Here is a 72,089-nt window from a genome sequence, read left to right on the forward strand (position 1 = left end):
GCCAAATCGGCGCGGCCGCGCGCTAGATCAGCGCGGGCGCGCCGTGTCTCTGCAATTTCAGCGCGGCCGCGCGCTAGATCAGCGCCGCTGCGCCTGACTTCTGAAGTTGGCCCTGAATTTTTCTCTTTTTCTGATTTTTTTTGTGTTTTTCTCTTTTCTTCTTGCTTCTTCTACCTACTAATGTACAACAAACTTGGGTTACCTCCCAAGAAGCGCTTGCTTTACGTCGTTAGCTTGACGTAGAAACTCAAGATCAAATGGACAACAAAATGGCACTAACCACCTCGCGGGTTGCCATGTCACCATAGTAATGTTTCAACCTCTGACCATTTACCTTGAATGCTTGGCCTGGATCATTCTCAAAAATCTCCACCGCTCCATGTGGAAACACAGTTTTGACAACAAACAGCCCTGACCATCTTGACTTTAATTTTCCAGGAAAAAGACGGAGACGAGAGTTGAACAAAAGAACTTGTTGCCCCGGCACAAATGAGTTGAGCACTAGACCCCGATCGTGCCACCTCTTGACTTTCTCCTTATACATTTTGTTATTCTTATAAGCTTGAAGTCGAAACTCATCAAGCTCATTCAATTGAAGCATCCTCTTCTTTCCAGCCGCATCCAAATCCAGATTCAATTTCTTCAAAGCCCAATACGCTTTATGCTCTAGCTCCACCGGTAAATGACACCCCTTCCTATTAACCCACTGATACGGTGACATCCCTAGCGGAGTCTTGTATGCTGTTCGATAAGCCCAAACAGCTTTATCAAGCTTCAAATACCAATCCTTTCTTGATGGACACACAACTTTCTCTAAAATTCGCTTGATCTCCCTGTTAGATACCTCTGCTTGACCATTCGTTTGAGGATGATAAGCCTTAGCAATACGATGGTTCATATTATACCTTTACATCATAGCAGTGAACTCGTGGTTACAGAAATACGACCCCTCATCACTGATTATGACTCTTGGAGTTCCAAATCTTGTGAATATCTGCTTGTGAAGAAAATTTAGCACTACCTTTGCATCGTTCATTGGCAACGCCTTAGCTTCAACTCATTTCGACACATAATCAACTGCCAACAAGATATAGTGATTGTTACAAGATGAGATAAATGGCCCCATGAAGTTAATTCCCCAAAAATCGAAGACTTCGACCTCGAAAAGCACATTAAGAGGCATATAATCCCTTTTAGACATATTACCCACACGTTTACATCGATAACATTTCAAAACAAACTGATGAGCATCTTTAAACAAAGTTGGCCAAAAGAAACCTGCTTGAAGAATACGAGATGATGTCTTTTCACCACCATAATGTCCTCCATAAGTCGTTGAGTGGCAATCTCACAAGATCCCCCCGTTTCGCTATAAGGAATACATCTCCTGATGATTTGGTCAGCTCCTTGGTGAAAAAGAAATGGCTCATCCCATATATACCACTTCACTTCATGTAGAAACTTCTTTCTTTGAGCGGGAGTTAACTCTGGAGGCATAACGTTACTCACAAGGTAATTCACTATATCGGCAAACCATGGTTCTTCTGCTTGCACTCCAAATAATTGCTCATCGGGAAAAGATTCATTAATTAAAGACTTATCTTGTGAAGTAGCAATTGGGTCCTCTAAGCACGAGAGATGATCGACGACTTTATTTTCAGTCCATTTTCTGTCCTTGATCTCTAATTCAAACTCCTGAAGTAAAAGAACCCATCGAATCAACCTTGGCTTCGAGTTCTTCTTCGAGATGAGATATCGAATTGTTGCGTGATCAGTGAAAACTGTCACCTTTATCCCAAGTATACAAGATCGAAATTTCTCAAAACCATAGACGAGCCAAAAGTTCTTTCTCAGTAGTGGTGTAATTCAGTTGAGCACCATTAAGAGTCTTACTAGCATAGTAGACTACATGAAATATGTTGTTCTTGCGTTGCCCAAGAACTGCTCCAACTGCATAGTCGCTTGCATCACACATCATTTCAAAAGGTTCAGACCAATCAGGTGCAGTTATGAAAGGTGTCGTAATCAAACTCTTTTTCAATATCTCAAAAGCAGCAAGGCACTCGTCATCAACCTTGAAAGGAACATCTTTCTCTAGCAAATTGTACAACGGTTTCGAAATCTTCGAGAAGTCCTTGATGAATCGCCTATAGAAACCCGCGTGACCAAGAAAACTGTGAATTCCCTCAACAGATATGGGTGGAGGGAGATTTTCAATCACCCCCACCTTGGTCTTGTCCACCTCTAGACCCTTACTAGAAACCTTGTGACCAAGAATGATGCCTTGGAGCACCATAAAATGACATTTCTCCCAATTGAGAACCAATTTAGTCTCAACACACATTTTCAATACTAACCCAAGATTGTGCAAGCATTCGTCATAAGAAGTTCCAAATATTGAGAAATTGTCCATGAACACTTCTATGTTATTTACAATCATATCAGAGAAGATAGCCATCATACATCTCTGAAAAGTGGCTGGCGCTCCGCATAGCCCAAAAGAAACTCTTTGGAAAGAAAAAGTGCCGAAAGGACATGTGAATGTAGTCTTTTCTTGATTTTCTAGAGCGATACAAATCTGATTATATCCTGAATAGCCATCCAGAAGATAATAGTAATCATGCCCAACCAGTCTATCAAGCATCTAATCAATGAAAGGAAGAGGGAAGTGATCCTTCCTCGTAGCCTTGTTCAGCTTCCTATAATCCATGCAAACTCTCCACCCCATGACTGTTCGTGTAGGAATAAGCTCATTCTTCTCATTTGCTACCACAGTGATACCCCATTTCTTTGGTACACATTGAACTGGGCTCACCCATGAACTGTCAGAAATAGGATAGATGATCCCTGCATCTAGCCATTTGAGGATTTCCTTCTTCACTACCTCTTTCATGATCGGATTTAGCCTTCTTTATTGCTCAACAGTAGGCTTGCTTCCTTCCTATAGCAGAATTTTGTGCATACAATAAGAAGGGATGATTCTCTTAATATCTGCTATAGTCCAACCAATTGCCGATTTGAACTCTCTAAGAATTCTTAAAAGCTTCTCCTCATCGGTACCTAAAAGGTCAGATGCAATAATAACAGGCAAAGTAGATACATCACCTAAAAATACATACATCAAATGTTCAGGTAAAGGTTTAAGCTCAAGAGTTGGAGCTTCCTCAATAGATGGCTTGAGGCGCTTCGGAGAACTTTTTAACTCCTCCAATCCAAGAGATTCAACTGGCATATCTATCTTTCGCTTCCATGGAGAAGCATTCAAATATTGCAAGTGCTCATCACCTTTGTCATCTTCACTATCGGAATTCCCCAACAAGGCTTTTTCTAAGGCATCGGACCTTAGCAATCGATCGAGTTCAGAATTTACCACAGTATCGACCATTTCCACCTTAAAACACTCCTCATTTTCTGTAGGGAATTTCATGGCATTGAACACATTAAAAGTCATATCTTGATCCATCGCTCACATAGTAAGCTCACCTTTCAGCACATCTATGAAGGTTCGGCCAGTAGCCAATAAAGGTCTTCCCAAGATTATGGGAATTTTCTTATCCTCCTCGAAATCAAGAATTACAAAATCAGCAGGGAAAATGAGTTTATCCACCTTGACCAAGATATCCTCCACAATACCTCGCGGATATATAATAGAACGATCGGCCAACTGCAAAGCCATGTATATAGGCTTTGGATCAGGCAAGTCTAACTTTTTGAAGATTGACATTGGCATCAGATTGATGCTAGCTCCCAAGTCACATAAACACTTATCAAATAACACATTTCCAATGGTGCAAGGAATAGTGAAGCTTCCGGGATATTTAAGCTTTGGAGGTAATTTCCGTTGCAGTACAGCACTGCATTCCTCCGTGAGAGCAACGGTCTCTAAGTCATCAAGCTTCACCTTCCTAGAGAGAATACCTTTCATAAACTTCGTGTAACTAGGCATTTGTTCAAGATTCTCAACGAAAGGTATATTGATGTGAAGTTGTTAGGAATATGTGTATTAGTTTGATGATAAGTTCAGCAAAACACCTAAGTAGAAATCTAGTGTTTGTAGCCTCAACGGATAAGACCATCTTGGCTATCCGTTGAAGGAGTAGCCTTACTTAGCAATAAGTTTGGTATAGTAGCACATCTCACTCTCTGGTTTCAAGCTGTAATTCTTAGATGTTGTTAGGAGATAATCAGTCATGTTGACTACTAATGGATGTACAAGTAGGAGGGCTAATTGTAAATATTTCATGCCTTGTAATTTTGTATAAGTGAAGAAGTATCAACTGATATTGAAGACCTTCAACGGATAAGAAACTAAACTTCAACGGATGTCTCTAGTGCTTCAACGGATAAGTGCTTCAACGGATAAGTGCTTCAACGGATAAAGCTTCAACTACTAGACCATCAACGGATAAAGCCATCAACGGATGAAAGCTTCAACGGATGCTCAGTCTCATAGCAGTTGATAGTGACAGTTAACAAAGCTGACAGAGGCACATGGATTGACAGAGATGTGGTAGCCTATTTCAGGAACAGCAGAAAAAGCATCCGTTTTTAGTCTGGTTCAAAATGGAAAGTCAACAGATAATTCCATATTACACTGGATAAAAATGGAACAGAAACAAGTGGAGAACTATTGTCTTATTATACTTTATCTTTGTCTTAACTTGTAAACTTGGTGATATATAAACCAAGTAGTAGCTAGTAATTAGATAGGAATTTTCCCTGAGCTGTTTAGAAATATCAAGAGAGAAAATCATCTAGTTTGTACTAGGAAGCAGCTGTGATTTAATTTTGAATCACAGATTTTCTGAAATAACACATCTCTGGTGGAACAACAAATCCACCAGAAAAGTTTTTAAGTTCTTTGTGTTCATTACATTTGTGTTTGAATATATATCTGTCTGCATCAGCTCCAAGCAATTCACACACATTTGATCACTCAAACACTTAGTCTTACAAACTGCTCAAAACTTGAAAAAGTTTTGAGATTTACATTTAACCCCCCTTCTGTAAATCTCATTGTTAGTCCACTAGGAATAACAATTGGTATCAGAGCAAGCTCTTAACATACAGAGAGTTTAAAGATCTATTCTGCTAACATTATGAGTAAGAAGGACATTGGTATAAAGATTCCAATCCTGGAAAGAGATAACTATCATCACTGGAAGGTGAAGATGCATTTACATCTTCTCTCTCAAGATGAAAGCTACATCAACTGCATTGAGAATGGTCCTCACATCCCACACAAGGTGGCCACAGCTGCTACTGCTACAGTTGCTGTTGGACAGTCTATTCCCAAGCCAAAGGCAGAATGGACTGTTGAAGATATTGAAGAGGTCCACAAGGACAAGAAAGCCATGAACATTTTGTTTAATAGCCTGGATCAAGATATGTTTGACAATGTCATCAATAGCCAAACTGCTAAGGAAATTTGGGATATTGTGCAGCTTATCTGTGAAGGCACGGAGCAAGTTAGAGAAAACAAAATGCAGCTTCTCATTCAACAATATGAATATTTCCACTTTGAAGAAGGAGAATCATTGAATGATACATTCAACAGATTTCAGAAACTATTGAATGGATTAAAGTTGTATGGGAGAATGTACCAAGTCAAGGACTCCAATCTAAAATTTCTAAGGTCTCTACCAAAGGAATGGAAGCCTACGACTGTTTCTCTAAGAAATTCTCAAGATTATAAGGACTTCACACTTGAAAGAGAAAAGGAGGATCAGTTGCACTTGTAGCTGACAGTGAAAAAGTTGAAGCCAGAAATGAGGGAAAGACAATGCCAAGTCTCAAAACTGGCACATGTAAATCAGAATCAAGCAAGGGTAAAGAGCAAGTTGCTGAGGATGAAGACAATTCCAGTCAGGATGAATCTGATGATATTGATAAACATCTGGCCTTTCTGTCCAGGAGGTTTGCAAAGATGAAGTTCAGGAAAAACACAAAGTTCACTAAGCCAAACAAAAACATGGTGGACAAATCAAAGTTCAAATGTTACAACTGTGGCATTAGTGGACACTTTGCAAGTGAGTGTAGGAAGCCAAATTCTGAGAAAAAGAAATTTGAGCAAGTTGATTACAAAAGGAAGTATTTTGATTTGCTCAAACAAAAGGAAAGAGCTTTTCTCACTCAAGATGATTGGGCAACAGATGGGGTAAATGAAGATGATGATATGGAATATGTCAACCTAGCCCTGATGGCTAATTCTGATGAAATTGAAACTAGTTCATCAAGCAACCAGGTAATTACTACTGATCTCTCTCAGCTTTCTAAACATGAATGCAATGAAGCCATAAATGATATGTCCAATGAATTATATCATTTGCGTGTTTCTCTTAAATCACTAGCTAAAGAAAACACTAGGATCAAAGAAAATAATGTGTTTTTAAGTGATACGAATGCTGTGTTAGAGAGTCAGGTAATTGAGCTTGAAAAGATTAAACTTAAATGCTTGACTGTCGAGAGTGAACTAGAAGAAGCTGTTAAGAAAGTAGAAATTCTTTCTAAACAGTTAGAAAGTGAGCAAGAGGTTATCAAGGCCTGGAAAAATCTAGGGATGTTGGTGTTCAAATTGCCAAGGTTCAGGGAATTGAATCATTCTGTGAGGATGCCTGGAAGAAAAACAAAAAGAAGTTAGAATTAATTGATGGATTGTCAACGGATGTGGAATCAACGGATGATGAAAGTTATCTGTTGAAGGAAGAAAAGGAGCATCCGTTGAAAAGAATGATTCAACTCTCAAGAACTTTGTCAGAGAAGGAGCAAGTACATCCAGAGATGTCAGTAAGGTGAATATAGGACACATGACTTTAGATCAGTTGAAAGATAGACTTAAGTTGGTTGAGGATAAGAAGGAAACTAAAAGAAAATCTAAAAGAAATGGGAAGGTAGGGATTAATAAACATAACAATTACACACCTGATAGGTATGCTCCTAGAAAAAGCTGTGTACATTGTAAAAGTGTTAATCACCTATCTGATAATTGCAAATCTGTTAAAAATGCTCCCATACCTTCAAATCCCTCCATGCCTAACATGTCTATGTCACCTCTGCATGCTATGCCTGTTATGTCTCACCAGAATCCCTATGCAAATTTTGCAAACATGCCATACATTAACAATCCTTACTTTACTGCATTTAGTATGCCTCAAATACCATACAATATGCCTATGTGGAATAACATGTTTGCACAACCTATGCCTTATCATATTCAATCAAATATGTTAAATGATTATTTGACTAACCCTACACTTCAACCAACCACATCTGAGACCAAGGTTGACCCAAAGTTACCTAAGTCAAAAGATGCAGGAGGAATGAAGTCTAGAAAAAAGACTAACAAGGCTGGACCAGAGGAAACTTGGGTACCAAAATCAACTTGATTGATTTTGTTGTGTGCAGGGACAAAGAAGGAATCTATGGTACTTGGACAGTGGTTGTTCAAGACACATGACAGGAGATTTCACCCTGCTCACAGAATTTAAGGAGAGAGCTGGCCCTAGCATAACCTTTGGAGATGACAACAAAGGATTCACTATGGGATATGGCTTGATTTCAAAAGAAAATATCATCATTGATGAAGTTGCATTGGTTGATGGTCTCAAACACAATTTATTGAGCATCAGTCAACTATGTGACAGAGGAAATACTGTTTCCTTCAATTCTGAAGCCTGTATTGTCACAAGTAAAAAGGACAATAAAGTGGTTCTAACTGGAGTTAGAAAAGGTAATGTGTACTTAGCTGATTTCAACTCTACAGATGCAGAATCCATTACTTGTCTTCTCAGCAAAGCAAGTATTGTTGAAAGTTGGCTATGGCATAAGAAGCTGTCCCATTTGAATTTCAAAACAATGAATGATCTGGTCAAAAAGGACTTAGTTAGAGGAATGCCTCTAGTGGAATTCACAAGGGATGGACTGTGTGATGCTTGTCAGAAAGGAAAGCAAAAGAATGTATCATTTAGTAAGAAGCTTGAATCTGCAATTGATGAACCACTGCAACTTCTACACATGGATCTCTTTGGACCAGTCAATGTATTGTCAATTTCAAGGAAAAAATACTGTCTAGTGATTGTAGATGATTTCTCAAAGTTTTCATGGGTTTATTTTCTTGGATCAAAGGATGAAGCTAGTGAAATCATCATCAATCATATCAAGCAAGTCAACAATCATCCTGATTTTAAAGTAAGGAATATTAGGAGTGACAATGGAACTGAGTTCAAGAATTCAACCATGAAGATGTTCTGTGGAGTAAATGGGATCATGCATGAGTTCTCAGCTCCAAGAACTCCACAACAAAATGGTGTGGTGGAAAGGAAGAACAGATCACTAATTGAAGCTGCAAGGACAATGCTTGAGGAGTCAAAGCTCCCAACTTATTTTTGGGCTGAGGCTGTTAACTATGCATGTTATACTCAGAATATTTCTCTAATCAATCAAGCAAAATGCATGACTCCCTATCAATTATTCAAGAGAAGAAAACCAACTTTAAACTTTCTACATGTATTTGGTTGCAAATGTTACATCTTAAGGAATCAATCTGATCACAAAGGAAAGTTTGATGCAAAGGCTGATGAAGGAATATTTGTTGGTTATTCTGCTGGAAAATCATATAGGGTCTACAATCTAAGAACCAACATTGTCATGGAATCTGTACATGTTGTGTTTGATGATAAAAAGATTGATGGACTAACAGATGAGGGACATCATGAAGGACTCAAATTTGACAATATTGAGATATATTGTGATGATAGTGAAGATGAGAATGGTGAAGAAGGCATCTCAAGAAGAAACCAGAGTCTGCCTTTGGATAATGCACAGAATGTTGCATCCGTTGAAAGTCATAATTCAGCTTCCGTTGAAAGAAGCAATGCAGCATCCGTTGAAAGACAAAGTGCATCATCCGTTTAAGTTCATAACGAAGCATCCGTTGATCACAGTCTGTCAACGGATAATCAATTCACCTCATCAGTTGATAGAACTCCCAATTCCTTTCAAAGGATCAGCAACTCAGGGGGAGTTTCAATAAATCAACATTCTATCTCACATCATGACAATACTGAGGCAACCTCATCAAGGGCTAATCTACCACCTCAAAGGAAATGGACCAAAAATCACCCTTTTGAACTGATCATTGGTGATGCTAAATCTAAAGTACAAACTAGAAGGGCTACTCAAGATGAATGTCTGTATAGTAGCTTTCTATCACAGGAGGAACCTAAGCGAGTGGAAGAAGCTCTTTTGGATCCAGATTGGATTTTAGAAATGCAAGAGGAGCTAAACCAATTTGAGAGGAACAAATTATGGAAGCTGGTACCCAATTCAAAGAACAAGAGTTCTATTGACACAAAATGGGTATTCAGAAACAAGATAGATGAAAATGGCATTGTCATAAGGAATAAAGCTAGATTGGTTGCCAAAGGCTATTCTCAACAAGAGGGAATAGATTTTGATGAAACATTTGCTCCAGTTGCAAGACTTGAAGCCATCAAAATCTTTCTAGCCTATGCAGCTAATGCCAATTTCAAAGTCTATCAGATGGATATCAAGAGTGCATTTCTAAATGGGGAATTGGAAGAAGAAGTTTATGTAAGCCAACCTCCAGGTTTTGAAGATCCAAATTTTCCAGACCATGTGTATTATTTGTTGAAAGCACTCTATGGACTAAAGCAAGCACCTAGAGCCTGGTATGAGACTTTATCAAAGTTCCTTCTAGATAATCACTTCACAAGAGGTACTATTGACAAAACTCTCTTATTTAGAAATGTTAATGGCTCTAAGATACTTGTACAAATTTATGTAGATGATATTATATTTGGATCTATAGATGATAAACTTTGTAAGAAGTTTGCTAAATTAATGCAAAGTAAATATGAAATGAGCATGATGGGAGAGCTAACTTACTTTCTTGGTTTACAAGTTAAACAAGTTAGTGGTGGAATTTTCATTAGTCAAACTAAATATATTTATGATCTTTTAAAGAAGTTTGACTTAATGGATTGTTCACCTGCAAAAACTCCCATGGCCACTGCCACCAAGCTTGAATTAAACAAGGCTGAAAAGTCTATGGATATTACAAGTTATAGAGGCATGGTTGGCTCACTTTTATATTTAACTGCCAGTAGACCTGATATTATGTTTTCTACATGTCTCTGTGCTAGATTTCAAGCTGATCCTAAAGAATCTCACTTAGTGGCTATTAAAAGAATTTTCAGATATCTCAAAGGGACTCCAAATCTAGGAATTTGGTACCCTAGAGAGTCTGGTTTTGATCTAATTGGCTACTCAGATGCAGATTATGCAGGTTGCAAATTAGACAGGAAAAGCACAACAGACACCTGTCAATTTCTAGGAAACAAGCTTGTATCATGGTTCAGCAAGAAGCAGAATTCTGTTTCCACATCAACAGCTGAAGCTGAATACATTGCAGCTGGTAGTTGCTGTGCACAAATACTGTGGATGAGGAATCAGTTATTTGACTATGGTATAACTGTTGACAAAATTCCAATATTTTATGACAACACAAGTGCCATTGCCATTACTGAAAATCCAGTGCAGCACTCAAGAACGAAGCACATTGATATCAAGTACCACTTCATTAGGGAACATGTGATGAAAGGTACAGTGGAACTTCATTTTGTTCCAAGTGAAAAGCAGATTGCAGACATATTTACCAAGCCACTTGATGAATCAACATTCACAAAATTAGTAAGTGAGTTAGGTATGCTTAACTATTTATAATCTATGTCATCTATGTAATCTGTCTTGTAGCCTGAAATGAATCTGCTGCAAGAACAAAGTTGGCTTTAATCAAGACTTATCCTATCAACGGATATTCCCTATCCGTTGAAAGCCAAAATTGTTCTATCAACGGATATTCATTATTCGTTGAAAGATAAATACATTTCTGGTAATTTTATCCTTTAACAGATAAAATAGTGTTGTTCATCAACGGATAAATATTTACCTTATCCGTTGATGTGTCACGTTAGTGAGTCACAGCCGTTGATTCTTTTACTCAACCGTTGATACAGATATACAGTGTTGTATGTATTTGTATTTACGGTAGTTTTCAGAATTTCTACAGTTTCTTTTATTCCTGAACGGCTTTCACTTACTTAAAAGTATCATTTAATTGTTTTAATTTATGTTTTAATTCAAGAAAGTATAAAAGCCCAATTGAATTCTTATTTTCACTTTATGCTTTCTTGCAATTATCATTCTCTTTCTCTCTCAATTCTCAAGTTCTTCTCTGCAACCTCTACTCACAAAAATGGCACCAGTAGTCAAAATTATGTCTCAAACAGGATTTGTTTATGAAAAGAATAATTTCATAGTCTTGGTTGAAAAGAAGGAAGCCCATTCTGATTATCACAAGATGATGGACTTCATCAAGAACTGCAAACTGAGCTATGCAATGCTGGAAGCCCCAACCTTCTACTGTGAAGTGATTAAGGAGATTTGGACAACTGCAGAGTTCAACTCCACAGATATGACCATTGCCTTCTCTCTCAAAGGTAAGGACTATTGCATTAATTGTGATGATTTACAATCTTGCTTTAAGTTGCCTGAGAATAATGCCATGACACCACACACTGATAAAGATGTCTCTGCTATGCTAGATTCCATAGGCTATGCTTTTGATTCTACTAGTTTAGGTAGTATTAGAAGGAAAGGCCTTAGGAAAGAATGGAGTTTTCTTGGAGATGCCTTTATTAAGGTTTTCTCTGGGAAGATTAGCAATTTTGATGCTATCACTTCATCTCTTGTTAATATGCTCTATATGCTAGTTTCTGATAGGTACTTTAATTTTAGCAACTGTGTTATGCTAGAATTAGGTTCCAGATTAGGTAACAAAGCTAATAGACCACATAACATCTACTTTGCTAGATTATTTATGTTATTGGCTAACCATGTTGCTGAAGGTTTGGTTATATCCAATGAGAATAATAAACTCAAATGTTGGGCACAAGAGAAAAGGGTCTTTGCAGACCTTTTGAGAATGAACCTCAACAGCCAGGTGCCATTGGTATACTTGCCAATCATGAATGCACCACAGGTAAGTGAGGTAAATGTTTCTATAACTCCTACTATTTCCAACCCCAATGTTTCTTTGCCTTCTAGTGTGGCTATGGAACCTGTGTCATTGTCCAAACAGGCTCCTACCAAAGCCACCAAATCTAAAATCTCCAAAGTCAAGTCAAAGAAACCTACCTCTATTGTTTCTCAAAAGACAACAGTTGTAACAACTACCATAAACCCTGAAGGGAGTGAACAGGGTGTGAGTGGTGAGGGGAGGGGTGAACATCAAAAAGCCCCCCAGGATAAGGTGAAAGAGGTGAGTGGTACCCATTCCAGCCAAGCCACAGTCTCTCAAAAGACTGTAGTGGTTCAAAAGGAGTCCAGCACATCCCCTAGTTGCATCCTTCTAAAAGGATGTAACTATTGAAAATAGTCCCCACCCAGGGACACAGAACAAAAGAGGGAGGGACACTGAAGCTAAACATTCACCAATTCAAGCCTTTTCAAGGAAGAAGAAGGCTAAAACCCTAGTTTCCACACAAGGGGCACACACAGCACAGATACACCCACCAGTATCTGTGCCTTCTCAAATTCAGCTTGATGTGATTCCAGCAAATGTGGAATCACAGCCCCATTCTCTCAATATAGACACACACCATTCCTCAAACTCTCCTACTCCCTCTCTGGATGTGGATATGATATTCACATCAATTCCTGATTCTCCCTCATTAAAACTCAGGGAGGAGCCCCACTCAAAACCTGGTGATCATCATCTTTTAGATGATTTGTTGGATCATCAGCCAATTCTTTCAGATGTAGTTGTACAATCTGTGTCACCTCACTTAAAATCAATCCACACAGATTCAACAATTATATCACTTTCTATCTCTACATCATTTCCTTCTTCAACGGATATCTCTCATCCGTTGACAAGTGGTTGTTCTTCAACGGATAAGCTTAACAGCAGTTATTCCTCGAAGTGGTTTGTCAACCACGCTTTCCCGACACCATCAAATTGCCCACCTTCCTAACCTCTTCTCCATCATCAAAGAAGCAGAAAAGAAGAATCAAATCAACACCCTCTAAAGCCTCAATCAAATTCATACAGAAGCCTAAGTCCAAACCTCAAAACTCTAAAGATGATTATGTTCACATCTGTGACATAAAAGAATTTTCAGACATTGAACTCTATCTAGATGAGCTGGAGGATGTAAGGGGAATAGATGCCTACAGACAGCTACCAGAAAGACTAGTGTTCAAATACAAAGGAGTTGGGGAAAGAACATGGCCTCTTCATAGAATTCTGAATGAAGGCTACACTACCTTGATTAGAGTCTACTCAGCCATACATTAGGATTCTGGCTTCACCAGAACTGCCAGGACTGAGATTCTCAACAAGATTGCCAATATAAGGAAAACTTGGAGGGAGCCCAATGCTTTGCCTAGAACTTTACTCATTCCAAAGAGAGGTATTACAATTCACCAATCACCTCATTGGTTGATGGAGTTCAGAGACAACAAAGGAGTCAGAAGATTTTTCAGAATTGAAGATCAGCTAAAGATTGCCAGTAATGAAACTCTCAAGGATATGCAATCTAAGTTAGATATCAATGAAGAAGATGAAGCTGAATTCTACAGACAACTTCAACTTCAAATGGAGGAAAATGACAGGAGGCTAGGAAAGAAAACCAGGGATCAAAGGAAAAGAAAGTAATTTGCTCAAGCTAAAGGAGCACCCTTGGAAACAATGTATTTCTTCAATTTCATCTCAGCATATACACTTTTGTAGCACTTTTGAATTTCTGCTTAGTTACAGTTTATATATTTGTTAAGTATTTTGTTATCATCAAGCTAAACCCAAATTTATGCCTACAGTTCTAGTAGACATAAATAGGGGGAGATTGTTAGGAATATGTGTATTAGTTTGATGATAAGTTCAGCAAAACACTTAAGTAGAAATCTAGTGTTTGTAGCCTCAACGGATAAGACCATCTTGGCTATCCGTTGAAGGAGTAGCCTTACTTAGCAATAAGTTTGGTATAGTAGCACATCTCACTCTCTGGTTTCAAGCTGTAATTCTTAAATGTTGTTAGGAGATAATTAGTCATGTTGACTACTAATGGATGTACAAGTAGGAGGGCTAATTGTAAATATTTCATGCCTTGTAATTTTGTATAAGTGAAGAAGTATTAACTGATATTGAAGACCTTCAACGGATAAGAAACTAAGCTTCAACGGATGTCTCTAGTGCTTCAACGGATAAGTGCTTCAACGGATAAGTGCTTCAACGGATAAAGCTTCAACTGCTATACCATCAACGGATAAAGCCATCAACGGATGAAAGCTTCAACGGATGCTCAGTCTCATAGCAGTTGATAGTGACAGTTAACAAAGCTGACATAGGCACATGGATTGACAGAGATGTGGTAGCCTATTTCAGGAACAGCAGAAAAAGCAACCGTTTTTAGTCTGGTTCAAAATGGAAAGTCAACAGATAATTCTATATTACACTGGATAAAAATGGAACAGAAACAAGTGGAGAACTATTGTCTTATTGTACTTTATCTTTGTCTTAACTTGTAAACTTGGTGATATATAAACCAAGTAGTAGCTAGTAATTAGATAGGAATTTTCCCTGAGCTGTTTAGAAATATCAAGAGAGAAAATCATCTAGTTTGTACTAGGAAGCAGCTGTGATTTAATTTTGAATCACAGATTTTCTGAAATAACACATCTGTGGTGGAAAAACAAATCCACCAGAAAAGTTTTTAAGTTCTTTGTGTTTATTATATTTGTGTTTGAATATATATCTGTCTGCATCAGCTCCAAGCAATTCACACACATTTGATCACTCAAACACTTAGTCTTACAAAATGCTCAAAACTTGAAAAAGTTTTGAGATTTACATTCAACCCCCCTTCTGTAAATCTCATTGTTAGTCCACTAGGAATAACAATTGGTATCAGAGCAAGCTCTTAACATACAGAGAGTTTAAAGATATTCTGCTAACATCATGAGTAAGAAGGACATTGGTATAAAGATTCCAATCCTGGAAAGAGATAACTATCATCACTGGAAGGTGAAGATGCATTTACATCTTCTCTCTCAAGATGAAAGCTACATCAACTGCATTGAGAATGGTCCTCACATCCCACACAAGGTGGCCACAGCTGCTACTGCTACAGTTGCTGTTGGACAGTCTATTCCCAAGCCAAATGCAGAATGGACTGTTGAAGATATTGAAGAGGTCCACAAGGATAAGAAAGCCATGAACATTTTGTTTAATGGCCTGGATCAAGATATGTTTGACAATGTCATCAATAGCCAAACTGCTAAGGAAATTTGGGATACTGTGCAGCTTATCTGTGAAGGCACGGAGCAAGTTAGAGAAAACAAAATGCAGCTTCTCATTCAACAATATGAATATTTCCACTTTGAAGAAGGAGAATCATTGAATGATACATTCAACAGATTTCAGAAACTATTGAATGGATTAAAGCTGTATGGGAGAATGTACCAAGTCAAGGACTCCAATCTAAAATTTCTAAGGTCTCTACCAAAGGAATGGAAGCCTACGACTGTTTCTCTAAGAAATTCTCAAGATTATAAGGACTTCACACTTGAAAGATTATATGGAATTTTGAAGACTTATGAACTTGAGATGGAGCAAGATGAGCTGTTGGAAAAGGGAAAGAGAAAAGGAGGATCAGTTGCACTTGTAGCTGACAGTGAAAAAGTTGAAGCCAGAAATGAGGGAAAGACAATGCCAAGTCTCAAAACTGGCACATGTAAATCAGAATCAAGCAAGGGTAAAGAGCAAGTTGCTGAGGATGAAGACAATTCCAGTCAGGATGAATCTGATGATATTGATAAACATCTGGCCTTTCTGTCCAGGAGGTTTGCAAAGATGAAGTTCAGGAAAAACACAAAGTTCACTAAGCCAAACAAAAACATGGTGGACAAATCAAAGTTCAAATGTTACAACTGTGGCATTAGTGGACACTTTGCAAGTGAGTGTAGGAAGCCAAATTCTGAGAAAAAGAAATTTGAGCAAGTTGATTACAAAAGGAAGTATTTTGATTTGCTCAAACAAAAGGAAAGAGCTTTTCTCACTCAAGATGATTGGGCAGCAGATGGGGTAAATGAAGATGATGATATGGAATATGTCAACCTAGCCCTGATGGCTAATTCTGATGAAATTGAAACTAGTTCATCAAGCAACCAGGTAATTACTACTGATCTCTCTCAGCTTTCTAAACATGAATGCAATGAAGCCATAAATGATATGTCCAATGAATTATATCATTTGCGTGTTTCTCTTAAATCACTAGCTAAAGAAAACACTAGGATCAAAGAAAATAATGTGTTTTTAAGTGATACGAATGCTGTGTTAGAGAGTCAGGTAATTGAGCTTGAAAAGATTAAACTTAAATGCTTGACTGTCGAGAGTGAACTAGAAGAAGCTGTTAAGAAAGTAGAAATTCTTTCTAAACAGTTAGAAAGTGAGCAAGAGGTTATCAAGGCCTGGAAAAATCTAGGGATGTTGGTGTTCAAATTGCCAAGGTTCAGGGAATTGAATCATTCTGTGAGGATGCCTGGAAGAAAAACAAAAAGAAGTTAGAATTAATTGATGGATTGTCAACGGATGTGGAATCAACGGATGATGAAAGTTATCTGTTGAAGGAAGAAAAGGAGCATCCGTTGAAGGCTCATCAATTAAAACAGGCAAGTTCTTTTAAAAATAAAAAGAATGATTCAACTCTCAAGAACTTTGTCAGAGAAGGAGCAAGTACATCCAGAGATGTCAGTAAGGTGAATATAGGACACATGACTTTAGATCAGTTGAAAGATAGACTTAAGTTGGTTGAGGATAAGAAGGAAACTAAAAGAAAATCTAAAAGAAATGGGAAGGTAGGGATTAATAAACATAACAATTACACACCTGATAGGTATGCTCCTAGAAAAAGCTGTGTACATTGTAAAAGTGTTAATCACCTATCTGATAATTGCAAATCTGTTAAAAATGCTCCCATACCTTCAAATCCCTCCATGCCTAACATATCTATGTCACCTCTGCATGCTATGCCTGTTATGTCTCACCAGAATCCCCATGCAAATTTTGCAAACATGCCATACATTAATAATCATTACTTTACTGCATTTAGTATGCCTCAAATGCCATACAATATGCCTATGTGGAATAACATATTTGCACAACCTATGCCTTATCAAATTCAATCAAATGTGTTAAATGATTACGTGACTAACCCTACACTTCAACCAACCAAATCTGAGACCAAGGTTGACCCAAAGTTACCTAAGTCAAAAGATGCAGGAGGAATGAAGTCTAGAAAAAAGACTAACAAGGCTGGACCCAAGGAAACTTGGGTACCAAAATCAACTTGATTGATTTTGTTGTGTGCAGGGACAAAGAAGGAATCTATGGTACTTGGACAGTGGTTGTTCAAGACACATGACAGGAGATTTCACCCTGCTCACAGAATTTAAGGAGAGAGCTGGCCCTAGCATAACCTTTGGAGATGACAACAAAGGATTCACTATGGGATATGGCTTGATTTCAAAAGAAAATGTCATCATTGATGAAGTTGCATTGGTTGATGGTCTCAAACACAATTTATTGAGCATCAGTCAACTATGTGACAGAGGAAATACTGTTTCCTTCAATTCTGAAGCCTGTATTGTCACAAGTAAAAAGGACAATAAAGTGGTTCTAACTGGAGTTAGAAAATGTAATGTGTACTTAGCTGATTTCAACTCTACAGATGCAGAATCCATTACTTGTCTTCTCAGCAAAGCAAGTACAGTTGAAAGTTGGTTATGGCATAAGAAGCTGTCCCATTTAAATTTCAAAACAATGAATGATCTGGTCAAAAAGGACTTAGTTAGAGGAATGCCTCTAGTGGAATTCACAAGGGATGGACTGTGTGATGCTTGTCAGAAAGGAAAGCAAAAGAAAGTATCATTTAGTAAGAAGCTTGAATCTACAATTGATGAACCACTGTAACTTCTACATATGGATCTCTTTGGACCAGTCAATGTATTATCAATTTCAAGGAAAAGATACTGCCTAGTGATTGTAGATGATTTCTCAAAGTTTTCATGGGTTTATTTTCTTGGATCAAAGGATGAAGCTAGTGAAATCATCATCAATCATATCAAGCAAGTCAACAATCATCCTGATTTCAAAGTAAGGAATATTAGGAGTGACAATGGAACTGAGTTCAAGAATTCAACCATGAAGATGTTCTGTGGAGTAAATGGGATCATGCATGAGTTCTCAGCTCCAAGAACTCCACAACAAAATGGTGTGGTGGAAAGGAAGAACAGATCACTAATTGAAGCTGCAAGGACAATGCTTGAGGAGTCAAAGCTCCCAACTTATTTTTGGGCTGAGGCTGTTAACTGTGCATGTTATACTCAGAATATTTCTCTAATCAATCAAGCAAAATGCATGACTCCCTATCAATTATTCAAGAGAAGAAAACCAACTTTAAACTTTCTACATGTATTTGGTTGCAAATGTTACATCTTAAGGAATCAATCTGATCACAAAGGAAAGTTTGATGCAAAGGCTGATGAAGGAATATTTGTTGGTTATTCTGCTGGAAAATCATATAGGGTCTACAATCTAAGAACCAACATTGTCATGGAATCTGTACATGTTGTGTTTGATGATAAAAAGATTGATGGACTAACAGATGAGGGACATCATGAAGGACTCAAATTTGACAATATTGAGATATATTGCGATGATAGTGAAGATGAGAATGGTGAAGAAGGCGTCTCAAGAAGAAACCAGAGTCTGCCTTTGGATAATGCACAGAATGCTGCATCCGTTGAAAGTCATAATTCAGCTTCCGTTGAAAGAAGCAATGCAGCATCCGTTGAAAGACAAAGTGCATCATCCGTTGAAGTTCATAACGAAGCATTCGTTGATCACAGTCTGTCAACGGATAATCAATTCACCTCATCAGTTGATAGAACTCCCAATTCCTTTCAAAGGATCATCAACTCAGGGGGAGTTTCAACAAATCAACATTCTATCTCACATCATGACAATACTGAGGCAACCTCATCAAGGGCTAATCTACCACCTCAAAGGAAATGGACCAAGAATCACCCTTTTGAACTGATCATTGGTGATGTTAAATCTAAAGTACAAACTAGAAGGGCTACTCAAGATGAATGTCTGTATAGTAGCTTTCTATCACAGGAGGAACCTAAGCGAGTGGAAGAAGCTCTTTTGGATCCAGATTGGATTTTAGCAATGCAAGAGGAGCTAAACCAATTTGAGAGGAACAAAGTGTAGAAGCTGGTACCCAAGCCAAAGAACAAGAGTTCTATTGACACAAAATGGGTATTCAGAAACAAGATAGATGAAAATGGCATTGTCATAAGGAATAAAGCCAGATTGGTTGCCAAAGACTATTCTCAACAAGAGGGAATAGATTTTGATGAAACATTTGCTCCAGTTGCAAGACTTGAAGCCATCAGAATCTTTCTAGCCTATGCAGCTAATGCCAATTTCAAAGTCTATCAGATGGATATCAAGAGTGCATTTCTAAATGGGGAATTGGAGGAAGAAGTTTATGTAAGACAACCTCCAGGTTTTGAAGATCCAAATTTTCCAGACCATGTGTATTATTTGTTGAAAGCACTCTATGGACTAAAGCAAGCACCTAGAGCCTGGTATGAGACTTTATCAAAGTTCCTTCTAGATAATCACTTCACAAGAGGTACTATTGACAAAACTCTCTTCTTTAGAAATGTTAATGGCTCTAAGATACTTGTACAAATTTATGTAGATGATATTATATTTGGATCTACAGATGATAAACTTTGTAAAAAGTTTGCTAAATTAATGCAAAGTAAATATGAAATGAGCATGATGGGAGAGCTAACTTACTTTCTTGGTTTACAAGTTAAACAAGTTAGTGGTGGAATTTTCATTAGTCAAACTAAATATATTTATGATCTTTTAAAGAAGTTTGACTTAATGGATTGTTCACCTGCAAAAACTCCCATGGCCACTGCCACCAAGCTTGAATTAAACAAGGCTGAAAAGTCTGTGGATATTACAAGTTATAGAGGCATGATTGGCTCACTTTTATATTTAACTGCCAGTAGACCTGATATTATGTTTTCTACATGTCTCTGTGCTAGATTTCAAGCTGACCCTAAAGAATCTCACTTAGTGGCTATTAAAAGAATTTTCAGATATCTCAAAGGGACTCCAAATCTAGGAATTTGGTACCCTAGAGAGTCTGGTTTTGATCTAATTGGCTACTCAGATGCAGATTATGCAGGTTGCAAATTAGACAGGAAAAGCACAACAGGCACCTGTCAATTTCTAGGAAACAAGCTTGTATCATGGTTCAGCAAGAAGCAGAATTCTGTTTCCACATCAACAGCTGAAGCTGAATACATTGCAGCTGGTAGTTGTTGTGCACAAATACTGTGGATGAGGAATCAGTTATTTGACTATGGTATAACTGTTGACAAAATTCCAATATTTTGTGACAACACAAGTGCCATTGCCATTACTGAAAATCCAGTGTAGCACTCAAGAACCAAGCACATTGATATCAAGTACCACTTCATTAGGGAACATGTGATGAAAGGTACAGTGGAACTTCATTTTGTTCCAAGTGAAAAGCAGATTGCAGACATATTTACCAAGCCACTTGATGAATCAACATTCACAAAATTAGTAAGTGAGTTAGGTATGCTTAACTATTTATAATCTATGTCATCTATGTAATCTCTCTTGTAGCCTGAAATGAATCTGCTGCAAGAACAAAGTTGGCTTTAATCAAGACTTATCCTATCAACGGATATTCCCTATCCGTTGAAAGCCAAAATTGTTCTATCAACGGATATTCATTATCCGTTGAAAGACAAATACATTTCTGGTAATTTTATCCTTCAACGGATAAAATAGTGTTGTTCATCAACAGATAACTATTTACCTTATCCGTTGATGTGTCACGTTAGTGAGTCACAGCCGTTGATTCTTTTACTCAACCGTTGATACAGATATACAGTGTTGTATGTATTTGTATTTACGGTAGTTTTTAGAATTTCTAAAGTTTCTTTTATTCCTGAACGGCTTTCACTTACTTAAAAGTATCATTTAATTGTTTTAATTTGTGTTTTAATTCAAGAAAGTATAAAAGCCCAATTGAATTCTTATTTTCACTTTACGCTTTCTTGCAATTATCATTCTCTTTCTCTCTCAATTCTCAAGTTCTTCTCTGCAACCTCTACTCACAAAAATGGCACCAGTAGTCAAAATTATGTCTCAAACAGGATTTGTTTATGAAAAGAATAATTTCATAGTCTTGGTTGAAAAGAAGGAAGCCCATTCTGATTATCACAAGATGATGGACTTCATCAAGAACTGCAAACTGAGCTATGCAATGTTGGAAGCCCCAACCGTCTACTGTGAAGTGATTGAGGAGATTTGGACAACTGCAGAGTTCAACTCCACAGATATGACCATTGCCTTCTCTCTCAAAGGTAAGGACTATTGCATTAATTGTGATGATTTACAATCTTGCTTTAAGTTGCCTGAGAATAATGCCATGACACCACACACTGATAAAGATGTCTCTGCTATGCTAGATTCCATAGGCTATGCTTTTGATTCTACTAGTTTAGGTAGTATTAGAAGGAAAGGCCTTAGGAAAGAATGGAGTTTTCTTGGAGATGCCTTTATTAAGGTTTTCTCTGGGAAGATTAGCAATTTTGATGCTATCACTTCATCTCTTGTTAATATGCTCTATATGCTAGTTTCTGATAGGTACTTTAATTTTAACAACTGTATTATGCTAGAATTAGGTTCCAGATTAGGTAACAAAGCTAATAGACCACATAACATCTACTTTGCTAGATTCTTTATGTTATTGGCTAACCATGTTGCTGAAGGTTTGGTTATATCCAATGAGAATAATAAACTCAAATGCTGGGCATAAGAGAAAAGGGTCCTTGCAGACCTTTTGAGAATGAACCTCAACAGCCAGGTGCCATTGGTATACTTGCCAATCATGAATGCACCACAGGTAAGTGAGGTAAATGTTTCTATAACTCCTACTATTTCTAACCCCAATGTTTCTTTGCCTTCTAGTGTGGCTATGGAACCTGTGTCATTGTCCAAACAGGCTCCTACCAAAGCCACCAAATCTAAAATCTCCAAAGTCAAGTCAAAGAAACCTACCTCTGTTGTTTCTCAAAAGACAACAGTTGTAACAACTACCATAAACCCTGAAGGGAGTGAACAGGGTGTGAGTGGTGAGGGGAGGGGTGAACATCAAAAAGCCCCCCAGGATAAGGTGAGAGAGGTGAGTGGTACCCATTCCAGCCAAGCCATAGTCTCTCAAAAGACTGTAGTGGTTCAAAAGGAGTCCAGCACATCCCTAGTTGCATCCTTCCAAAAGGATGTAACTATTGAATATAGTCCCCACCCAGGGACACAGAACAAAAGAGGGAGGGACACTGAAGCTAAACATTCACCAATTCAAGCCTTTTCAAGGAAGAAGAAGGCCAAAACCCTAGTTTCCACACAAGGGGCACACACAGCACATATACACCCACCATTATCTGTGCCTTCTCAAATTCAGCTTGATGTGATTCCAGCAAATATGGAATCACAGCCCCATTCTCTCAATATAGACACACATCATTCCTCAAACTCTCCTACTCCCTCTCTGGATGTGGATATGATATTCACATAAATTCCTGATTCTCCCTCATTAAAACTCAGGGAGGAGCCCCACTCAAAACCTGGTGATCATCATCTTTTAGATGATTTGTTGGATCATCAGCCAATTCTTTCAGATGTAGTTGCACAATCTGTGTCACCTCACTTAAAATTAATCCACACAGATTCAACAATTATATCACTTTCTATCTCTACATCATTTCCTTCTTCAACGGATATCTCTCATCCGTTGACAAGTGGTTGTTCTTCAACGGATAAGCTTAACAGCAGTTATCCGTTGATACCATCAGTTTCCACTTCAACGGATACTCCCTATCCGTTGATGGCCTCTACACACTTAACAGAAACAACTCCAACTGTAGAGGACATGGCAACTGTACAATCACTGTTAGGCTTGAGGGAAGGGAGTGATTTTTTGAGTGAGAGGCTGGGTTGCTCCCAGGCAAAAGGAGAGGATGAGAGTCACCAAATGCATGCTATTTCTTCCAGCATGGCAAAAGTAAGTGAGAGGAGTGCCACCTTAGAAGGTGAAGGTGAGGGTGTGAGGGTGTGTGTGAGCCAGGGGGAGCCCCTGATGCAAGAAAAGAGAGAAATTGAGAGAAAGGCAGGTACAGAAGCTATAAGGGTGGATACAGCCATTGCTAGTGAGTTAATGAAAGTGGATGATGCAGATAAGGGAAGACAATTTCAGCCACACTACAAAGCTGTCATTGATAACATTTCCTTAGATGCTGACACTTTTACTCACCCTGTTTTAGCCTATCAATTATTGGCTGCACAGGGCAATGTGGAGGCAGAACAGACACTACACATTGTACACACTTCAGAATCTCTTCTAAGAGACAAAGCTGCTGTCAACAGGCTGCCTTCTCAAGCTGCTGAGCCATCTGAAGAATTTGGAATAAATTCTAATGATGATGACTCTAATTCTTTGAATGAGAGCATGAACTTAGGGGGAGTAGCAGGCCCAAGTTCTGTTCCTAATCTTCCTGCATGGGCATGGGCCAAACCATCAACACCAGGAGAGTTTGGTGTCACTTTGGTCAAATAAGTCATGACAATTCAGCAAGCCATTCAGGAGACTCAGGATGCTGGCACCAAGGCAATTCTTCAAGCTCATCTGGAATCTCTGCATCTCTTGCAGTTGCAGCATTACCAGCACAATCTAAGTGTGGATGAGCTTAAGCTGGACATTGCTGATCTGAAATCCTACAATGCTGAGAAATTGGATTCAGTTATACCCTATGGTACTATGCAAGATGTGTTGGGGAGACTAAGGAATGCCTCTGATGCTGATAAGAGGTTGGCCAGATTGGAAGACAGGGTTCAAATAATTGAAGCCTCTATGGTCACCATTCTTCAGAATCAACAAACTCAAACAAATCTCCTCATGCAGCTGGCACAAGCACAAGGCTTGACCCCTCCCCTTGATGATAACAAAAAGGGGGAGAATAAAGGGGAAGGGGAAGGAGAGCCATCTACAACAGTTCAGATTTCTCAAGTTCTAGTTCCTGTCATCACAACTTCTCCACCAATTCAAGTCAAAGGAAAGCTAGATGGAATTGATCTAATCCAGATAGCAGCAGCTGAATTGCAAGTCAAAGAGCAAAGGAAGAAGATTGATGAAAAGATGCAACTAATATTTGGTTCTACAACTTCTCAATCACAATCTGTGAAGCATAGCACAAAAGTGGAATCAATTATTATGAAACTCAAGCCAGCAGAGAGGCATAAGGATGGAGAAACTTCTTCCAAAGATCTGCAACCTATGGTTCTCAAGCCCAAAAACAGATCCAATAAGGACTCTACAAAGAATCCTCTAAAAGAGGTGGATTTTCCTCTTCCAAAAGCAGATGAGGACAAGCTTTTAGGAAGGAGTATTGCGTATCTCAAAGAGACCATGGATGAGGCTGTAAGGAGAAACATGGCTATTATTTTCAGAGAGGGAAAGAGCATATGTGTGATGCAAGGACATCCCAAATTCTCAATAGCCAAGAAGGAAGAAACCAAAAGGTTGAAGGAAGAAGCCAAACAGCTAAAGGCTGACAAAAGAGCACAAGCAAAGCTTGAAAAACAGCTAGAGTCAAGTCAGGCTGAAGATCAGAAAGTAATTGAAGACAAAGGTGAAGATGAAGCTATGGGGGACATGGTTGATACTGAGATGGAGGAAAGAAGTAAGGAAGAATGGCAGAAAGGGAAAAGAAAGAAGGTCAATGCAAAGAGAAAGAAGGTAGATAAGACTGAAGAAACCAAATTAATATCCAAACCACTACCCTCCATTCCTGAACCCATTGTACCTGACCCCTTCATGAACATTCATGATGAAACAATCATTCCCAAGGAGGAACCAATTGATTGGGACACCATCAAATTACCCACCTTCCTAACCTCTTCTCCATCATCAAAGAAGCAGAAAAGAAGAATCAAATCAACACCCTCTAAAGCCTCAATCAAATTCACACAGAAGCCTAAGTCCAAACCTCAAAACTCTAAAGATGATTATGTTCACATCTGTGACATAAAAGAATTTTCAAACATTGAACTCTATCTAGATGAGCTGGAGGATGTAAGGGGAATAGCTGCCTACAGACAGCTACCAGAAAGACTAGAGTTCAAATACAAATGAGCTGGGGAAAGAACATGGCCTCTTCATAGAATTCTGAATGAAGGCTACACTACCTTGATTAGAGTCTACTCAGCCATATATAAGGATTCTGGCTTTACCAGAACTTCCAGGACTGAGATTCTCAACAAGATTGCCAACATAAGGAAAACTTGGAGGGAGCCCAATGCTTTGCCTAGAACTTTACTCATTCCAAAGAGAGGTATTACAATTCACAAATCACCTCATTGGTTGATGGAGTTCAGAGACAACAAAGGAGTCAGAAGATTTTTCAGAATTGAAGATCAGCTAAAGATTGCCAGTAATGAAACTCTCAAGGATATGCAATCTAAGTTAGATATCAATGAAGAAGATGAAGCTGAATTCTACAGACAACTTCAACTTCAAATGGAGGAAAATGACAGGAGGCTAGGAAAGAAAACCAGGGATCAAAGGAAAAGAAAGTAATTTGCTCAAGCTAAAGGAGCACCCTTGGAAACAATGTATTTCTTCAATTTCATCTCAGCATATACACTTTTGTAGCACTTTTGAATTTCTGCTTAGTTACAGTTTATATATTTGTTAAGTATTTTGTTATCATCAAGCTAAACCCAAATTTATGCCTACAGTTCTAGTAGACATAAATAGGGGGAGATTGTTAGGAATATGTGTATTAGTTTGATGATAAGTTCAGCAAAACACTTAAGTAGAAATCTAGTGTTTGTAGCCTCAACGGATAAGACCATCTTGGCTATCCGTTGAAGGAGTAGCCTTACTTAGAAATAAGTTTGGTATAGTAGCACATCTCACTCTCTGGTTTCAAGCTGTAATTCTTAGATGTTGTTAGGAGATAATCAGTCATGTTGACTACTAATGGATGTACAAGTAGGAGGGCTAATTGTAAATATTTCATGCCTTGTAATTTTGTATAAGTGAAGAAGTATCAACTGATATTAAAGACCTTCAACGGATAAGAAACTAAGCTTCAACGGATGTCTCTAGTGCTTCAACGGATAAGTGTTTCAACGGATAAGTGCTTCAACGGATAAAGCTTCAACTGCTAGACCATCAACGGAAAAGCCATCAACGGATGAAAGCTTCAACGGATGCTCAGTCTCATAGCAGTTGATAGTGACAGTTAACAAAGCTGACAGAGGCACATGGATTGACAGAGATGTGGTAGCCTATTTCAGGAACAGCAGAAAAAGCAGCCGTTTTTAGTCTGGTTCAAAATGGAAAGTCAACAGATAATTCCATATTACACTGGATAAAATTGGAACAGAAATAAGTGGAGAACTATTGTCTTATTGTACTTTATCTTTGTCTTAACTTGTAAACTTGGTGATATATAAACCAAGTAGTAGCTAGTAATTAGATAGGAATTTTCCCTGAGCTGTTTAGAAATATCAAGAGAGAAAATCATCTAGTTTGTACTAGGAAGCAGCTGTGATTTAATTTTGAATCACAGATTTTCTGAAATAACACATCTCTGGTGGAACAACAAATCCACCAGAAAAGTTTTTAAGTTCTTTGTGTTCATTACATTTGTGTTTGAATATATATCTGTCTGCATCAGCTCCAAGCAATTCACACACATTTGATCACTCAAACACTTAGTCTTACAAACTGCTCAAAACTTGAAAAAGTTTTGAGATTTACATTCAACCCCCCTTCTGTAAATCTCATTGTTAGTCCACTAGGAATAACAGAAGTTTTTTGAACACCTCCAAAAACTTCACAAACCGCTTATCTAGTTTCTTCTTCTGCAGCCTTTTAGGAAAAGGAGGTGGAGGATATATATATTTCTCCCCTGTATTACCCTCAGGAGGAGTGTGCTCAACAGTAGTCTTCCTTGGTTCCACTGCGGCTTCCTTCTGCACTTCTTCTTCATCAGCCTCCATTTCAGAATCTAGAGTTTTAGCTTCTTCAGGATTCGCAACCTTACCAGGCCTCAATGTGATTGCTTTAACATGCTCCTGAGCTTCCTTTTTGCCTGGAACTTCAGAGTCGCTTGGAAGCGTGCCAGGTTGACGATTTAGTAATGCATTAGCAATTTGCCCAATCTGATTCTCCAAGGTCTTGATGGAAACAGCTTGGCTCTTGCACATTAGCCTCAACTCCTCCAATTTTTCATTAGCTTGAGGTAACTGCTGAAGTTGAAGTTATTGCTTCGGGGCATATTGCGGTTGCTGAAAACCAGGAGGGTTATACTGCCTTGTTGTATATGGTTGATACAATTGTTGCACCTCATTCTGATTGTTGCTCCAGCTGAAGTTAGGATGATTGCGGTTATTCGGATGATAAGTGGTTGGAGCTTGTTGTTATGATCTCTGAAAGTTGCTCACTAATTGAGTTGATTCACAAGAAATAGCATAATGCTCAGTTTCATGTGCCCCCGCACAAAGCTCACAAAAACTAGTGATCTGATTAACTCTATAATTAGTCAACGAGTCCATTTTCATCGTCAAATCTTGAAGTTGAACATTTATAGCAGTAGTTTGATCCACTTCCAGAATTCCTGCTACCTTTCCTTGCAACATTCTTTGTGTAGGATTCTGGTATTCATTGGCTGCCATTAGCTCAATCAATTCATAAGCTTCATTGTAGCTTTTAGCCCATAAGGCTCCACCAGATGCTGCATCGAGCATAGGTCTAGATTGTGCACCTAAACCATTGTAGAAATAATTGATAATCATCCAATCAGGCATGCCATGGTGTGGGCACTTCCTTAGCATCTCCTTATATCGATCCCAAGCCTCACATGGAGATTCACTAGTTTGTTGAGCAAACTGAGTAAGAGCATTCCTGATTGCAGCAGTCTTCGCCATATGAAAGAATTTAGTGAGAAATTTTTGAGCAAGATCCTCCCATTTGGTGATAGACCCTGGTGGTAGAGAATGTAACCAACACTTCGCTTTGTCCCTCAAAGAGAATGAGAATAGTCGCAACTTGATAGCATCTTCAAACACATCGTTGAACTTGAAAGTGTCGCAGATTTCGATGAAATCCCTGATGCGCATGTTGGGGTCTTCAGTAGGAGAACCCCCAAACTGAACTGAGTTCTGTATCATCTGAATCGTGCTCGACTTGATCTCAAAAGAGTTAGCCACGATGGATGGCCTGATGATACTTGACTGAATATCATTGATCTTAGGCTTAGAATAGTCCATCAACGCCTTAGTATTATCTGCTTGATCTCCCATCTCTAATAAAGGTGGTTCTTCGATTTTCTCTTCTTCTACTACTTTCTCTTCGTCCTCAAAATCTTCCCTTCGCTCCTCTACAACTTCTTCCTCGTCTTTATCCAGAATTCTCCTATGAATTCGCGAACGCGTTTGTATAAACGATCTCTAGATTACCTGAAGTAAAACAAGAAAAAAAGTAGGTAAGTAAAAATGTCCGAGTCAATGAACTTTAATGATCACTGATGCCAAACACATAAACTAAAAGTAAACACTGCAGTTCCCCGACAGCGGCGCCAAAAACTTGTTAGGGCTAAACAAGCGCTAATAATTTATGCAAGTATACGCGTTCGCAAGTAATATAGAATTATTTCTAGTTCGTTCTCACAGAGACTAGCTTTGGTTACCTATGTAATTTATGAACCAATGATATGGTTATTATCCAATACTAAGACGATAATAAATTGAGGTTGATTATAACTACGAATTAAACTAACAATTATAACTAAGAGAGTAAAGAGAGTTGTATATTATATGAGACAAACATGGGATTCTAACTTCATTAAATACTTCATTCAATAGCCTTATTATTCTTAACCTTAGCATGCAATGGTGATGACACTAATCAGATAACACGAAACTACTAAACGCCAACTTTCGTTGCACGAATAACATACTACCAGACATCCACAAAAGAGATAGAAGCTGAATAGAAACCAATTATATTGAGACCCTATATGTCTATAGAATTTGACAACATAAAGGTTTAAATCACAAGTTATCTATCATGATTACACAGGACAAGTAAGATGGTTAAAATTACCTACGAATCATGCATAACAATAACACATGAACCTATGCTAGCATGACAAGTTCTAAATCCTTAAATTCATTGTCGCTTCATTAAAGATTAACACGCTATCTTATAAGTTCGCGACTCTCATAAGACGAATAAGCACAACCAATACTAGGTTATCATACAATCACCACACACTATGGCATCGAAATAATTTAACTAAAGAAATCCATAAATAAATCCTCTAGAACCCCACGATAACGATTAGCCCATAATCAGACTCATCATCAATGTGGGTTCCGATGAAAGCATGGTATAATAAACGTAGTCTTTATACTGAATAAATAACAAAACCAAGTACGAATCAAGAGTAAGGTTCACAAATAAGAAAACTAGTATCCAAGTTACAACTTAGAACAAAGATTCACAAGTAAAAACAGGATCTTCTTCGTCTTCATTGAATCGTGCTAACACGGTCTTCTTATGGCTCTCCTTGTACTCTGGTACGTCTCTCTCTTGAAAATGTCCTTTGTTTGAATATATATAGCAGCCCATGCAAGATCGAAATCCTGCAATTGTAAATCGACTAGAATCATGATTCTATGATCCCGACCCGGCGCGGCCACGCGCTTCATCATCGCGGGCGCTCTGTATTTCTGACAAACTGGCGCGGCTGCGCGCTAGACCAGCGCGAACGCGCCGTGCTTCTGGAGAAAACTTCTGATTTCTTCTCTTTCCTTACTATTTTGAGCCGGCTTTTCACGAGCTTTTATTCCAACACCACCTTAACACCAAATTAGCACCAAAATAATGTTAATTTACCTGATTACCTAGATAATGCTTGAAATGTAAAAACATTAGAAAACACATTACAACACCAACAACTTGAGTACAAATGCATTATTTCAAAACTTAATAGAGCATTAAAAAGTGTCATAAATGTCACTCAACACGTGTCGCCTTTGTTGAATAAGACTAATTACCGTAAATGGGTGTACATAATCTATATTATAATGCTTTATTAATAATATGCACATCTCATCTTTAGTAGCGGAACATGGTGTATTTTGAATTGTAATTTTCTTTTCTCTACAAGTCAATTCAAGAGTTTTGTTCTTGAGTGCAAGCCAAGAAAAATACCATTAATTTTCTTGGAGTCCTAGTAACAATTTACTTTATATTATAAAGTAAGTTGTCCAAAATCTCTTAGCGTTTTTACTTGCATAATTTCTTACACTTTGATTTTTGGTACTTTGAGTTTCAAATTTTAATAATCAAAGAAAATTTTAAAACTAGTCATTCACCCCATAAAAGCAACTCCAACCCAACACTTAAATAGTTAAAAATTTACACTAAATAAAAAATCCAAGTGTAAAAGTTACAATAAATGAATAGCGTGACACTAAATTAGATATCAAAAATACATTTAGTTTAATTTTAAACCAATTTAATTTAAATCATAATTTCTCTCATGCCCCTGTCTTTATTGACGAAAACAAACTTATTCCCACTATATTCAATTAATATCCAATCAAGTTATTTGCTTTTGGAAAAGTAAAAATACCATATTCTTATTTAAATATTTAGTATAAGGAGAGAATTACATTTTTCACCCCTTAAATTTGGCTAAAACTCAATCTTGTATACATATTTTCAGAAATTGTCGTTCGCATCCCCCTATTTTGTAAATTTATAGGCATAATTGTTTCTCCTACAATATATCTCATTTTTTATCTTCACCAATAGATTATATATATTGTTAAAGTCAAGAATTTGGGGTAAAAAATTTACAAAATTTGAAAAAAGGTGCAACATGTATTGAATTTTAAAGAAGGGGGATACAAACTGCAATTTATGAAAATAGGTATATAAAATTAATTTTTGACCGAATGTAAGGGGTGTAAAATGCAATTTTCTCTTAGTAAAATATAGTGTAAATGAGTCGTAATTAATTTTATAAATGATCTAATTTTAATAATAAATAGTGTAATATGTATGCTATTTCCGTGTTATAAGTCGGAGACAGAGAAACAAGCAAAAAGTACTACGTTTTGTAAAAATAATTTCTTAGAACAAATCCAACAGTATCGTAATGTGTTCCTTATATATATTATAAAATAATAATTTTGGGTGATTTAAGACATTATTTTATATTTTAACTCTAACAATAATTCTCATATATATATTTGTTATTATTATTATAATAATATATTTATAAAGGATCGGAGAAAAAGGAAAAGAAGAGAGGGAAATGGAGTAAAAAAAGAGAAAGAATTATATTCTTTATTTATAAAAAAGAAATAAGGAATGATTAGTGTATACTATGAATAACATAAGAGATGTTGCTCTTAATAATTTTTGCGTTTGGAAGACTATTTTTAGTCAAAATTCTTATAAGTCGCATAAGTAATCTCTTAGACTTATTACATCGGACAATTGACGAAAGAGTGGTTGTTAATTACCACTACTTCCCAAACAGTCCTAAACCAACCCCCGCAACTGCTTTGGTAATACTATGATTTTTCCATAGAGCTGAGCTTCTGTAATGATCTTAAAGTTGAGTCTATCATGGCGCCATCTCTCAAATCCTCGTCGCTTCATTTGCACCCTACAACAAACTGCTGTCATTTCAGACAACCACCCTGTTGCAAACCACAACCACTCTTACATAGACATTTCCCAAAAGTACTACGAATTAATGAAATACTGTTATTCCATTCCGCTTGCACGTAAACTCCATGCGCAACTCATCAACTTAGGCATTATCTCCTCAACTTTTCTCCAGAACCATCTTATTTATATGTACTCTAACTGTGGTTTGATTGATGATGCTATCCGTGTTTTCCGGTGCATGGAGTTTAGTAATGTTTTTAGTCACAATACATTGATTAATGGGCTGGGTGATTCAGGTCGGGTTAAGGATGCTCGTAAGGTGTTTGATGAAATGCCTCAGAGAGATGTTGTTTCTTGGAATTCGATTATGTCAGGTTATTTTCGCAATGGGAGAGCTGATGATACACTAAAGATTTTTGCGGAGATGATTACGAGTGGAAGTTGTGTTCCTGATCAGTTTTGCTTCTCTTGCGTTATGAAAGCTTGTGCTAGTCTTGGGTATGTCAAGTTGGCTTCTCAACTTCATGGTTTGGTTGAGAAATTTTACTTGGGACGGGATAATTCTGTTGATTCGTCGATTATTGATATGTATATCAAGTGTGGGGACCTAGGTTCTGCTGAGAAAGTGTTTTTGAGGATAGAGGATCCAAATTTCTTTTGTTGGAATAGTATGATTTATGGTTACTCTAAATTATATGGTGTTCAGAGGGCTATGAATTTGTTTAATCAAATGCCTAGACGTGACTCCGTTTCTTGGAGCACAATGATTTCGATCTTGTCTCAGAATAAGAATAGCCTTGAAACTCTCTTTATGTTTTATGAGATGTGCGCTCAAGGTTTTAGATCAAATTCGATGACTTATGCTAGTGTACTAAGTGCATGTGCTAACATTTGTGATGCAGATTGGGGTGCACATTTGCATGCCCGAATTGTCCGAATGGAACATAGTATTGATCTGTATGTGGGATGTGGTCTGATTGATATGTATGGGAAATGTGGATACCTACGAGCTGCAAGACAGGTATTCGATAACTTAACAGAAAATAACGTGGTTGCATGGACTTCTTTAATTGGGGGACTTGCTCAGTCTGGCCACGAAGAAGAAGCTTTAGTTTTATTCAAACAAATGAGGGAGGTTCCTGTATCCTCCGACAAGTTTACTTTGGCCACAGTTATTGGGGCCTGTTCTACTATAGAGGATATCTCTCTTGGGAGACAACTTCATGGTTTTGCAGCAAAGACTGGGGCTGATGTCTGTGTCACTGTAGGAAATGCACTAGTTACAATGTATGCCAAATGTGGAGATGTGGGTAGTGCAAATTATGCCTTTGATACGATGCCTGTAAAAGATATCATATCGTGGACAGCAATGGTCTCAGCTTTCTCTCAGATTGGAAAAGTCGAAAAAGCTAGAGAATATTTTAATGAGATGCCGGACCGAAATGTCATAACCTGGAATTCAATGTTAGCTACATACATACAACATGGATACTTTGAGGAGGGTCTTAATCTCTACAATTTGATGCGTCAAAAAGGTGTAAAACCAGACTGGATAACTCTTGCAAGTGCAATTAGTGCTTGTGCGCATTCAGCCGTACTAAAACTTGGCAATCAGATCATAGCTGTAGCTGAAAAGTCGGGTTTTGGTATAGATGTTGCAGTTAAAAATAGTTCATTAAGTATGTATTCAAGATGCGGACAAATCAAAGAAGCACGCAAAGTTTTTGAGTCTATGATTGTTAAGGATTTGATTTCTTGGAACAGCATGATGACTGGATATGCCCAGAGTGGGCAGGGCAGGGAAGTGATTGATGTTTTCGAGAGTATGCTGAAGATGGGTATTGCTCCAGATCATATTAGCTACGTGTCTGTTCTATCAGGTTGCAGCCATTCAGGATTTTTACCCGAAGGGAAACACTACTTTAATACGATGACGAAGGATCATGGTATCTTTCCTACTCTTGAACATTTTGCATGCATGGTAGATCTGCTTGGTCGGGCTGGTTTGCTAGAAGAGGCTCGTAATATAATTAATGATATGCCATTGGAGCCTAATGCTTTTATTTGGGGAGCTCTGCTCGGTGCTTGCCGGATACATGGTAACACAGAATTAGCAGAAATTGCACTTAAAAAGTTGATGGAGTTGGATGCAGAGGACTCTGGCAGCTATATTCTTCTGTCAAACATATATTCAGATGCTGGTAAGTTAAAAGGTGTTTTAGATGTGAGAAAGCTTATGAGGGAAAAAGGAATCAAGAAAAATCCAGGTTGCAGCTGGATTGAGGTTGATAATAGGGTTCACGTGTTTACTGTGGATGATATTAGTCACCCACAAATTAAGGAAATATATGTAAAGTTGGAGGAAATTATAAAGAAGATAAAGGAAACAGGTAAATACACTAATGAAATTGGTCATACTAGGCCTATGAGTTACCACAGTGAGAAGATTGCTGTGGCTTATGGCTTGTTGACCTTGCCACCTTGGATGCCTATCCGTGTAATGAAGAATCTACGGATTTGTCGTGATTGTCACTTGGTAATGAAGTTAACCTCTTCTGTAATGTCAAGGGAACTCATTGTGCGGGATGCTAATCGCTTCCACCATTTTAAGGATGGGGCTTGTTCTTGTAAAGATTATTGGTGAGTGGCAAGTATAAGCATCTATTAAGCAACAGCAGCAATGGGGAGGTTTCTAGGAGGAGTTTCGGTGCAGGTGAGCAGGAGGAGAATCACAAACTTCAACCGGCATCGCCTTTCCCAATTATTCAACATGTTTCATCTTCAACAGCAGCCTCCATCATTGATGAAGAACTGGTGTGTGCACTCAGAGTCTCATGAAGAGCTTGCTATCAGCAGCTTTCGATGTTTACCCAGATTCCACTACTAATTACTGATTCTGCAGTGTGATACTGTGAATGCAACTATGCAAGTCTCATTGTACAACATGTGCTGTTGCTGGCTGCTGCCTTTAATCATAAAGCATATTCTTCTTACCAGAGAGACGTTAGACATGAGCTGCTAGGTGGATTGATCAAGTTCTCACATTCTTATTTCTTATATTACACGTAATTATTTGCCAGCATCTGCAAGGTATTCTTCTATCAAGGACAAATTATTATTCATATCCTAGCCTTTAATTATACCGTCGTCTTTTAATTAGCTCTATTCTGGCTTCAGCCATCCTCTTTAAAGTCATATACAGATGTTCAGGGAACGAACTTTAAAGGATAATTTTAACTTCGATTGAATACTTAGCAGCAGTTGAATGTACTGTTAGTGCCACACCGATATTCAGTGTCCTTAAATAAGTAATGTCATCTTAGAAATTACTTGCCTTTTTATATGCGATTGAATACTTAGCAGAAGTTGAATGTACTGTTAGTGCCACACCAACATTCAGTGTCCTTACATAAGTAATGGCATATAAATTACTTGCTTTCAGTCTTGCACAAGTATGTAATTATGAGTTCGAAAGTAACAGATAGTGAGATGATTATGATAAATAATGTTTGTATTAACATGCAAGATATAATTTAACATTTTAAAACTGGAAAACATAAACTAAAAATAATATTTAACAGTTTCATAAAAATTGATTGTGAGTGCTACTTTGATGAACCACTGCATAACAAGTACTCAGACTGATAGGGGAGTACTCGAAAAACAGATTTGATATATTAAATTTTATTATCAATATTTAAAAAATTAAGAAATAAATTTTGTAAAATAATTGTACTTACATTTGCTAAATTAAAGTAATTATTATTATGATTTATAATATTATTCTAATTTTAAGTATAATTATCTCCTATTGGTATCTATTAATAAATTAATATTTAAAGTAAAAGCAATTAAAATTTATATTTGATAATACATTCAACAATGAATTATTTAAATAAATGCGCATAATGTAAAATTTGGATTTTTTTTAATGTTGAAACCAAAACTGAATTTTGACCTAAGTAGTAAAAAAATGATATTTTTTTGTTGAGAGTCGGTAATTGGACCGGTTAGCACCCGATTCCTAAGCACTCAAGATATCTAAACATTGATACTCAGTGACAATAATTTGAATGATAATGTTAAAAGAGAAATATTTTAGATGGAGAATTGAAGAACACAATTTATGTACTTGTTCTGCAAAAATGCCCATTCAGTTTGTCCAATATGAAGATGTTTCTCCTTGTAGAACATCGTTGTAAAAATAAAAAAAAAATCAAAATTTAACATAAAATGTAGAAACAAATTCTACTGAACACATCATATATAACAGTGAAGAACATATTGGTTCTCCAATTAATTATAAATTACCTTTGAAATTTTGTCTATAAATATTAACAAATTGTTTCAATTATTGATCTGAATATGTATTAACCATTCATCCGATTATGTATTGAATCCTTAATTCTATCCTTTGGGTATTTTGAATATGAAACAACTTAAGTATATTGTTTTTCAGATTTTGCTTTAACTTTTTCCTTAACTTTCTTATTTTCTCAAGTCTGAATGATATGTTTTTTCCTTGTTTATCTTCATTTTGTTGGTTGAGGTGCTTTTTATATTTTAATTTCTAAGGTCCTTCTTTGCAGAATATTTTGCCCACTGTTTCTGCAAAACTTGATTGAAATGCTGCAGTAATAGGGTAGTTAAGTGATTAAATAAATGCATGGTATTGACATGCTTGATTTTTTCCCCTTGTGCCATTCTGGACCTACTATATCTGTGCTTAGCAGCCAGGACTTGTGCATCAGCTTCACAATTTTATTTTCATTAGATTAATTATTTCAATTAGAGCTTGTTCTCATATGCTATTTGTTTCCATATATACTCTTGAAGTGATGCCATTGAGTTTCTCTTGATTCCCACTTAAACAAGTTTTTTTTTATGCTTAAGGTTCATCTGTTACACATGATTGTTTTTAGTACTCTGTTCATTTTTGACATTATTAAAATGGCTTTCAGGCTTCATTCTTACAATTTTGGTTGTTGCCAGTGGAATGATTCTACAAAACCAGACAGCTCTAAAAATGCAGTAGTTATCTGGTGTTACTTAAAATTTGGAGCTAGTTTATTAAACCTTCTTTTTGGTAATAGTCAATTGCTGAAATTTAAATGCACACCCACTTTCCCCCTACTGGAATAAATATGTAATTCGATATTTGGTTCTATCATATATATGTTTGATTGGTACTTTCCAACTGTATTAAGAAAATAAATGAGTTTTAATGTTTATTAATACCCACGTGAACCAACCACATATGTGTCTTTGATCCGTGAAAGTTGAAACATGTTTTTAGTTTCTTACTTATCTTTTAAACACTTTAAACACTTGCATTTTCAAGTTACTTAGCGGGGTATTGTTGATACTTCTCTACCGAATATCATTATGCCAACATTTGTACATAGGAGTGTGGAAATTTTGAAGGGGGTGGTTCCGGATGGATTCGGGGGAGTGGTTTGAAACGTAAGCTATCTATTGGAAATACAATCATAATATTCATTCATTGGCCCTTCATTTCATCAATTAAAATTAACATCTGTTGACTTCAACCGTAGATGGATGACTACTCCTTACTCCCATTCATATTCTTCACATAGCTTATGGTTATTTTATAATTATAAAATCTGTTATATTACTTATTCTCTTTTTTAATGATCGCCACCTGATATACTTGGTTTTTTTACAAAGTGCAATTTTGATATTGTTCTGATGTACCAATACATACATATGTATGCTAACTATGTTATCGTCCTATCCACTTGAATAATATTGAGCTTTGTTAAATACATTATGTAAAATTTTATTTCAAAGACAATGGCATTTTTCCGAATTCTATTAGACTTGCCAAACTTAAAAGTGAGAGTTGATTAACTCTTAGATATTCATCTCTTATATGTAAAGTTGATTTCAGTTTGTTTCTTTTCCTATTACCTCCTACTCTATAACTAGCTTAAATATATTTTTTATTAGGTGTGTATAGTACATTATACTGGAGTGTGTCTGCGTATTCATGTGTTTATAAGATATAATTGTACTTTTGGTCCTTCATTAAAACATGTCCGATGGCTGCTGCATTGCTAACCTAGTGTATAACTCTCATGTGCAACGAGTTTCAAGTTTTAACTATAAGGTGTGCATAAAGCATTAAGTGTTTTGGTGTATTTAATTTTTATATATTAACACAAGTTATAATTTTCCATTATGAACACAATCCACAAGATAAAATAATTGATTTACCATGTTTACCGGTCAGTATCATATAATGCTTTCAAGCAGGTAGGCAGGAGTCAAAATCTAGGTGGTCAACGCATCAGTGCCTGGATCCGAATTCCATATTGAGGATTTATTGCAGCAATGAACCAGTCTTTGCTCATTGCTAATTACTTGAATGAGGATTCTTCTATGCTTTCACAATAAATAAGATTTGTTTTTATATATTGAAAGACTGTTTTTGGTTCCAGGTTAAGGAAGAAGGTGGGCCCCCCAGGGTTGCTTCAGTGAAATCTGCAGAACCTGGATCATTAGGGGATGGATCCATGAGTCTCCTTCAGACTTCAACTATCCTGAAATTTGCTTGATCCTAAAACCATAAAATATATTTTTCGTTTAAGGATTTTTTTTTGTTAAGCAGGTGTTGGGGCTAGCACATCCCACCGCCATGGGATTTTCTTTTAATACCGTTCCTTTTAACATATAACTTGGTAGCTGTAACGTGAGGAGATGTACAAAAGTTATTTTTTGAAGGGTCTGGTTGTGGGTTGCTACATATAATTTGCACTATAAAATTGGGTTACATGTGAATGTTAGGCCTTGTAGTTGTAATGTTGAAAAGGTTGATTTCTCACCAGGACCTTGGTATTTGTTTGTTTGAAGTAAAATAGAAAACATTTAAACGGTTTTTGTACAAGTGTAGTAAATTTTTGATGACTAAGGGTTTTTCTAAAACTGTAATAACTTAGGTGTTAAAATTTGAAGAGTAATAATAATGGGATAAAAATTGGCAGAATTTAAAAGTGTGAGGCGTTAGGAGAGGCGGTTAGCTTTATATTGTGTGAAAGCTGTGGTTAGCGGGAGGAGCGACTGAAGCTCAAGTCCTTTGTAGCGTCTTAATATGAAGGGATTTTGGGAGGAGTGGGTGAAAATAATAAGAATGATTCTGATAACTCATAAAAAATTGGCACACGCTTAAAAACCCAATGTATAAAAAACAAGGTCGCAGTCGCAGAAACCGAAAGGAAACAAGGATGATGAGAAATGGGTTATTTGAAGAGGGAAAAAGAGTGTCCGTTGGTTCACTCAAATAAAGAAAACTGTGGAAAAGCATGAGGAGGGTGGAGCTGGGTTGACAGGGGATGAATGTAATCAATGAATAGCAGTACTACTACACCAAATTAGCTCTTATATACCCTATGCTTTGCGGGGGATTTGACCAAACGTATCTCTTTTCAAATTCTAGCTACACCATTACAAATAGTATTTTATTTTACTAATTACTAAATCATACACTTACAACATCTCTAATATGAGTTGCCAAACTTATGTGACTTGGTTGCCTATCTATTACATTTGGGAGGTTGCTAAAAAATTTAATACCACTAGTATTAAATTGGAATATATAACATCATTTTACGCAAATTAACGCAATTAATTGAAAGAAAGTTGGTGTCCTTTGCTAGTTCTGAATTCTGAGCTATCATTAATTAATTTAATATAATAAAGGACAATAATAATGCTCAAAACACAAGACAAGCAGCAGCAATGCAGCTCTCAACTAAATTCATAAATTAAACAAAGAGAAATGGAGGTGTGAGCTTTCCTCTATTTCTCCTCCCCCTCTCTCTCTCTAAACGCTCCACCTGTCTTCTCTCTCTCTCTCTTCTCTCTCAGACCACACACTTGTCCTACCTCTCCCATCATCTCTCTCATCTCTATCTCTCTCTCTCTCTCTCACTCTCCCCACACACAGCATCAGCATCAGCTGAACTGACATCCAAACCCTAATCGCTTTTACAGATATCCATCGATTCCGACCTAAGAACATGGAGGATAATGATAATAACAATCACAACCACCACAACTATATCATCACCGACAACCCCAGCTCCGACGACAAACGCTCCACCTCCAGGGTCCAGAAGTTAAAAGCCCAAAAGGCTATTAGAGCTCTTTCCCAAAAGCTAAAACAGCACTCTCCTGTTAACAACACCAAGAAGAAGAAGAAGAAGACTATTAAGGTGGAAAAATCGCGCAATGGCGTCGAGACCAACGATGTAATAGTTAAACAACAGGAGGAGGAATCGCCTATTTGTGTCGAGAATAAGGAGAGTATGAATGTGTGTGAGCAAAATCAGCAAGTTGAGGAAAAAACTGTCAAGAGAATGGAGATGATGATTTTGGAGGCGTCTAAGCGCCAGAAACTCGAGGAAGGCCAGGAGAAGGACAAGTTTGCGGAGTGTGTCGAAAATGAAATGACTGAGGCTGAGAAGAGTGCCTATGCCGTGGTTACTGAAGCTCTGAGGACATTTTACAAATATTACCTTCATGCTGTTCAGGTTTCCTTATTTTCTTAGATTGCCCCTCTACTCACTGTGTTTTTTTACTAATTTTATTCTACATATATAGGTCACTGCTCAGTTTTAACAACTTGTCACAGCTATCTATTATTCATACTCCATTGATTTAAGCCATTTATACCCTCACATCCTGTGATTTTAGTACTTTATTTATTGATTTGTATCTTTGTAACTGCTAATCTGTATATGTTTTGTTAGAGCAAGTCCAACAGACTACTTATATGGCCTCTTAACTTTGATTATAAGGATTTTGAACAAAATTTGTGCTCCAACAGCCTCTTAGTGCTTCCTTAAAAAGTTAATAGCCTCCTCTCACTTCTTATTTTTAAGTAATTGCCTCATCTTTTTAAGGATCCTCTCTTAAACATCCTTCTCAAAAATAATATTAAATATTGGCTCTTAGCTATTTAAGAGTATCAAATACTTCTCATCTCCAACAATCTCTCTATCTATGCCTCTTAAATTACTTGTTATTATTTAAATTAGTAAATGTACCCTTGTTATTTTAATAAAGAAAGTAAATATTAATGAAAAGGTGGAAGAAAGTGATCTGTATTAATAAACAAAGGAATGAGGAGAGGAGAGAGACTCTTAACATTAAGGAGGATGGAAGAGCTCCTAGTAATTTGAGGTAAACTTAGGAATCTCTTGGAGATTTTTTTTGAAAATTCTCCTTATAATTTAACTTAGAAGATTGAATAGAGATGTTCTTGGAGATGCTCTCTCCAACAGACTCCCCATCTCTACTCTAAATATAATATATATTATTAGCTCCTAGCAAGTTAATGTGTGTTATTCTTCAACAATGCCCTTTATATGAACTCTTAAATTTTTTTTTATTATTAAATGGAAGTTAAATTCATAGAGGACAAAAGATAGTGGAGATAGAAAGAGATTGTTTTCATAAATATATAATATAATATTGTTTAAGAGTGGGAAAGAAGCTCTTCAAAATGAGGATAGTGAAGAGACTCTTAGTGAATTTAAGAGCCACTAACAGTCTCTTGGAGCAAAAAAAATCACCTCCCTCCTCAAATTCCAAGTTAAGAGGCTACTGGAGATGCTCAATATCTATTTCTCTCTCTTAAATGTTAAATTTGAATTGATGTGATGTACTTTTAATAATAAAATATTAGATAAGGAATAAGTATAAGTAGTATTGTTGGAAGTATTGTTGGAGCCAAATATCCTTATTCATGTCTTAATTCACTAAGAACTAATTTTTTATATTATATTTGAAGATTGAGTTAAGAGGCTGTTGGATTTGCTCTTGGAGCTTAGAGATTAAAATTATTTTTGTGGGACAAACCTCTTAACGTATTTTTGTATATGTTCTGTCTCATGCTTGCGTGTCAACTGTCATCACTCTAGTTTTAGCATAATAATTTGGATTATTTTATTTATATATGACTGCATAAGTTGTTTTTACAGAAAATATATTTCATGGTTTTGTTTAGTTCTTTTCTCCGCTGGATATTTACACTAATTCTCATGGTTTTGTTTAGTTCTTTTCTCCGCTGGATATTTACACTACACTAATTCTGTTGAGTAACCGGTCCTTATAAAAACTTATGGTGTTAGAGGAATGCCCCATACAGATCTTATATTATATTCTTCAACAAATTCTATTAGTCTCCTACACCCATTATTCCAGGATATTTTAATTTCTTTAAAAAAATTTGTTTAAAGTTTTTATGCCATGCTTTGCTTCTTTTCTTGAAGGAGGAGGAGACGAGGTGTGGAAAAGCAGAAGCTCTTAAAAAGAACATGAAAAGTTCAAAGCCTAAGGTTAGTAGCTTATTTATCTGTGTGCCATACATCAAGGGCACACATGTCCTTAATTTGATCTCCATGAAACCATTAATTCTGATATAGTTAAGTGATTATCTTTGTTCATATAGCATATTACCTGTGCTCAGTGTTCTAAAAATCGGTCTAGGCGCCGCCTAGGCGCTAGGCGGTGGTAAAACGCCCCGACTCGGATCTAGGCGTTTTTCAAAAAATCGGGTCAAAATTGGGATTAGGCGGGCTAGGCGGTCAAAAATCGGTCCTAGGCGGTATAGGCGGAAAATAATTAATAAAATATTTTTTTACGTTTTTATAATTTTAAATTATTAATTTCATAATTTCACACAATATCATGTCAATTTATAATATAAAGTATTGGTAAGAAGTAACAAGTAATCTAATATATTTATTTTCTCACTTAAAATATAAAAATAACATATTATAATTAATTTAAAAGTGTGAATTAAAATATAGTTAATATTGTAAACTCAATAATTAGTACATAACGCATGTCAAATGTGTAGATATTGTTTAATACCATTCTAATTTATTTCTTCAAACAAATATTTGACATGTTGATCATTATATAATTATAAAAATTAAAAATAATATTTATATTCTTCCGATTAATGTTCCGATTAATCGGTCCGATTAATCTCCGACTTGCCGATTAATCTCTCGAAGGTACCCTCACCGCCCTGGCACGCCTAGCGATTTCTGGAACACTGCCTGTGCTTATTAAGTATACATTTCTTCGCCCTTTAATAATTTACAATTTCAAGGATATAAATTAACTAATCACCAGATTACCTAGCAATAGCCATTTCTCCAAACTGAGAAATACGGGGAGTGGCATGAGAGGTTTGTCTTTAATTACGAAAATGAGATAAACATGCATTTTTCAGATTTTGACGAGTATCTCTTGCATTTTTATGTATGTCAATTTAATGTATAACTTATATGCTGTTAAATGTTAGAAATTTTGTTCCAGCCTCGACATAGGCTTAGGTGCTCTACGTTTTATTACAAGGTGTTCTTTTGTTACTTACAAGATGAATGTATTTATGTATGAGTACTATATCAATTCTTAAGTATTCATAAATTAACTTCACACCTTTTATGCCGAAGCTGCTCTGTACCGAGGCCCGAGGATCCAACAAACAACCAGTTGGACCTACTCTTGTGTAAAATGCAAATTTTTTAGTTAGATTTGTCCCTTAAATTGTTTTTGACTTTGTATTTCAACAAATCTAAAATATGGTAAGCATGTTACATTTCTACTTTTATCTTATGTAAAGACATTACTTTAATAATGTATTGCATGATATTGTGTCCTTTTGCAGCCTGACCTGGACAACTATCTAGATCTAATGATTGAAAAAGAAAATCATGTGATATTTTTGCTTACAAACTCATTGAATTGCCCATACGATATAAAAGTGAAGCAGATTTGAAATCTTAAGCAATTTGTTTTAACTTTATCTTCTGGCTTAATGCTAGTTATGGGTTTCAGTTTATACTTTCTATATCACAATACATGCCTACAGGTTTAGCATACACCTCAAACTTTTTTTGGATATTAGAAAATGAGTTCTTGCCAAGGTAGTTCTTTGTACATGTAGTTAGCTCTTTTTTTTTGGTCATGTAGTGGTGTCTTGCCTTGTATTTGGGTTACTTCACTTCTTTTTTTCTGTTCCCTTTTTCAAAGCATGTGAGTTGGAATTATATTCTGTTTTGTCTGTCAAATTGTTGGTTTGTATACATGAGTCATGCTGTTCACATCCGAGTTCCTTCACAGCATACATACATCACCCAGAAGAGGGCGGACAAATTCTTCCTTAATATAACGTAGGTAGAAAAGGTCTCTACGAATAATAGTGGCAATTTAGGGTGCATGTAAAATGCTGTGGAGTCGTTTATGGGTATTTAAGGTTCGTGCAGATTGTTAATTCCTTTCTGTTAATGTTCTATGTTAATGTGGAAATTCCTGCAGAAAGGAGTGATACAAGATGTGGACAATAAAAAGGGTGCCAGGCGCCCTGATTTAAAGGCACTAACAATGGCAAGTCAATTTTCCCTCGCTCAACTTTTTTGTTTTGTGTGTGTTAATAATATACACATCAAATGTGATTTTCCTAAAATTAATCATTTTGTTATCTGAGTACTAGTTTCTATGTATTTTAGATCACTATTTTATCATTTCTCTAGGGAGAACTTGTACTTGGCTTTGTTAGTGCACTGTGCTTTGGTGATGCACTAGTGTAGGGGTGTGCGTCTCCAGTTCACCCACAAAGATGCAAAGAATGTTTATATATATGCCATATGAATTAACAATACACAAGTTTAGTGTACCTACAACTTTTTAACATTTTCTTTTTAGTGATTTTTACAGATGAAGGAGTCAAATACATTACTTTCCCCTAACAAAATAGGGTCCATTCCAGGTATGATCCTTCTTTAATATTATAGGTAAATCAGATAAGTAGGATTTAAACATTGAAGTTTTGTTAACAATGCGTGAATTTGATCCATATTAATTTTTTTAAGGGGTTCTTAACATGGGCATGTGATGACAGGGATTGAGGTTGGGAAACAATTCTTTTCACGGGCTGAGATGGTTGCTGTAGGTTTCAATAGCCACTGGTTAAATGGAATTGATTGTATTACCCGTGAAGACAAAGAGGTAAATTTAAGTAGTGTTATTATGTGGTATAAAAAAATTCTTAAAGTTCTCAGTTCTTTTTTTGGCTGTGGAATTTGCTGGCCAAAAATCATCTCAAAACATTAGTATGCTTTGAATTGTATAAAAACTAATGAGTTCTACATACTCTGTCCGCAGGGGTCCAGTGGCTATAACTTACCGATTGCTGTAGTGATAGTTATGTCAGGGCAATATGAAGATGACCTAGATAACAGTGAGGATGTCATCTATACAGGCCAAGGTGGTAATAAATTAACTGGTAACAGGCGTCAGTTCCGGGATCAGGTTTTGGAAAAGGGTAATTTGGGACTGAAGGTGTGACCCCATCTTCATCTATTTTTCATTTGGAGTACCTTTGTTGCTACATTACATATGCTCATTATATAGTTATTATAGTGATATTTTTGACATGTTTCTACCTCTCAGACGTGTGACAATTATAGCTCTTTTAGGTATGGTTAATTACATAAATCTTGATTTAGATACATACGCACACATGCCTCCACTGAGGCAAACTCTCGACCTCTTGTTACCAAGAGAAAAGGGGAAGGGGGTGTCTATAGGTCAAACATGCTGCGCGGAATATAGTTGCTGAATGAGTCTTAGTTTAGAACAGTTAGTATGAAGATATCCGACATTCCAAGTTAGTATCAGGTTAGAGTGTGGTGGCATGATGACAAGGAAAGAGAGCTATGGTTAAGAATTTTCGAGATAACTTCCCGGGAGAGACAAATGAAGTCTTATTAAAAACTTCCTTTACTAACAATAATGATCTGAAAAACAAGCAACAACAATCATTTGTAGGCTACTAATGATATATCTATCTTTTGCTGTTCTACTTTATAAAACTGAACCATGCATACATACCTTTAATCATTTTGTAATGTATTAACTAGGACAAATATGTATCAGAAGTTGCAATTTTGTTATACAAGTTGCATTTAGTTATGTCATGTATCTGTATTAGGCCTTTCACTACATTTCTAGTTAGATTTTTTACTGTTTTTCTTTCTAGGTCAGAAAAAATGATGTTGTAATTTAGTTATAATGGTAGAATGTATGTAATATCATATCTTGTCAGATGTAGTAAGCGGAACTTTTCATAATTTTCTTCTATATCTTGCAGAACAGTATGGAGCAGTGTGTTCCGGTTAGAGTTGTTCGTGGGCATGAGTGCAAAAGTAGTTATGTTGGCAAGGTTTACACTTATGATGGCTTATACAAGGTAACTGGACAGTAATGTGATCTCGATTATCCCTTTACCTGTCACTTTTTGCTTCCATCTATTCTATTCCCTCCTGAATTTTAGTAGGAAGCAGTTGCTTTTTTTTGTACTAGATTCAAATATACAATTAATGTGTCCGGTGGAGGGTTTGCATGGAAATAACATGCAAACCATCCATCGGACACATTCATTGTATATTTGAATCTAGTACAGAAAAAGAAAAAACAACAACTTCTTCCTTCTGAAATTCAGGAGGGAATAGAATAGATGGAAGCAGAAAGAGTCAGGAAAGAGCCCTTTTTTATTTATATATAGTTGAAGTGTTTCAGTACTTGCATGGTTAGCCTGAAGTAAGATTAAATTTGTAATATAAGTACTTTGATGTTTTGCTGGAGGCAGTCCATGTCATGCTGTTAATTAGACTCACTTAGCAAAAAATATAAGTGTAACAGTGATACTAAACAAACTCATTTTACATGAGTGCCGTGAGATAGCTTAAGTGGTAAGAGCTTATCTCTTGTCGTCCCAGGTCCTGGGTTAACTTAGACTGCTTCTTGAGAGATATATTGATGTACAAGTGCAGTTGTAAACTTGTGATTAGTTATTGGTATTATCTGATTATGAATATTCTAGAACTTATATTTTATGGTAATTCAGATATATGGTTGTAATTTCGCTTATGTTTAGTATATTACTTACTCTTTAAGTTTTAGGAATTCAGGCATTTATAATCTTCTCCATTTATGAGAGTTAAATATTATGAACTGATGAAGATTTGATAAATCAGACTAGTTATTTTGTCTCTAACGATTCTATGGTGAGGTAGATCATATCCTTTGTTTTTTCCTTTCCTACATCATGTATGAGCTGAGCAGGGCTCTTTAGAGTGATTAAAATGCAAAATACAGTAGACAACAGATATATTTGTGAGAAGATTAACTAGTTCTTTGTGAGGAAAGATTAGTAGCTAGTTATTTGTAGATGATTACAAAACATATTGCACTTAATGTGTGATTATTTCTGTGATCAAGCTGTACAAATGACAATAGGCGGTTTTATTGTGTGGGATGTTGTTACGATGTGTACAGCATCATTTTTTTCGAGTTTTCTGAATATGTTCATTGGTTTTACAATAAATGGCTGATTTTGCAACTATCGTAGTTCTCTTCAGGCCACAATAGTTTTCTTGCATATGGCAAAACTTTTAATGTTAGTGGAAAAATTATAAAATACTAAACACATGGGTAAAAAGTAGTGTGGTCTGTAGAAATTAAAGATTACTTCTATGGCTGAAATCCGAATAATATAAAAAGCCAAGTACCTCTTACCACTGTAGCTTATGACCTAACAATGTTGAGATTGAACAAAACATTCTTGTTCAAATGTGTATTATGCATTATACGAATATATGCCGTTATTTTGATTTTTCTATCGTGGATCTACTTTTCTGAACTCTATCATTCATGCATTGCTCTTTTCTTGTGTATTCTCATCATTGCTAGGGTCGTTGCTATTATGGTTTATGTATTTTTGTTTTGTCTTTTAGATATAATGAAGTATTTTTATAGCGGTCGTACATAATAGTATGAATTGGTTTTATGGCTCATTTTTTCACAACTGCTTTTAAATGACGAGGTTCTTTGATTTGGGCACCAATATATTGTGTTTTGAAGTCCTTAATCATCACATTACACTTTGTTTGGGTTGGTAAATGGAATGATATTGATGCCCCAGAAGCCTAAGGTGATCCAACCGCGGAGATGCATATGAGATTGAACAATAAGAGAGGTTAGAGTGGAAAGTCTAACAGTGAAATTTTGAGAAAAGTTTTTAAAGGATATACTGGAGAATTTATGAGAGTTGATTCGTAACTGAAAGGAGTGAGCTCTATTTTGAATAGAATGTAGAAAGAAAAACTATTTAATTATGTCTATTAAATAGTTTAAATTTCATTTCATTCATTCCCACCATAATCTATTCATTTAGACGAACGTAGCGCTTGGTGTATCTCTTTGCTGGTTTGGTACTACTATTTTTATTCTTGCATTGTCCCTGGATATTTGTTGATTGGTAACCATACATTATTTTTATATTAGTTACAGTATTTACCTCGAGGGTAATCCATTGTTGTCTTGGACGCCTTACTAATTCGTGAAAATTTATACCTCTATTATTTGTTGGTTATTTGGTAAAGGTAATGACTTTCTTTTACTTAGAAATGAGGATTTTTTTGTGCATACTCTTATGCCCAATTTGCAGGTGGTTAATTACTGGTCCGAGAGAGGTGTTTCTGGCTTTTATGTGTATAAGTTTCGGCTGAAGCGGCTTGAAGGACAACCACTTTTGACAACAGATCAGGTATTTAGTGGTCTTACAGTTGTATTTAACTGAAGTTCCTAGTTTAGATCTCAGTAGGGTTTCCACTAGTGAATTATGTCTCACTGATTTTTATATATGTACATGTTACATGTCGTGACTTCAAATTTTAGGCTGCCTCAGTTGATTTGTGATTTGGCCTCTTCCCGAAAAAAAAAAGTCTGACCATCCAATTATGTGTCTTAATGCTCTATATGACTCTTTGTTTATGAATATAGGAATCAATTTGATTGTTTAAATCAACTTGAAAAAGGAAAGTCAAATCAAGCACTTTTGGGATCAAGGGAGTATTTAATAACTAATTATTCCTCTTTGTTCCTCCGTCCTCTTAACTCATCGGAACTTATACAGGATTGATGTAGTTGCCTTCAACACATACATGATTTACAAGTTTTCTTTTAGTTGTGATGTGGTAGCTACTTAACTGAGTAAAGATATATTCCACATCTGTGCTCACATAAATTATCTTCCCCACAAATGTTTCCTTTCAGATGATTCTGTAGTTTCTGACACGTGTTCGAATGTTTCAGTAAATTTATTTTCCCACATACTTGACAGGTTCAGTTTGCTGGTGGACAAGTTCCCAAATCTGCTTCCGATTTACGCGGGTACTTCCATTAAAATTTTTATGCTATATTACTCTCACTTCTATTAGGCTGTTAATGTAAATGTTACCTACCTTGCTTTTGATTGAAAAGGTTGGTGTGTGAGGACATATCTGATGGCCAAGAAAATGTTCCCATCCCAGCTACCAATTTGGTTGATGATCCACCTTTTGCACCTACAGGCAAGTTGTCTAACTGAGCATATAGGACTTTTGGCTCTTTCCAATGGCATGTGTGTGCCAACTAGTGCACTAATCATTGGACAAACTAAATAAACAATCACACTAACTAGTGTTGTCCACGCGGCGCGTAGAGAACTAAATACCATGCAGATGTAGCGGGTTGTTTTTTTTGTTTTTTCTTATTATTTAGCAATCTGCGTTAATATGTTCTCTATTTTTGTCTAAGTATGTACCCAAAAAGATACTCCCTCTGTCCCATTCATTTCTATACACTTTCCTTTTTGGGATGTCCCTCTCAATTCTATACATTCCAAAAATAGTAAAGTTTTATAATGTACGAACCAACTACATCCACTCACATCCACTATACTCACTTTATACATAAAAAATTGATCGGTCCCACCACTTTACCCACTTTTCTTACTTATTCTCACTAAATTACACTTTTTCCTAATCTCCGCACCGAACCCCCAATGTAGAGAATTCTATGGGACGGAGGGAGTATATCGCAAAAGCAAATGCAGTTCGTAGTGGCTCCCAATTTCCAAATTGGCAGTAGTGTCTCTTGCAGTATATACATATTACGTATGTATATACATATATATATATATTTAAATATATATGTCATTTTTAAAGTTATGCCTATATCCTTATGTAAATCACCACTGTAGCTATTACTGAGGCTCGATATAGTATCAACGCAGTTTCCCCAAACAGTATGTCTTGGGCCTGGTCTGAGGCTTCCGAGGGTTCCATTTCATCCAGTGGTCAATCCTGGCACCTAAGCTGTTCTGAGTCCTCTGACTTTGCCTCACAGTATTGTATTACTGAATGGCCGAACTGAAATTACATAATGCACTATATCCATCATCAGCATTTTGTTTTTGTGGTTTGACTTGTATAAAATGTTTTAATTTAATTACTAATATACACACTGTCACACACATATATATTGCTGCATTATTTCCTGTTAACCTTCTGGACAATAAATCAGGTTTTACTTACTGCAACTCTATTCAAGTATCAGAACGTGTGAAGCTCCCTGTGAAATCCCTTGGATGCAATTGCAGTGGCAATTGTGCATATTCCAAGACCTGTTTTTGTGCTACGCTTAATGGTTCTAACTTGCCATATGTCCATCGTGATGGAGGAAGGTGAGAAGGAAATTAGACTGTTTTGGTTAAGTATTTTCCAAAATTGAATTTTTTTTATCAGCTGTGAGTACTTTTTTCTCTATATACAACTTATGTATGCAAGAACACAGTCGGGTGTTTTCTGTTTTCATTGGTATAGCCACTAACGTCTATGCATGTATGAAACTGAGATATTTCTTAGTCTTAGAGATTCACTTATAAAAACATTAAGGAAGTCGATTCAAAAATCGCCTATCGAGATGACATTTTTCACTTGAACTTTAGTTTATGTCTGCCATTAATTGATTGAGAATAATGTGAGTGGTGATTGTTTGGAGGCTGTAACTATCTTTTTGGTTTTAATAGTTTCAAATAACTGCAACTGAACGAAGTTGTATCCTTGCCTCAAATTTGTCTGAGCTACAAAAGAGTGTATTTATGTACTAAACAGCTTTAAGATGATACCTGCGAAGTTGCTGCAAAAGTCAAAAGCCATTAAGCTTTTTAGATGTAATTTCTTTTGTGATGTGTTTTCTTTTAGACTTTTATGCCAAGTTTGTGCCTTGCAGACTGATTGAGCCTAAGGCAGTCGTATATGAATGTGGACCAAACTGCGGCTGTGGACCTGGATGTGTGAACCGGATATCTCAGAGAGGAATAAAGTATCAACTTGAGGTATTATGACTAACTGACTGTCCCCAGACACTACTGAGATATACGGGGATTGTAATTTAATGAAATGTGGAGTTTCTTTTGTGTGCGTGTACCTATTTTATGAAATTAGTGAATTTTCTAAACCATGAAGAATTTGTAGATTATAGTCCATTTAAACATGTAGGTAATTCCTTCATATTCGAATCATATCTTCATCTGGCATGAGGACAGGGCTGTGAAGTCTCTACGATTTAAGAAGGAAAACTAAAAAATGATTAAAACACCTGTTATAAAATTTCAAGTGACTTGGCTCATGCTGCTTAGGAATCTAGTTGGCAATGGCATAGACTAATGCTAAGACATGGCCATTGACTGTAATGCAGCTTACTTATGATTATAGAGATGCACAAAAGGCCCACGGGGCCGGGCTTTGACCGGGCTTTCCGAAAATGTCAGAGCCCGTTTGGGCCCTCGAAGCATATTGGCTCTTTCTGTGAAGTAGGCAAGCTCACAGGACCATGTTGGCTCTACTTTTGGTAGTTATTGCTTGCATTTTTGCTCCTATCAATACTCTTTGCATATGGAAATGTAATGTTTTCTTCTAGAACATCTTTTTACCATTCTTATACATGATTTGTATGGCTAAGCAATAATTTGAAAGGTGTCAAGATTCTAACCATGATTAAAATTTTCTAGATCCGTGTGAAAAATATCATCATGTTTTCTTGGTTTATATGTACTAGAATATAATTAGTATTTAACAGGTTTACAGAACTCCAAGGAAAGGATGGGCTGTTCGATCATGGGATTACATACCTTCCGGGGCACCAGTATGTGAGTATATTGGCAAACTTATGAAGACAGATGATGTGGATGCGATCCCTGAAAACAATTATATCTTTGATATAGACTGCTTGCAAACGATGAAGGGGCTGGATGGGAGAGAGGTATAATTTTAAGTATAATTTTCTTGTAGTTTTATTAGAGTTTCTTGCACATTTATTATGATTCCACTTGTTCAGCATTTAGCCAGTATGTCAACAATGTTAGGTCTTCCATTATTTCAAAACTACAATGAGTTAAACTTTGTAGCAGAATCAGAGAAGTTGGCTCCAAGTTGCCTCGAGTTATTTTACTTGTAAGAACATCTTCTATACAATATAAACATCATGGGACCACAATTTATATTTGTATTGGACCGCAACTCCCATTTCACTGGTAATACCATAACAAACATCATTGGCTCATAAATCAGATGCCAAGCCCAAGTCTTGATTTTTCAAATACCATTTTGGTATGAGTTTGATGTTCTATATTAGAAACAGATTGAATGAAAGTGATTGATTTATATAGTGTAATACTATTGTTATCTTTTAACTTCTGTGTCAGACATCAAGTTGTTTTAACTGAAAGTGTTTAACACTATACGGAAATATTCCTTTTGATTCAGATAAGAATGAACAATTGCGGAGCTTGAAGTAGCCATGAAGTTTAGAATTTTGTTCGAGTCAAAGTTGTTTCAAGTCAAGAACTGGATAAAATTGACCCATTGGTAGCCTCAAGTCTAATATTATTAACATTTTTCACGACCAGCAACCACACTAGGAGTGTAAACTTGGTTTATATTTAACCACAAAATGGTTCTGCATGATTTGCATCCTTGACATAATGCACCATTAATACTGAAACTTTATACGCTTTTAATATATGCTGAAACCATGTATGCATAAGTATAATCTGTATTTAACAACAATTTACAAGTGTAAGCTAAACCAATGATTTAAATGTTTGTTATTATGCTACCACCGACTTTTTTTAAAGAGTATCTGTTTTTGTAACTTGATTGCATGTAAAAGTTGACAAGTTGATTTTTCTTTTTAACAGAGAAGACTAGGTAGTGTGTGTATACCTTCCTCAGAGAATGATGATGACAAGGACATTGTTCCAGAGTTCTGCATTGATGCAGGCCCTACAGGCAATGTTGCTAGATTTATTAATCACAGCTGTCAGCCCAATCTCTTTGTTCAATGTGTGTTGAGCACCCACCATGATATTAAACAAGCACGTGTTGTGCTCTTTGCTGCAGATAATATACCACCCATGAAAGTAAGCCCCCCCCCCACCCTTCTCTTTCCATATATATAATGTCTGTGTCTGTTTGTGTATATCATATGAATGGTATGTTTATGAAGATTTTCTCCCTTAAGCATGTCTAGTTAATCTCTCTCAAAAATTTATTTGCCGTAGCCTTGTTACTTGACAAATCTACTATTCTGCTCCTTTTTTTTCTAAAGTAACATTTATGCCCAGGAAATGGTGAATATATAGCCAAAAATGTCCTAAATTACATCAGCAGGGAAAATTATGGAGAGATATATGGCGGAAGAAAATTATATCTAAATCCTTAAATAAGGGGATAAAGAATAAAATTGAATTTGAAGCTTACAAATGAAGAAGACCATTTGCAGGAACGATTTCTCATGTTCTCTGCTGTTTAAAAAAGACTACTGTTTAGCTTATGTTCTGTGCCACATTTATGTATTGCAACAAAATTACATGGGATTTCTTGAAAAACTTGAATTGGACCATCAATCCTATGGAGTTTGAACATATAACCTTCTTCCCCATAGAAGAAAGCTAATAAGCTTTATGCACTGTGATGCATAGTCATCGCAATTATGCACTTTGGTACATAGTTATCACAAATATTATTTTCCAAGTAGCTTCCTTGAGTTGCACTAAAAGTTGTGTCATAAAATGATACATTCATTATCGTTATAGCATGATTCCTGAGCAGCTTTTTCTGTTGTTTGCTTTCAGGAGCTAACATATGACTATGGGTATGCTCTCAACAGTGTTGTGGGTCCTGATGGGGAAATTAAACAACTCCTGTGCTATTGTGGTGCAGCAGTCTGTCGGAAGCGCTTGTTCTAGGCTAGATGAAAGTGCTAATTTGCTGATGTATATATTTGCAATCATTGTTTCTTTTGTTCTTTAGCAAAAACAAAGAAAGATAGGGTTCATACCCAAATTTTGTTCTTCAGCGCATTATCCTGTCAAATGATGTAGGCTGCATTAATATGGAAACCATGGCCTCTGTCTGCTATAGAATCCATAGCCCCCAAAGCTTCCAAGTTGAAGCTCGAAGATTTAATAGCTATAATGTACCTAAAAAAGCATGCTGCACAACAGAAAGTAGGTGATTTTTGGATGCCTTCAGTCTTGATTATCTGTTTATTCTATCTGATACTTGAAGCTTGTACATAATCGTCCTGTTTGTGGTGGTTTTCTTTTTAGAAGTGATTAAAATAGTTTAAACTATCCCCGTCGCCTAGAATAATGTGTCAAAAGGTTGTATAGTGGGAGTCTTGTAGTCTATGCTCACTTTTTGCAGTAGTATACATCTCCCATCTATGTTGTCAAAACTGGCGGAGATGGGTTCAAATTTCCGAATATGATATAGAAAGTGTGCACTGTTCATGACGGATTATGAACTAGATTTTGTACGAGCTGCTTGTGCTGGTTGGCTGAACAACTTCACCAGATCTTGGTTTCCTGTAATAAACTTCCACTTGATTTTTTACGCCTTAAAGGGCTCCGCTCCGGTCATTGGACCGACGGTAGTCTTTTCCGTATAATCTTAAGAGCAACAAGGGGTATTACGGGGCAATATATATTTTATAAATTATGTTTTGTACATATAATTATTGCAGGGGTCTACTTCAGATGGGAACATCAATCATTCTCCACCTGTCATTCTGTTATTTTCAATAATGGGCCAATAATGGGCTTAGATCCATATGCTGATTTGTTAGCCTAGAAACAGTTATTTTGTATATTTAGACTGCTTTACTATATATGCCTGTATGGACCATCTTTACGCAGTTTTTATAAAATCTTCTTGATTGCTTTGCTTAGCCATTTTATTGCATCTTATTTCATAGATTCTTGTATTAATGTGTTGATTGATTATCATCATTGCATATACTTTTATTCTGTCATCATGGTATCAGAGCACAGCTCATAATTTTTTTTCTGATCCTGCTGGGTGTTATAGTTACACCTTTCTAGCTTTGTTTCCAGATCTACTTTTTTCTCTATCATCAAACAGTCATTTTTTTATCATGGCCAATCCTATGCAGTGGTGGTCTACTCAAACCAGAAAACCTCAATCACGTCTTGTTACTTCAAAGCATGTTACTGTTGATGTATGGCACCACATACTTGGACAGTTGTTGATATATGGCACCACAGACTTGGACACCTCCCTATGTCCAAGCTACAACTGATCCCTGATGTGCCTAAAGTGAAAAAACAAAAACTGGTGTGTTAAAGTTACCCAATGGCTAAGTTTAGCAAGCTTCCATTTGAAATGAGTGATTCCAGAGCAGCAAAGAAATTGGATTTAATTCATATCGACATTTGGGGGCTGTACAAAGTGCCAACTAAAGGTAATATGAGGTATTTTCTCACCTTGGTAGATGATTATAGTAGGTATACCTGGATTACACTACTTGCCTACAAGTCAGATTTTCTTTCTGAATTTCAGAAGTTTTATAATTATGTGCAGACTCATTTTTCTACTGCTATTAGAACTGTTCGCTCGGACAATGCTTTGGAATTCTTGGACACTAAATGTGCTCAGTTTTTTGCACATCATGGCATAGTTCATCAGCAATCTTGTGCTCACAGACCGCAACAAAACGCAAGAGCTGAGCGAAAGCATCGATATATACTTGAAATAGCACGATCAATCAGATTTCATGCCCATCTGCCTCTGTCTTTTTGGGGATACTGCATTGAATCAACTGTCTACCTCATGAACAGACTGCCAAGTTCAGTTGTACCTTCAAACATGATTACACCATATGTAGCACTGTTTGATGAAGCTCCTGATTATTCTAATCTCATAATTCTAGGCTGCCTTGCATTTGCTGCCAATCCCAGCTTTACCACAGACAAACTTGCAGCAAAGGGAGTTCCATACTTATTTATAGGCTACCCTGCTTCAAAAAAGGGATATCAACTACTGGATCTTACCACCAAAAAAATCTTCACCTCACGTGATGTTGTCTTTCATGAGGATATCTTTCCATACCACCCAGACTCAATCACCAAATATATGAACCCATTACCGGTTTCTGCAACAACAATTCAACCACAACCTTCATGGGATGACATAGATACATCTGATACATTTACACCTACAGAGTCTTCTGTTTCAACACCACCCAACCCTCCTAATTCACCTTCAAACTCACCTTCCCCTTTACCAATTCCACCACCTACTCGTCATTCAACCAGAACATACAAGCCACCTACATACCTACAATAATACCAGACCTATCAAGCTACATCTTCTCCTGCTTCACACATCTCAAACTTGGCCCAAACACCAATTCACCATGAATTCAATTGTTTCATGTCGACCTTGACAATTCATAATGATCCACTTTACTACAAAGATGCTATAAAAGACTCTGGTTGGGTACAAGCGATGAACACTGAACTGCAGGCCCTAGAAAATAACAACACGTGGATATTAACTCTTCTACCAACAAACAAGAAAGCTATTGGATGCAGGTGGATATTCAAAACCAAGTATAATTCTGATGGGTCTGTGGATCGAAAGAAAGCACGACTTGTAGTGCTTGGCTGCAATCAAACATATGGTGAGGATTATGCTGAAACGTTCGCTCCCGTAGCAAAAATGACTACAATTCGAACGCTGCTGGTTGTTGCTGCTCTTCTCAATTGAAACACAGCACAGATGAACGTCACCAACGCGTTTCTCAATGGTGAACTTCATGAAAAAGTGTACATGAAGCTACCCCAAGGGTATACACATCTTGGCTGCAGAATTGAGTTGAATAGTCCTTCACTAAAGACAAATGTAGACTTGGTGTGTCTTCTGATCAAGGCACTATATGGCCTGAAACAAGCCCCACGACAATGGTTTTACAAGATGTCAACTACACTCCTAAATCTGGGCTTCATTCAAGCTAAATCTGACTACTGTATGTTCATACTCAAAAAGGCTTCAACCATTACTGTGGTCCTCATCTATGTTGATGATCTTCTAATTTGCGGGAATGATGATGCTCAGATTGATTATTTGAAAGATATGCTTGCTAAATCTTTTCACATGAAAGATTTAGGTCCAATCAGATATTTCTTAGGACTGGAGGTTGATCGAACTGCAGCTGGTTTCTTCATTTCTCAGCAAAAGTATATCAGAGATCTTCTTGCAGAATATGGTGTTCAGCATGCCAAAACAGTGAAATTGCCACTTGATTCTCATCTCAAACTTACACATACGCAAGGAGATCCTCTGCCAAATCCCACCAACTACCAACGCTTGCTTGGTAAACTCATTTATTTGACTATAACTCGACCGTATATCTCCTTCTCGGTTCAATTGTTGAGTCAGTTTATGGAAGCACCAACTACTGCTCATTTCCAAGCTGCTAAGAAATTGTTGAAGTATCTTGTTGAATCAGTGACACGGGGCATACTACTAGCCTCACAAAATGCTGCTGAGCTCCAAGCCTACTGTGACAGCGACTGGGCCAGCTGCCCAATCACCAGAAAATCAACTACTGGGTTTTTCATATTTCTAGGTGACTCACCTATCTCATGGAAGGCCAAAAAACAATCTGTGGTGGCTCGCAGTTCTGCTGAGGCTGAATATCGGGCGATGGCACTCACAACAACAACATGTGAAATATCGTGGCTGAAGCACCTCCTCAAAGATCTTGGTCTCACAGATTTACCACCAGTTATACTCCATTGTGACAACCAAGCGGCTCTGGCCATTGCAGCCAAACCCGTCATTCACGAAAAAATCAAGCACGTCGAAATTGACTGCCATTACGTTCGGGATGAATTGAAGGCATGCAACATTATCACCAAGAAAGTCTCTTCCACTAATCAGGTTCAGACATATTTACCAAGATTCTTCCGGTTCAACTTCATCAGTCCCATGTTCACAAGCTGGCATCTCACTCTCCAAGTTCCATACCATCTTGAGGGGGAGTACTGCAGGGGTCTACTTCAGATGGGACCATCAATCATTCTCCACCTGTCATTCTGTTATTTCCAATAATGGGCCAATAATGGGTTTAGATCCATATGCTGATTTGTTAGCCTAGAAACAGTTATTTTGTCTTGTAGTAGAGTACTGGTAATGCTCTACTATATATGCCCCTATGCCTGTATGGACCATCTTTATGCAGTTTTTATAAAATCATCTTGGTTGCTTTGCTTAGCCATTTTACTGCATCTTATTTCATAGATTCTTGCATTGATGTGTTGATTGATTATCATCATTGCATATACTTTTATTCTGTCATCAATAATAATACCCTAAACCCATTAGATGCCTAAACCCATTAGATGCCAACAAGAACACCTTAATTGATTCATGTGGTCTGAGTGTTACTTCCAGGTTCAGAAGATTTGTATTATTTGTTGTATTTAATTTCTCTGATTCAGTCATTCAATGCGGTATGTGAGAACATTCAAATTAGAATGGGATGATCTTGCCTATGGTATTCTTTGAAGAATTCAGCAAGTCTTTGTAAATAATAAATTATTATAAACGAAGACTCAACTCGGTTAAATATAACACACCACAAATGGAATAAAGGCCCCAAGTAAATTATTGGCCTCAAATGTCTTTTTATAACCTATTTTCGATTTGTGTTTTCAGCTAAAATCAAAAACGCAACTTTGGTTGCTGTTTTTACTTTTTCTTTTTTTTTTCTTTTAACTTATTTCATTACTTCAAATCACATTTATAGATCCTAAACAACACTTTATCTTATATTTTTAACAATAAAACATAACTTGGAAATAGGTTTTCAGTTATTTTTAATTAATATTTTATTTTTCATATCTTTTTTATTGGCTTTCAAAAACTTTAAAATTTAAAATTAATTTTTTAAAATTCAAGTGTGGGCCCTTATTTCATTATTTTTAATTTTTTAGGGTTTAACAATCTTCTCAGACTTAGAAATATTTAAAACTTAAATAATAAACCCTAATTTAACAAATTTTAACATTTTGGAGTTTACCAATTCCCTTTCAGATTTTAGAAATATTAAAAAATAAAAGGCCATAAACCCTAATTTATTATAAGGTTTACGACATTTAGACCCTAAACCTTAGGAACCGAAGTCTAATTATTAACCGTTTTTAATATTTTAGACTTCACCAATTCTCAATTTGGATTTTAAAAATATTAAATTATTTATATATATGAATAAAGTACGAATAAAATATCTTTTAGAATAAAATTTTGAGTTTAAAAACATAACATTATCGAGTATTTTGGGAGAAAAGTAAATCTTTTTTTTAAAAAAAAAGTGGAAAACGGCCATGCATATTGCATTAAGACTATAAACATAATTTCAAATTGCATTTTTGCTTGAATAACTTCATTTGTAATTGTGTTTTTCAATTTAAAAAATATAAAAAATAAAAATACAATAGACGAAATTGCGTTTTTTATTAATAACAAAACTTCAACCGAAACTCCATTTTAAAGTGGTATTTAGGGTCATTTTTTATCAAAGTGATATCGAGAATCATTCTCAATTAAATAATGACATTTACGACCAACGCCCCACAAATATATAGTTTTAGTGTTCTAATGCCAATTTTTATATGATTTTTTAAAAGTTAATATGTCCGTAGTCCTTGAAGTTGAAGATGAGTATAAACGAAGGAATATCTTTGCTTGGCCTGCAGATCGAATGGTCACTTCTTCGTAGCATAATTTTACACTGAATCAAGTGAGGTAATCATCCTCCAGAATCTAGATATAGTAAGGAAAATGAGTAGTGTAATATGTATCTCTAATACTTATTTTAGAGGGACTATGAATTTACAAGAATAGCCTGCCCATTACTATTAATTACGAAAAGAATTAGAGTAATGGTGTTAATGACAAACTACCCGGAGATGGTCGGCGCCCCTTAAATGTGTAAAAACAAAAATTGAGCTATTCGTTTGGCCACTTTGAATATTTAGCAATCATCAATATGCAATTAAGTCCATGCCTTGGGAGTTTTTGTGCTGCCTAATTCATGTGGGTATGAGGTTAAATATCAAAGTGGTCACTCAATTGAAAGTCATATACCAGTTTCATCATCAAATTTAACGTTTAACGGAGTATCATTTAACTCACTAAATTGATAATAAATATCAAACAAATACTTCAAAATCTGTGCTTGATAATTAAAAATTATTTTTATAAAGTTCTATACATTTTTCTTGAAACCTATTACAATCAAATTAAAATGTATAAATTCTAGTATTTTCGATAATATAGTGAGATTTTTAAAAATTGATCTATTATTTTTTAAAATTTTTTAGTTCTATTTTTTGATTTAAATAAAAATAATTAGTAGATAAATTTTTAAAAATCTCACTATATCATCTAAAATACTAGAAATTCATAATTTTTCATTTGGTTATAATAGAATTCAAGAAATATATATATAAATTCATAAAAATAATTTTAAATTCTCGAACACCTATTTTAAGGTATCCATTTGATATTTATTATGATTTAAGTGATTCAAATGATATCCTGTTAAGTTTGAGGATGAAATTGATATATGATCTTGAGTTAAGTGATTATTTTGATATTTAACCCAATTAATATGTGCTCATGTATTAATCCAGCTAAATCAGATCAGTACCGGATGATTTGTGATTCTTATTACTAAAAGTTTCTTCAACCATCCAGACTAAATAATAACGGGCCTTGCTTTTTGTGAGCTTCTAGGCCTATTATCACGACACATAAATTAATAATATCTCTAAGTTAATACTCGGTCTATTTTTTTTATATATCATTTGACTTTCTTGCACACAATTTCAAGTACTTTGACCATTATATAGATACAATATTACTTTTTAGAATTTTCTTTTTGTAAATATTGAAAATAATTATTTTAATTATGCAATTAAAACACTTAGAAGTGTGATGTGAAACATTATATAAAAAAAAGAGAGGGGGTAGGTTTCACTGGTCCTGACTTGGCCTGTTTAAAAAATGATCAATGATCAATTTATATAAAGCACAGTTGAGAGCAGCCGTAAATACTGATGCTTGACAGAACAGAAGAGTGCCACCCTACCCCAGGGGAAATGTACACTTCCTGCTTCATAAACAGAAGCCCGGCTAAAGAATGCATCTGTTTTCTTGTTACTATCCCATTCCGAGTAATTGGATCCACCTCAGTACGGGGCAGCATCTTCCAAACATCGATCAACCAGCATACTACCTGTTTAAGCCTGAAACAATGATATCAAGATCTCATTTGCTTCAATGTAACCTGTAATTCGTCTACACTGATTCAAGTCCATGTTCCGAAATGGTGAACAAGCAGGAACCATAGAGTTGGCAATAGAGAGGTCAAAGATTTAAGTTATATATAAAAAAGGAGAGTTAATTAGGAAAACCCAAAACTACATCAATCACTTAGGAATGATATTTAACATCTTATAAGGACAATATGCTATATGAGATAATAGATGTGGGTAACCAAATTTCAAAAAAAAAAAAAAATGTAACAACAGTTATCATTTGCCTTCAAACTGAAAAGAAAACATTTTATTCACTGTCCTTCGTTCGATAACGTCGCCCTAATTTCTGTGAGCTTTTCATCCTATCATATGTTGCTGCTTCATGCTCATCTTCTTCCATAGCACAAATCCCATTTCCAAGTTCATCCTCAGCCGCCATGGCAATGGGAAGACGTTTATTCTGATTCTGCTCAGACTCATTTCTATTTATTCCCACAGTATTCTCTCCTTGCTTTTTCTTTGGAGTAAATGTGACAGATTTGGGAAGCTCAAAAGGAAGAGAATCCTGAGATTCCATATGGTCCGGCTGTTTCACCAACTTAAGAAAATCGGCATAAGCTCTATGGTTAGATGCCTCGTCAATTTCAGGTGACGGATCAAAAGTGTAATGTTTATACTTTGAAGGATTTCTCATATAGTCTGGAACATTAGGAGAATCTTTTGGTACAGAATCTGGTTTATCTAACATCAAACTTGTTTCGGAGGCTATAACATTTGATCCTTCAGAATTTTTCTCACACTGATCCTTGCAGCTAGATTCAAAGCGTACCCGTTTCTTGGATTTTGAATCCGAATGATTTCCTTTGCTTTTAAGAATAGAATTCACACCAACAGACTCCTTAGAAATGCCATTTTGAGCATTGGGAGCAGAGTGAGGAATTCCGCAAGCTCGCATGTAATCAACATTATCAACCACTCCTGCATCTTCTTGGAGTCGAATTTTCGCAGCTCTACTGTTTGCTCGAGGGTCTTTACTTACATTTTTAAATGTGTTAGGAATCTCACTATACAATTTCATATCAGTCTCATAATCTGTGATGTCCCTCTGATACAAGCTATGAAGAGCTTCATCCCTACCGATTGCCAATTGGTCAAATTCATCTTCTTCTTCCTGCATCAATGAGAACAAATTTATTAATAAAGAGTTAAGACTATGTATGCAAAATAAAGAATTCAATCCAATTCAAAGCATTTCTCCATTGTCTCAGAAAACTTTATAAAAAAAGTGACACATTAGAATTCCACTTGGAGATCGTTGGCAAGTAAGAGTAAAACATAACTTCAAACCAAATGGTTATAAACTTGTTTCTGTAATTCTATACCCATGATCCTGATATATAAACTAAAAACCCTCAATTTATTGTAAGGTACAGAGAGATTAACATATTATCCATATATAAATCAAACTATTTGGACTAATATAAGCATTATTGTAGTCACTTACTCGAAATTGCAATAAAGGAAATCAAAAATCACATAATTTTACCATGACATAAAGAAATTACATAAGCACTGACATAACCTAGTAAACAGTGTTGTGTATGTCAAATCAAAGATAGCCGTACCAATACTAAAAGCAAATATATGACATTAGCTCAATAAGCTCGTTAATCCTGGAAAACCCCGAACATTTAGCTTCCAATATTCCAAAACCGACTACATCACATACACAAGTAGCAAAATCCTAATCTGAAGGAAGCACTTACATAACATACTACAAGCTTAGCATAAAACCGAGGAAAACACGTGACGAATTGAATCAAATAATCACTATCCTATCTGTATTAAAACCTTGTCAACTATCCCTTCCAAAACATTTCAATTAAGGAGGTCACTGTTAACTTAAAATCCTCTAAACATTATGTCACCAATAACCAAAACAACGCAACAAACATAAAAAAGAAACACATAAATATAAAACACAGTGAGAAAAATAAAAAAAACTCACCTCATTGTCAAGAGTGCAATCCTTCCCAATCGAAGCTCGAACATCCCACACATCAGAAGACTCACCATCACGCTCAACAAATCCTTTGTCATCATTCTCATCGTCTTCGTCATCATCTAACTCCTCCTCGAGCTCTTGTAGAAGATCAGAGGTCTTAATTTCCGATCCACTGCCACTTATATTCGAAAAAGCGTCCAGATTTCTCGGATACGGCTTTGGTTCATCATCGTTTACGGGGCTTCCTTTGTCTCGATTCCATTCTCTCTTCTCAATCTCCTCGTCGGTTAAGCACCACAGCGATGACGGCGCCGTCTCCGGAGCTGGTAGAGATCCGAATACCTTGTTTACACGAACATTGAAAGTGTCTTCCATTTATTGATTTTGCAATTAGGGTTTGTGGTTTTTGAAAAGGGTTGATGTGTGTGAGTGTATATATAGGCGGTGGATACTAGTCCTTGTGGATATACTTGTATTTTGTGTATATAAATTCAAATCCGAGATGTATTGTGAGTTTTTAATTTTTTTCATGGGCTTTTGGGCTTCAAAGTGAGTTACTCTTGTCTCTTGTAGGATTATGCGGCCTCTTTTTCATTTTTACAGGCAAAATAGCATAATATTTTAAATTTTTATTTATCAAGTTATGTTATATTTTTAAAATATTTATATAAATATATAATAATTTTTAATTTTTAATAAAAATAATAGAATCACATGTCGTCGTAATTTAGTAGAATAAATAGATTATTTCTAGTAGTTTAACAATTTAGTAGTTTAGTAGATATGTAACACTATTATTTATATCTTTTAATAATATGATAAGTTGTATTCGTAGTTTAGTAGGACAAGTATACTATATTTAGTAGTAGTTTAATAGTTTAGTAGTTTATTAGATATATAAAACTATTTATCTATTTTTGTAATAATCAAAATTAGGGAATTATCGTTCAACCAAACCGTTGAACCAAATTATCTCTATTCCGGCTATTATAATATAGTATAGATATACTAGCTTCCAGCCCGTGCGATGCACGGACCTTAGTTAATACTAGAGACTTTTTGTCCGCGCGTGCGCTCCAAATTTGTTCAATTTTGAATTTTTATAACATAAACGGTTATCTTCTAGTTTTATTTAATTTATTTATTACAGTTATTTAGGTTCCGTTTATTTTAAAATATTAAATTGATATTATAGTTTAACTGTAAATCTCAATATTTTATTTTAGTTTTCTTTCTCTCACATTTAACCAATTAAAAGTCTCTTAATTCATATTTTAACATATCTCTTTTACGTTTTTAATAGTCAATATTTTAATAATTTTTACAACAAAACTGAGTATATATTTTTTTATTTAAATACTTTTTAAAAAAATACAGTAAATATTTTTTTTCTCCGCTAACACAAAAAATTCGTCCATAACTTATATAATTTTAACTATATTATGAAAAATGCCAAAGTCTTACTTAAAAAAATGCTAAAATCTTAACTTTTAAACTTGTAAAAATTTACGTATTATATTCAAAAATGATGTAATATATTATAATTATAAAATTAGTAATCACTATTTTTTTCTCCGCTAACACAACATTCCGTCCACAACTCAATAAACAAATAATTAAATTCAAATAATTATGTTTTTAAAGTTATTATAATAATTATGTAAAATTCAAATATTTTCAACATATCTCATTTGATATATTACGTAATTAAATTAAATTATTTTTAAATTGTTTAGTCATACAATAATAATTTATTTATTGATTCATAAAAAGGATATAGGTCAAAAGTAGTTAAATTTATTACTTCTGTCTAATATACAAAAGGGGTTGCATGTAGATATAGGACCATCTCGCTTCCTGCTCAAATCCCCGGGGTAGAAGGTCTATCAATTCTCATACCAAGCTCAATCCTCAGATAATCTACACTATGGTACTAATTCGTCAATCATCTGTTACTGTTTCTTTAATTTGAAGTTCGGTTGTATGCTTCAATTTCTCCCAATCGATTGTTATAGTAGTTTATCTAACTTATCTGGTCTGATCTGTTTGATCATTGAGAATGTAATTCGAGTTGTATTGATCTTAATTGATGCATGTAAAGACTTAATCCGATCGGGTTATGAATAGCGGTATCCGCATAATTTGAGAAGCAGAGCAAATTGATATTTTATTTTATGAGTAGTAAACATGTAGGTATGTTTTATTTGATATATGCATTCACAATTGTAGTTTTTCCTTTTGTTTAAAATCATGGTAAGGAATTTGATATGGGGCACTCTTCCTCAATTATACATTATATGTTATACTCGGTGCCCAATTTATCATTTTTTTAGTAGTCTCCGCACAATGTGAGAAGCAGAGAAAATTGATGTTTAATTTTAGCAGTAGTAAACATCAAGGTATGTAGAATTCGATATATGAATTCACAATTGTAGTTTTTTATTTTGTTTAAAGTCATGACCAAGTCATTTGATATGTTATACTCTGCTGTAATTGTACAGTACTTGGTGTTATACTCGGTGTAGAATTTTGATAATTTAGTAATGGTGAATACAATGGCCTTTAGTAATAGTAAATACTTATTGTTCTACTCTGTTTTTTCAGTCGTGATACCATAGACAGATTTCCAAAGTTTAGTTTGTTGCAATGGGTATAATGATTCGAATGTGTTCCTCATTCTTGTTACTTAATTGACAGTTGATTTTGTACAATTTTTCTGGCAAGTAAACATCGGAACAGTCTTGCTACTTTTTAGATGTATTAGGAGATGATAGTGTTATAGAGGCTCCGATATACAATCATTGTTATTTCATATGAGCTATATTGCCTCTTTATATTGCAGATATGAGTGGAAATACTGATTTCCGTAGTGCAAACATGCAAACCTTGAAAGATTCAGAGATGGTAAACTAACATTCACTATCAATCCTTGTAATGTACTATAGTATATTCATAATTTCTAACTCTACATATTATGTGTGCTCTTTATCCAACATTGCATCAGCTTAGGTACTTTAGCGAGGAAAATCCATCGTTCTTTGTAACTCTCCCACGTGATGACAGAGACCTTCGTGAAATGGTATATTTCACTAATATTATGCTAATGTGCATTCTACTATCATTTGATCTTATTGCATACCTGAAGAGTTTAATGATATTATATGATTTAAAAGTACTAATGTGAAAACAAATTTGTCAATTTCCAGAAACTACCTGATAACTTTGTCAATAGTCTTCGAGAATCTATTCCTAGTAAAGTAATTCTTGTACTTGCTAATGGACATGAAACCTATATGAGTTTCAAGAAATCGGAATAGTCTCTCTGTCACATGAAAGAGTTCAACATTGATTGTCGAGGTTTGTTCGGTTCCACTTTGATTTACTCTTATAAGGGCAACGGGAAATTCTTTGTGAATTGTTTGAAGGATGACCTCTGTGAGGTTATATACTTCAAGAATAGGACAATTCCACGCGGCACTTTCTATGATCAAGGTACTATTCACAAACTTCATAAGAATCTTGTTGGACTACTATGATAAAAATAAAGTGTCTTATGAATTATATATTTTTTCAGATGTAAATACTGGTATAGGATGGAAGTTCCTGGTGTTTCTTAACAATCCTGCATTTCAAAATGGAGAAATTGTAAAAACACTATTTCCTGTCGGAGTCGGTTATTTTATGTTTCTGATATTTAGGTAAAAAAAAGTAGATTACAATGTTATCGGCCATATCCACTTGTACAGAGCCTATAATTCTGTGCACTTTAGTAATTTATCCATTTATTAGTAAAATGTAAAAGCTGGTACTTTATTAATCTTTGATCTTTGATAGCCAATTCCTGCACATTTCTGGAGAGCCTTTGGGAAGATGCTACCACCTAAAGTCCAGTTCTACATGAGAAATGGAAGTCGATATGAAGGAACGTGTTCCAAAACTGAGAGAAAGATGTATGGCCTTGAAGATCTTGTGCGAGAATATGGTTTGAGCGAGACTGACAAAGTTTTGTTTACCTACTTTGGTGAAGGAATTTTTTTTGTTATGATATTTGATACATCAAATGTGGAAGTAATGATGCTTGACCAAGATTCCCAAAGTTCAGGTTATATAAACTATACAAAGCATGTAATTAATTTTAAACTTACATATTCGTTCTTTTTTGAATTTAATGTTATTTATACTAAAGAGTCAGAGATGAAGATTGCTGATGAACCTGTTCAACTTCCTGTTAACCTGGAAGTTGATGTTCACAACAATGAGAACATGACTTTTACCCTTGTCATGACAGCATCCAATGTGGACAACACATCTCATGGTGTGGTACGAAAATATTTTATAAAATTTTATAACAAAGTTGCCCTATTTTTTTAATACTTTGACTTGTACTTATTTTTTACATCTGTATTGTAGTATATCCCGAGCTACATTGAATCACCAAATGGACAATGGATAGCTGGTGACATGGTAAATTTGAGAACTGCTGCCGGGAGTTGGAATGTCGTTGTCGTAAAATTGATAAGTGGCATTTTATATCACTTAGAACATCTTATAATAGCTTAAATTGGTGTCTTGAAATCAAGTATTTTGTGTATTTGATACGTTTTTCTAGTGTTTGTGCATTTCAGGGTATTAGTTACATTTCAGGAGAGAATTAATCAATAATAAGCCTTGGCATGTGTTTAGCATTGCAAGTGGGAAGATAGGAGCAGATTACAGCGAAGAAACGGAGCAAAATAGATCAATTTTCCAGAAGGGGTCTGAGCGCCCGCTCAGCTCTGCTGAGCGGCCGCGCAGGAAGCTGAGCGCCCGCTCAGGAAGCTGAGCGGCCGCGCAGGGTCATAAATTCAGATTTATTATTTTAGACTTCTATTTCTGTTTGACTTCCAACTTCTGAGTTATCTGGGTTTTATGGGACTGCTATATAAGTAGATTTCAGAGACGTGTCACAAAGGTGGGATCGTTATATTAATCAAGGAGCGAAGGAGATAAGGAAGACGACCGTTTTAGTACACCGCAATGAAGAGGGAGCATATTTTCTTGTGATTCTTTATTTCGTTGTAACGTTAGATGCTAGTTTTCTTACTTTGAACCTATTTACTCTTGTGACATACTCTGGTTTAATATAAGTATTTTTAGTTATTATTCTCTTGTGTTTATTTATCATGTTTTCATATGAACCCATGATGACGATGAGTGCTATCATGGGCTAATCGTGATCATGGGGTCGTAACGAATTTACTATGGAATTATTTAGTTAGTTTTTTAATACCTTAGTGTATGATGATTGTATAATATCTAGTATTGGTTGTGCGTATTCGTCTTATGTGCGTCGCGAACATATAAGATAGGGTGTTAATCTCTTGTGAAGCGACGATGGATCTTGAGATTTAGAACTTGCCATGCTAGCATAGGTTCATGTATGAATATTCATGATCAGTGGGTAACTCTAACAGTTTTATTCACCCTGTGTAATCAAAAGGAATAACTTGTGCTTAAATCGTTATGTTGTCAATTTCTGTAGACATATAGGGACTCAACATAATTGATGCCTATTCAACTTCTATCTTAATTGTGGATGTTTGGTAGAATGGTATTAGTACAATAAAAGTTGGCTTTTATCAGTTTCATGTTATTCGATTAATATCATCAATGTTGCATGCTAAGGGTAATAACAATAGCTATTGAAGGAAGTAGTAATGAAGTTGTGATCTCATGAGTGTTTTAATATTGTTAATTCGAGTGTTAATTAAGTGGTTAATTATAGTAGTTAATTGTAGTTAATAATTAGTTAATCAACTCTAAGTATTATTGTCTTAACATTGAGAAGTAATCATACATTGGTGAGTGAGTTTAATTGAACATAATTAGTCTGAGTCTCTGTGGGAACGAACTAGAAAGTATTCTATATTACTTGCGAACGCGTATACTTGCGTGTGTTATTAGCGCGTGTTTTCGCCCTAACAAGTTTTTGGCGCCGCTGCCGGGGACTCGGCGTATTTGTTTAGTTTATGTACTTACCATCATTGGTCATTAGGACTCAGTGATTAAAACGTGTGTACTTATTGTTTCCGGTTGTGTTTCAGGTACTTTAGTGAGCGTTTATGTAAACTCGTTCTCGTACTCGCAAGAGGACTTTAGATACAGCTGAGGAGACAGACGAAGTTCTTGATATTCCGGAAAAGATAGATTTTGAAGATTCGGATTCAGGAAGTGAGCAGAAAGAACCTTTAATCATGGGTGATCGTATTGTTCCGGCAGATCCAGCTCTTATGGATTTTTCTTGGCCTAAAATTGATGACATTCAGTCTAGCATCATGCACCCGGCTATTGAGGCCAATAACTTTGAAATCCAGCCGGGCACTATTCAGATGGTGCAGAATTCTGTTTCTTTCAGTGGTGCTGCGACTAAAGACCCCAACATGCACATAAGGAATTTTGTCGAGATTTGTAGTACTTTCAAATACAATGGTGTGACTGATGAGGCTATCAAGCTGAGGCTTTTCCCATTCTCTCTGAGGGATAATGCTAAGGACTGGTTACATTCTGAACCAGCTGGGTCCATCACTACTTGGCAAGATCTTGCGCAAAAGTTTCTGATGAAGTTTTACCCAATGGCGAAGACTGCGGCTATGAGGAGTGCTCTTACTCAGTTTGCGCAACAACCTACAGAATCTATGTGCGAAGCTTGGGAGCACTACAAGGAGATGCTGAGAAAGTGTGATGTGTGTTGTTAATAAAATTTAAAAATTTGAAATTCGCATTACCCATATGTGTATTCGGTGAATATTTTAGACACTCTCCAAAATATCCAAATGAATAATGAGTGGGGAAATGTTATTTTCAGAACATTTTTTTTATTTTCAGAGCATTATAGCATATAAATACCATATTACCCTTGTCTTAATCTTTTCAAGAAATGTTTATTTTGAATATATAGGGTAGTTCAGTATTTTTACTTAATGTATGCTTTGGAAATGAAAAACTTGCTCTGAAAATAATATTTTTTAATGAGTATTTTAGATTAGAAAGAGAATAAGAAAGATATAGATTAGAAAAAAAAATTAGTGAAGATCAGAATTGAAGAGAATAAGAAAGATATAGGTGAGAAATACAAATTAAATAATTAGTGGAGGATTTTAATTAATAAAAAATAGAGTGCAAATTAAATTAGTGAAAGGAGTTACTGGAAATTGATATCAACAATAGAAGGAGAGACCGAAACGTGTCAATTGTCGATGACATCGGTTGCTCTTTTAGTATTAATATGATGATTCATTAACATATGATTCACGATCAAATTAAAAAAGAGAAATTTAAAGTTTCCAAAATCATTTTCAAACGTTCTCATATGTATAATTCTTGAGATAATGAAATGAAATTCACGTATATACGTATACGCGATGCACCCTTAAATTAAAGCGTGACAAAAATCATATTATTCGGTAAATATTTTAAAAATTCATTCGGGTACTATTAGTATGGAATAAAATTTAAAATCAATTCATTATTGCTGTTGGAAGAATGATGCACTATATTGATTTAGTTTGTAACTATAAATTATTGAGAAAACTGATTTTTTATCACTAAAATATTTATTTATTTTTAAAGCTACCACTCAACTTTCGTTTTAATTTATTTTGTCACTAATGTCTTTTTTGTATTGAATTCTATGTAACACCTCCAAATCCGGGGTCGGAGATCCGGATTGTCACGAGTTCCATTTCCCTTAATAACACTTAATCTTAATAAACAACCAACTACTGCGTACTGTGACCCCACAATATACACACATACCATAAGTGGTAGTCTCACAGATGAATACCAAAAATAATACAAGTCATTTTACTCCACAATTATAAGTCATTACACCTCAAAAGAGTTTCTGAATAAATTTACATATTTTTTGCCATTATTACAATTCATAAATATATATAAGTCTGATACATCAACAGTTGAAACCCTAGCCTATTGGTAGATCCTACCTCAGCTACAACGACATCAACACCTACAGGAAACTACAGAACGTTTCCTATCCCTTGCGAATTGGGAGCTTGGTCCTGTTCATCTTGTCTATCTGTTGTTGTGTGATGAAAGAAAAAAGTAAGGGTGAGTAATAAGCCCACCGAAATAATATGTATAATAATTAATAATATATGAGCATTCTCATGGTACTCATGAAAGTCTTGGTCAAGAAGAAATGAACCAAGTTTGATATCTTAACGTGACCAAGTCATAAAATATTCACTATATATATACTTTTCAAAATCTTGGGAGTCCTCTTCCATGCATAATATATACAGAGTTCCAGTTTGTAACTGTATAAAAATATCGTTGCAAGGTGACCTCATATATCTAACCTTGTCTCAACGTTTTTTTAAAAATCTTTGTCATGCATAAGATAATCATTAACTAGATATAAGTTGAAAAGATGAAGTTACAAGATACTCCAGTATACTTATATCTTTTCCGAATAGTACTCGAACTACCACCGTTCAAGCTATAATCTATTTCAAAAGTTCATCACATAGAGGAGACTACAAGATAAGACTTGCATAGATTCAATCTTTGAAAT

At 35.8% G+C, this 72,089-nt stretch overlaps 4 protein-coding genes and 1 non-coding gene across 7 annotated transcripts; 4 read left to right on the plus strand and 1 right to left on the minus strand.

Annotated features, from left to right (window-relative positions):
• The first annotated feature begins 28,073 nt into the window (after positions 1-28,073).
• LOC141676270 (small nucleolar RNA R71) lies at positions 28,074-28,180 on the plus strand. The gene has a single exon (XR_012556868.1). It is a non-coding gene; the product is annotated as a small nucleolar RNA R71 (small nucleolar RNA).
• A 3,556-nt stretch (positions 28,181-31,736) lies between these two features.
• On the plus strand, positions 31,737-38,511 carry LOC141671683 (pentatricopeptide repeat-containing protein At2g13600-like). Of its 2 annotated transcripts, none has more exons than XM_074477986.1 (2): positions 31,737-35,048; positions 38,235-38,511. In XM_074477986.1, exon 1 carries the CDS (start codon positions 31,891-31,893, stop codon positions 34,600-34,602), a length of 2,712 nt encoding a protein of 903 aa, XP_074334087.1. In that variant the 5' UTR covers positions 31,737-31,890; the 3' UTR covers positions 34,603-35,048; positions 38,235-38,511. The 2 variants fall into 2 exon arrangements, with proteins under 2 accessions (XP_074334087.1, XP_074334085.1); XM_074477984.1 differs by having other exon boundaries at positions 38,420-38,511.
• A 1,188-nt stretch (positions 38,512-39,699) lies between these two features.
• LOC141671073 (histone-lysine N-methyltransferase, H3 lysine-9 specific SUVH4-like) lies at positions 39,700-54,406 on the plus strand. Of its 2 annotated transcripts, XM_074477165.1 has the most exons (15): positions 39,700-40,510; positions 42,254-42,319; positions 44,313-44,381; positions 44,712-44,763; positions 44,896-45,002; positions 45,159-45,335; positions 46,147-46,245; positions 48,505-48,603; positions 49,180-49,229; positions 49,320-49,408; positions 50,403-50,562; positions 51,111-51,216; positions 51,960-52,142; positions 53,080-53,301; positions 54,016-54,406. In XM_074477165.1, the coding sequence occupies exons 1-15, from the start codon at positions 39,998-40,000 to the stop codon at positions 54,127-54,129; spliced, it is 2,106 nt and encodes a 701-aa protein (XP_074333266.1). In that variant the 5' UTR covers positions 39,700-39,997; the 3' UTR covers positions 54,130-54,406. The 2 variants fall into 2 exon arrangements, with proteins under 2 accessions (XP_074333266.1, XP_074333267.1); XM_074477166.1 differs by lacking the exons at positions 39,700-40,510; positions 42,254-42,319 and having other exon boundaries at positions 44,700-44,763.
• A 2,211-nt stretch (positions 54,407-56,617) lies between these two features.
• On the plus strand, positions 56,618-56,953 carry LOC141674141 (putative mitochondrial protein AtMg00820). Its single transcript, XM_074480865.1, has one exon. The coding sequence runs from the start codon at positions 56,618-56,620 to the stop codon at positions 56,951-56,953; it is 336 nt and encodes a 111-aa protein (XP_074336966.1).
• Positions 56,954-61,601: 4,648 nt separating this feature from the next.
• On the minus strand, positions 61,602-63,990 carry LOC141672688 (uncharacterized). The gene is made up of 2 exons (XM_074479338.1): positions 63,521-63,990; positions 61,602-62,683 (listed from the first exon to the last, which is right to left on the minus strand). The coding sequence occupies exons 1-2, from the start codon at positions 63,890-63,892 to the stop codon at positions 61,820-61,822; spliced, it is 1,236 nt and encodes a 411-aa protein (XP_074335439.1). The 5' UTR covers positions 63,893-63,990; the 3' UTR covers positions 61,602-61,819.
• Between the last annotated feature and the right edge of the window lie 8,099 nt (positions 63,991-72,089).

The sequence above is a fragment of the Apium graveolens genome, chromosome 7 (genome assembly GCF_009905375.1).
Source record: "Apium graveolens cultivar Ventura chromosome 7, ASM990537v1, whole genome shotgun sequence".
Classification (NCBI taxonomy): Eukaryota; Viridiplantae; Streptophyta; class Magnoliopsida; order Apiales; family Apiaceae; genus Apium; species Apium graveolens.

Bases quoted from the DNA above. Each gene is read 5' to 3' on its own strand.
- LOC141671683 (XM_074477986.1), top strand. From the start codon at position 31,891: ATGATCTTAAAGTTGAGTCTATCATGGCGCCATCTCTCAAATCCTCGT.
- LOC141671073 (XM_074477165.1), top strand. From the start codon at position 39,998: ATGGAGGATAATGATAATAACAATCACAACCACCACAACTATATCATC. The intron at 45,336-46,146 runs GTGTGACCCCAT...TATATCTTGCAG, and splicing joins AGGGTAATTTGGGACTGAAG to AACAGTATGGAGCAGTGTGT. The intron at 50,563-51,110 runs GTGAGAAGGAAA...TGTGCCTTGCAG, and splicing joins GTCCATCGTGATGGAGGAAG to ACTGATTGAGCCTAAGGCAG.
- LOC141674141 (XM_074480865.1), top strand. From the start codon at position 56,618: ATGTCGACCTTGACAATTCATAATGATCCACTTTACTACAAAGATGCT.
- LOC141672688 (XM_074479338.1), bottom strand. From the start codon at position 63,892: ATGGAAGACACTTTCAATGTTCGTGTAAACAAGGTATTCGGATCTCTA. The intron at 62,684-63,520 runs GTGAGTTTTTTT...TCATTGATGCAG, and splicing joins ATTGCACTCTTGACAATGAG to GAAGAAGAAGATGAATTTGA.